The following is a 72089-nucleotide window of genomic DNA, read 5'->3' on the forward strand; positions in this document are numbered from 1 at the left end:
TGTTCAGCGCGTGGAACCGGCCGGTTGCCTTAATAGTGTGAGATTTATAGATTTTGGGGCATAAATAATATATTAGAAGCTTTTTTTAATCGAGAATTGATCAATGTCACCCTGGTCCACATAGTGTACACTGTACAAAAAAAATGTTTTTTTGTTTGTTTGTTTTTCCAAAATTGCTATCCAGAGGGCAAGGGCAGGTGGTGCTCTAGCACCCCCTAGTGTCTATCTGTGCACGCCACAGCTGCAGGGGGAGCCCGGGTTCGAACTGGCCGCTATACCCCCTGAGCCACTGCTGCCCGAACATGTATTTCTCTTCCTCCTCACACTGTAAACAGCAGGTGACCGCTGAACGTACTGTGGTGATTTTCAGTGTCACGAATCCATGTGTTTATCCATAGTTTCACACAGACTACATCGCCTGGCTCCAGCAGCAGTGAGGCTCCATTAGATGCGCTAGCAGTGCCGCTCGTTTGATGTTCCCCGGCAGCAACTACATGTTGGCCATTTTTAACCAAGACAGCTGCAGTTTGACTTGATGATCCTGAAGCAAAGACGAAGAAACTGAAGTGGTAGACACCTCGCTCCGGGGCAGTGAAGAATCCTGTGTTATAAGTTATAGTTATAGTTATAGTTATAGTTATATAGTTATAGTGTTATAAGAAAACACTTTGAGTTAGACTTCACTTTAACACTTTCTGGTACAGCAAGAGTGAAAAGTATAATCAGTTCCAACGTAACATTCACATGAATGAAACTGATTGAAAAAAAGGAAAACATTGCAAGTCTATACTGTAAGCATATGTGGCCAGAATTGACTGAGAGCCTGCCATCGCCCAAACTCCAGATTTTCACCAGAGGAGAAAAACTTTTATTTTTATTTTTTACCCAAAATGAGTTAATAGCACAGGCAGACTCTTCACATACTGGAGCATGTCTGAAATAAGTGTCAGAACTGAAATCGACATGTAAATATGAAATAAATGCTTAAACATGTAGCTAGGTGTAATGTTAGAGTCCACAGAAGACATGTAGGCTAAATATGAAATAAATGCTTAAACATGTAGCTAGGTGTAATGTTAGAAACCACAGAAGACATGTAAATATGAAATAAATGCTTAAACATGTAGCTAGGTGTGTAATGTTAGAGACCACAGAAGTGAACCTTTCAAGCCTGTTTTCTCAACTCGCTGTTTCTCTGCAAGACATTACTCTATAAGCCATATCTCCAAAACTGGTGGGTCAAACTGAAACCTCAGTTTCCCTGATTTTATATTTTTATTTATATTTTATAGTTTCCCCGGTTGGACGTAGCGCGTGGAAGGAACACGTTATTCCGACCAGTTCCTTTCCCCTCCATCAGGCGCCCCGGCTGGCCAGGGGGAGGTAGTTTAGAATAGAGACCAGGATTACTACATGGTTTTTTTTTGTGAGGGTACCTATCCTAGGGGACACGGGGAGAACATGCAAACTCCACACAGGAAGGCCCTTTCGCCAACCCCACCTGGCTCTGATGACGCGGAGGAGAGAACACGCCGCCAGCACCCACAGCGTCCCCAGCGGCAATCGAACCCAGGACCTTCTAGCTGTGAGGCGACAGCACTACCGACTGTGCCACCGTGCCTCCTATAGGGACTTTCCATTGATCATTTTATCCGTCATGATGCATCATACCTGTGTCTGGATTATATCCATTACCAACATTGGTGATGACATGTCTGTAGGTCAGGATAGTGTGAACATTGTAAGGTCCTGTGTGTCCGTCTCCAGAGGCCAACAGAGAGGCTGAGAAAGACACTCGTCTGACTGTAAATAAAACACACAACATGTAACAGGATAAATGAACATGCATGCACATTATTGAATGAATGAATGAATGAATGAATGAATGAATGAATAGATAAATAGATAAATAGATAAATAGATAAATAAATAAATAAATAAATAAATAAATAAATAAATAAATAAATAAATAAATAAATAAATAAATAAATAAATAAATAAATAAATAAATAAATAAATAAATAAATAAATAAATAATTCATTCATTCATTCATTCATTCATGCATTCATTCATTCATACATTCAGGTGTCATGCCACCTCGGCTCTTGGCTCATCCCTCATGGGATTATACGACTCAAATATACTTGCATGCGGGATTCAAAAATATCTATTTTTATACCGGTATTGCTGATTATAACAACATACCAACTCAACTAAACTTAAAATAAATGAATGAATGAATAAATTAATTAATAAATCAATACATGAATACATTAATGAATAAATACATAAAAACAAAGAACCATTGGGTAGGCCTACATATCTCCTACTGGCTGTTACTGGGCTTTTTTTCAGGTCCCAGGCCTTCTCAAAATGTCTTGCCAGTTTAAATACATCTCTTTCAAATAAAAGGCTAATAAGTTTTGAATCATTCTTATCCAACACATCACAATGAATCAACATGATTAAACAGACCTTCCAAAAAAAAGGACAATACAAAACAAAATGATTCCTATTTCATTGAGATCACACACATTAGTACGCAACACATAACAAGCATATTTTTCTGCCTTACCTGCCTTGTGCTTCTGTAGAAACTGCACCTCATGCTCTGTGGCATTTGACCTGGCTTCAATGGTTTCAAGAGAACCTGGGAATACATAAGAAAAAACACATGTTTGAAAACACATTCTGAAATATCAATAGCCAATGTATTTAGTTACACATATACCAGTCAAAAGAAATACCTTTAATCAGACTGTCACTTTCCGTGAGTCTTTCCAACGCCACACGCAGATCCTGTTGGGTTTGTCGTAACTCCTGCTGGGTTGAACTTTGCTCCTTCTGTGTCTGTTGCAGGTCAACTTGCAGCGCTGTCATCAGGACAGTGATGTTAGAACACGCGTACAGTATGTAAAAAGTAATATATACTAATCGATATGAACATGGATATATCGATACCTTTGGTCAGACTCTCGCTGTCCTTGAGTCTGTCCATGGTGGCTTGCAGCTGGATTCTCTGCTCTGTCATGGTGGCGGTCATCTCTCTCAGCACAGCATGGATGTCAGGCTGGCAGGTTTCTTGGCTGATCCTTTCTGCTCTGTTAACAAGCTGCTCAGTCAAGTTAAGCTCATCCACGGCTGCCTCTGCACACGACAGACAGCCTAGTAACATCAAGGCCACACATGACAGCATTGTGGCTCCGTGTGTGGATGCAGTCGTTCTAAAGCTCTTCACTCTGCTGTTTGGAGCTGCTGTCTCTGTTAGCCTGTTTAAATACATCACCAACTATATGATCTCATCTAAACTTGCGTTCAGTGACCTGTTGCTGCTGTTATTTTTCTGTTCTTATTTCCTCCATAAAACAAAGATCACTGGGACAAAGACACATCTTCAAGTCAGTCACAAAAACTATGCATTTGTGAAGTTGTGTCACTTCAAAGAAGTCAGGTATGTGACATTTGTTGAAAAGTTCAAAAGCTTTTGAATGTTAAGCTTGACATTAAAGCTTGTCCCAAGGTTTTCCTTGTCAACAAGCAGTGTCTTCATTCTTTATCTAAAAGTCATGATGAAAGGGTAACCGGAAGGCTTGCCCAAAAACACACTCGCCCCCATTTTTTCAGCAGGCCTCTCTCCACCCACACACACACGCACGCACGCACGCATGCAATATTTTGCTGTAAAACTGGGAGGGTAAATCTGGTAAAAGTACAGAAGTATTGTATACAAATGTACTTAAAGTACCATCACAAGTAAAAGTACTCATTATGCAGAATGAATGTCCCATTTCACAAGTTTTGAAATATACAATATACAAAAAATAGCTGATCTACGTTTAAACTGCAAACGTGGCAGCTTGTACCAAACATAATTTCACCCACTCTTTTACAGCTGTAACTCTTGTGCGATGTGACAATAAAGTGGATTCTTCGTCATCTGTACACAAATAGCCAATCCTAAAATGTAATTAAATTTATTCCAGACACCCCCATAGAGTACGCCTACATATATTAGACAGAATCCATGCCATGAAATCAATTGTTCCAGAACAGTATTATTCCAGGCTATAGGATGATATAATATACCAGAGTCATGTGATCAGAACAATAAGAGTACTAAATGACTGTCTGTTTGACTGTGTGTCACGCTGTAACACCACCGGCCCGCCACCAGACAAAAAAAACAAAAACACACACACACACACACACACACACACACACACACAAAAAAAACTTGACTTAAAAAAAAACGTTAAAAAAAACGTTTAAAAAAACAAAGAAAAAACACACGCACACATACACACACACACTACAAATAACTTAAAACTTAACTTAAAAAAAACAACTTAAAAAATCTTAAAAAAACACTAAAAACAATTAAATAACAAAAATAAATAAAAGAGAACTTAAAAAAAAAACCTTAAAAAAGTACGTAATTTATTCTAATTGTTATTGCAATTTACGAGCTGCGTTCGCTTCCCGCGTTCGCGCGTCTTACTTGTTATTACATAGTTCATTGTGGGCTCGCTCCAGCAACACACACTATTCTGTACAGTCTAGAAATGCTCCAGCAACACACACTATTCTGTACAGTCTAGAAATGCTCCTGCAACACACACTATTCTGTACAGTCTAGAAATGCTCCTGCAACACACACTATTCTGTACAGTCTAGAAATGCTCCTGCAGCACACACTATTCTGTACAGTCTAGAAATGCTCCTGCAACACACTATTCTGTACAGTCTAGAAATGCTCCTGCAACACACACTATTCTGTACAGTCTAGAAATGCTCCTGCAACACACACTATTCTGTACAGTCTAGAAATGCTCCTGCAACACACACTATTCTGTACAGTCTAGAAATGCTCCTGCAACACACACTATTCTGTACAGTCTAGAAATGCTCCAGCAACACACACTATTCTGTACAGTCTAGAAATGCTCCTGCAACACACACTATTCTGTACAGTCTAGAAATGCTCCTGCAACACACACTATTCTGTACAGTCTAGAAATGCTCCAGCAACACACACTATTCTGTACAGTCTAGAAATGCTCCAGCAACACACACTATTCTGTACAGTCTAGAAATGCTCCAGCAACACACACTATTCTGTACAGTCTAGAAATGCTCCTGCAACACACACTATTCTGTACAGTCTAGAAATGCTCCAGCAACACACACTATTCTGTACAGTCTAGGAATGCTCAGCAACACACACTATTCTGTACAGTCTAGGAATGCTCAGCAACACACACTATTCTGTACAGTCTAGGAATGCTCCAGCGACACACACTATTCTGTACAGTCTAGGAATGCTCAGCAACACACACTATTCTGTACAGTCTAGGAATGCTCAGCAACACACACTATTCTGTACAGTCTAGGAATGCTCAGCAATTAACACACAATATTCTGTACAGTCTCGGAATGCTCAGCAACACACACTATTCTGTACAGTCTAGGAATGCTCAGCAACACAAACTATTCTGTACAGTCTAGGAATGCTCCAGCAACACACACTATTCTGTACAGTCTAGGAATGCTCAGCAACACACGCTGGTTCTGTACAGTCTAGAAATGCTCAGCAACACACACTGGTTCTGTACAGTCTAGAAATGCTCAGCAACACACACTATTCTGTACAGTCTAGGAATGCTCAGCAACACACACTATTTTTAAATGTATTGATATCTAACTACTTCCACATACTTTGTGCTAGGAATGTAGTCCAAACTTCAACATGTTCAGCTTAATGCAGTTATTTATGCTCAGGATTTTATTTTTACAATTTCTTTGCATGTTTTTTGCATGAGAGAAATGTCAGATCTTTCTAGGTTCACATAGGGTGTAAGCGCTCTGACAGAGATGCTATCTGTGGTTGCTATAGCAACACATTCAAACCTCTGCCGCTTCCTGTATCTGTGGTTGCTATAGCAACGCATTCAAACCTCTGCCGCTTCCTGTATCTGTGGTTGCTACAGCAACGCATTCAAACCTCTGCCGCTTCCTGTATCTATGGTCGCTACAGCAACGCATTCAAACCTCTGCCGCTTCCTGTATCTGTGGTTGCTATAGCGTATATCTATTCTACGTCCGAGCATAGACATGGTAACGCCCCGCCTGCCTCTGATTGGCCTACCGACACTGCCCGTCTTGCCTGTCCTCCGAGATGCAAGGCTACTCCGTGGTGGGAAATAATACAAGTACAAGAGAATGGCAACACGCGACAGTAACTTGTAACTGTAATTTTTGTACCGTTTGCTTTGATTGAATAATTTGATTGAACACGTAGGCCTATGTACTATTTGGCTGTGTTCTAAATTAAAGTGTTAGTGTTGATTATCGTGTATTAATCTGATTATAGTAAACGAATACTATTATACTAATAAAGATAAAGGGAAAAGAGACCTTTTTACAGTACAATAATGTTTCAAGTTTACACATGTATACAAATAAACAGGCCAACGGCATAAACAATATTAGTTAATTTTTTATACAAAAATAAAAGTTACTGTCGCGCATGCCAAGCTGTCATTCTCTTGTATTATATATCGTACTTGTGTTATTTATTTATTTCCCACCACGGAGTAACCTCGCGCAGCAGACTATCCAGCATGTATCTTCCACCTCGGAGACACCAGCTGTGTCGGTAGGCCAATCAGAGGCAGGCGGGGCGTTACCATGTCTATTCTCGGACGTAGAAACGATATACGCGTTGCTATAGCAACACATTCAAACCTCTGCCACTTCCTATAGGGCAGCAGTGATGACATCACCATCCATCATCACGGCCCCGGGCCAATGGTCCCTTTTGTTGTAATTTTTTTAAACCATTTCTTCATCTTTAATACATTTTCTACTGCACTACATACACATTGTGGGGTTTCAGCAGTTTCTGTAGGAACTGTTATTCTAGTTATTAAAGTTATTAAACGTCATAACAAAGAACAGAGTTAAAATAAAGGCCTTGTTGTTCAACCTCTGCCATGGGATACAGCAGCCCTACAGTAGCCTGTAGATTTTGCACACAGAAACATGTTGGGTTATCAATATAATTTATAGAATTATTTATTTGAGTGAGAAGACAATAATATAGAACATCTGATCAATACTTTATATGTTAATGTTAATATATAAATGTAGTTCTAAATTGCAGTATTTATGCCTTTACTTAACCAAAACATTTGCGTACTTTTCCCACCTCTGCATATGTTAACAATTATTCCTCACATTGTAAACAGCAGGTGACCACTGAATGTATTGAAGTTAGCTCCATAATTGTCAAATATCCTTTTCTTATCCCAGAGTTTCACGTAGACTACATCCCCAGCCTCCAGCAGCAGTGAGGCTCCGTTAGATGCGGCAGCGGTGTCGGTGGGTTGCTGTGCCCAGGCAGAAACTATAGGCTGTCCGTTTTGAAACAGTTTAGCTGCACTGGCATGACTTGCTGGTCCACCATGACCATGGATGAAGATGTTGAACTGGTAGACACCTTTCACGGGCGCAACGAAGAATCCTGTGTTAAGAAATCATTTTTAGTTTGGCCTTCACCTTGTGCATTGTATACATATCTATTATTATTATTATTATTATTATTATTATTATTATTATTATTATTATTATTATTATTATTATTATTATTATTATTATTATTATTATTATTATTATTATTATTATTATTATTATTATTATTATCACCATATCATATATCATACCACAATCATCATCATCATCATCATACTATAATTCAGTCAATGTCTGTCTGAATGTGTGTCAGAAACACTGCCGTAGCTCCTCACTGCCTGCACCAATCGCTCCCACTTTTCACACAGGCATTGACCGTAATAATATGGAGGTCTTAACGAAGCCCTTTTTCCAATTTAACAAATTATAAATGAATAATGAATTTATTAGTGAATAAAAAATGTGAAAACGCACCCAGGGCACAGTACCCCCCGCGGCGAGGGGGGGGGGGGGGGGGGGGGGGAATATCTCACAACGGGTAAGGGCTAGTTATTACAATTTATAGAATTCACTAAAAGTGTCTGCTGTCTGCCTTCGTTCAACGAACGATAAATAGATGTATGCTTTGTGTTTCTGTGTCTCACTCGGACACACAATATTCACGGAGAAACAACAACAACACACACTGTGTGGCACGCAGGATTCTATTGGCTAGCCCTTCATTGACTATTGCAATAGGTGCAGCCAGGCTAACCCCTCCTCCAATATATAACATCATCGAAAATTGGAAAGGAAAGGAAAAATAAAATAAAAAAAAGGAACTGAGTGTTTTTTCTTTATTTTATTTTTTCTCATTTAAAAAGAAAAATGTCTGTAATTCAGTTGATTTACAACAACGTGTTGGGAAAGTTTGAGAGAAAGAGTGTCTGTCCTGTTGTCTTTGTTTTGTTTGTCTGTTCACATTTGTCCTGTTTAATTGTTTAGTTTTTTCTTGTTTATCACATTTATATACCTTTTTTATTATTTATTGTATTTGGAACATTTACACTACCTGTCACTATTATTTTTTTCATTTTATATCACTTAATTACTCTGAAGTTATGTCATATACAAAATGCCTAATAAAAACAGTGTTAAAAAAGAAAAGAAAAAAGATTCTATTAGCTATTAGCTTGAACTATAGCTTCTACTGTTCAAATGCTTCCATGATACAGTCTGGAGCAACGGAAGCTCTGAAAAATTATCAGATGATAAAGACATCATGAAATTGATCATCATACCTGTGTCTGGATTATATCCATTACCAACATTAGTGATGACACGTCTGTAGGTCAGGATAGTGTCAACATTGTAAGGTCCTGTGTATCCACTTCCAGAGGCCAAAAGACAGGCTGAGAAAGACACTCGTCTGACTGTAAATAAAACACACACAACATGTAACAGGATGATGAATTGCGCTTTTTATAGCGCTTTTCCAAGTGCTCAAAGCGCTTTACATTACTGTCCATCCATTCATACATTGGGAGGTGAAGCTTTACAACGGTCCATTCAGACATACATTGGGAGGTGAAGCGGCGAACAGTCGACGTCCTCACTTCCCACATTCACACACCGACGGTGGCGAGCTCACACCAACCGACTCACTAGAGGTTCAGTGTCTCGCCCACAAGGACACTTCGACATGAGGACAGGAGGAGCCGGGATTCGAACCGCCGACTCACGGATCATCGGACGACCCGCTCTACCTCCTGAGCCACAGCCGCCCAAAAGGATAAATAATCATTCATGCAGATTATTATCAGCTCTACAGTATACATGAACACAGAAGTACATTTGTGTTCCTCATACCTTCATTGTGCTTCTGTAGAAAGTTCACCTCATGCTGTGTGGCATTTGATCTGGCTTCAATGGTTTCAACAGAAGCTGAGAATGAAATGCAACGATAAAACATGTTTGAAAACACTTTTACACGTTTAACACATTTTGGGCGGGAACCCCTTTTGGTGTTAGAATTATGTTATGCTTTAGCTATTGAAAAATAGCAGATCTAAAAGCTCATAGCGCGCCACTCGGTGGCGCGCTATGAGCTTTTTGAAAAGTCGTGGAAATGTGGCGCAAATCTAAAAATATATTTCAGAGAGACCATTTTTAACTAAAATATTGGCTTCAGGGGAGTCCCTGAAACTACATATTTTGAGATGGGGGTCCGTGGCCCAATATAGATAATTCTGGGGGTCCTTGACATGAAAAAGGTTGAGCACCACTGACATAGAAACATGTTTTTTCAGAAAAATGTTAGGATTTAAATGCCTTTTTTAAATCGACCTCAGTCCAAAATGGGTCACACACACAATGTGATATGATCAGTAGAAATACCTTTAATCAGACGCTCGCTGTCCGTGAGTCTCTCCATCGCAGCTTGAACCTCTTGCTGGGTTCGTTGCAGCTCCTGCTGTGTTTGGCGTAGCTCCTGCTGGGTTGAACGTTGCTCCTTCTGTGTCTGTTGCAGGTCAACTTGCAGCGCTGTCATCAGGACAGTGATGTTAGAAAACACATACAGTATGTAAAAAATATATACAAAATATTTAATGTAATCGATATGAACATGGATATATCGATACCTTTGGTCAGACTCTCGCTGTCCTTGAGTCTGTCCATGGTGGCTTGCAGCTGGATTCTCTGCTCTGTCATGGTGGCGGTCATCTCTCTCAGCACAGCATGGATGTCAGGCTGGCAGGTTTCTTGGCTGATCCTTTCTGCTCTGTTAACAAGCTGCTCAGTCAAGCTAAGCTCATCCACGGCTGCCTCTGCACACGACAGACAGCCTAGTAACAACAAGGCCACACATGACAGCATTGTGGCTCCGTGTGTGGATGCAGTCGTTCTGAAGCTCTTCACTCTGCTGTTTAGAGCTGCTGTCTCTGTTGACCTGTTTAAATAAACATCACGTCTATTATGATCTCATCTAAACTTGCGTTCAGTGACCTGTTGCTGCGGTTTTTCTGTTCTTATTTCCTCCATAAAACAAAGATCACTGGGACAAAGACACATCACAAAAACAATGCAACAATTTGTGAAGTTGTGTCACTTCAAAGAAGTCAAGTATGAATGTGACATTAATGTTGTGTGAAAAAGCTTTTGAACGTTAAGCTTGACATTATAGCCTTGTCCCCAACATAAACGTCATGATGAAAGGAAGGGTAACCGGAAGGCTCGATCGTCCCAAAACACACTCACCCCCATTTCAGCGGGTCGCTCTGCCCCAGTGGTTCTTGTATTCTTTTAAAAGAGGTTAACCCATTTTGACCTGAGATCAGATTCTAAAAATGTATGTTTGAAAATGACAGTTTTCTGAAAAAGCTATGTTTCTATGTCAGTCGTTCTTCGATTTTTCAAAAATAGCAGACCTACAAGCTCATAGCGCGCCACCGAGTGGCGCGCTATGAGCTTGTAGGTCTGCTATTTTTCAATAGCTAAAGCATAACATGATGCTAACACCAAAAGGGGTTCCCGCCCAAAATGTGTTTTAACAGAGGTTAAGGTTAGGGATAAGGTTAGGTTTAGACATAGTTTTACTATAGGTTACGATTAAGGCTATAGGTTTAGGCATAGTTTTACAGAGGTTACGTTTAGGAATCAGGTTTATAGTTTTAGGCAAAGTTTTACTTTAAATACAACCCCACTATATGATCATTGATACACATTAACCCAGTATTATCTGACCTGTTTAAATACACCCCTGACACGTGTTTATTATTAATGCACTTCAACCTGTATTCTCACAACATATTAATCTTATCTAAACTGGCGTTCAGTGACCTGTCGCTGCTGCTATTTTTCTGTTCTTATTTCCTCCATAAAACAAAGATCACTGGGGACAAAGACACTCTTCAAGTCAGTCACAAAAACAACACAGCATGGCCAACGTTTCCACTTCGTTGCCAGCTCTCTTTTTGCACCCCTGCCCTCAGGTAAGAGACTTCGGAAGGGCAGTATTATGCGTGTCTTAAGTACCAGGTCTTATGACTTAACTTAAGACCTGGAGGCGTGATCAATGCCATTTGGCTATTCTGAGTGGCCAAATGGCATTGATCACGCCTCCAGGTCTTAAGTTAAGTAATAAGACCTGGTACTTAAGACACGCATAATACTGCCCGAATTCGGTCTCTAAAGTGCAATACCTCCTGCTTTAGGAATAGCACTTATTATCCCGAGGCTGTTCGCCTCCTGAATGCTGACCCTCTTTTCACTCGCACTTTACAGCGTGAAGCTGCTTTGTAAAAACAATGAATTATTTATTTATGTATCAATTAATTGTGAAGTTTTTCATTATTTTCATGTATTAGTCCCTCTCATAGTTTTGTATCTTTTTCTACCCTCTATGTCTGAATATATGATGTCTATTTGCATGTCTAGCTAGTTGTATCATTTGTTAAAGATGATTTTTGTACTTTTTTTCTGTTTTGTATGTGTCTATGGAGTTAACATTACTCTAATACAGGGGTTCTCAACCCGTGGGTCGCGATCGCCAAATTATTTTGGGGGGGTCCCCAAATTATGTATTAAAAAAAAAGAAATTGCAACTGAATGGCTGGAAATGGACATGAAGAGTTTACATAGTACACATAGTACATGCATAAACTTTCATTAATGATTATATCTGGTTTCAGAATTCATTTATGATATATTTTCTCTAATATTGAGTCACTATATCATCCTCTCCCCTAACCCCTCCCCCTTTATCATACAACAACAGCTGGCTTCAATTCAGGTGGATTGATTGATTGATTGATTGATTGAAATATTTATTAACAGTTTGCAGAATTACAGTACATTTCAAGCACAAACTCAATACAAAGACTGTTAACTGTGAGTGGACGACCCAATTAAGCATTACACTTGTTTACAAGAGGGTCCACCATGTCCAATTCAGCATCAATCGATCACCACCCATAACCACCCACCAGGCAAACCAGGCATACTGAACTGGTGGGTGTGGCCATATAAAAAACATAATTCTAACACTTTCTGTACACTTTTTTGAAAAAAAAGTGTACCCCTGGGGGTCCCCGGACCCCACTTTGAGAAACCACTGCACTAAAAGTCTTCAACTTATCGCCCATCTTTCTGTTTCAACAAGCAGCGAGTCAGTGTCTTCATTCTGAAGTCATGAGAGTACTTTGGTGTACAGAGATGATAGAAGTACACACACTCCTAAGAACAAGAGTCTAAGGGCCCTTTGTGTCAGTGCTAAACCCCTTATCCCTAAACTTCTTTGACGTTTCTACTATTTTGAAAAGCATTTGCGAATAGTTCAAATTAGCCAATCTACAATTAAGCTCACAACGTGTTGAAATTTGAAAATGGTGAACTCTATTGTAAACAAGTGTAATGCTTTATAAGTTTATGGCGTCGTCCACAGTTAACAGTTTTTGTATTGTGCTTGAAATGTACTGTAATTCTGCAAACTGTCAATACATACTTCAATCAATCAATCAATCAATCAATCAATCAATCAATCAATCAATCAATCAATCAATCAATCAAGTGTTGATGTTGATTGGCTAGTTGAACAATTTTAATATGTTTTTCAAAATAGTACAACAAAAAAGCAAAGTATTTTAGGGTATAAGGGGTTTAGCACTGATGAAAATAGGACCCTACAGTTTCAGCTAGCAGACCTTATAGAGCAGTGGTTCCCAAACCTTTTCATGTCAAGGACCCCCGAATTGACACTCATTAGCCCACGGACCCCCATTTGAAAATATATGCCAAGGAAGCCCCATAAGAGAAGATTTGTACGGCTCTAGCAGTGATTTTCAACGATTTTCATTTCAAGGACCCCCCAGGTTTGACCTGAATTAGTACACTAGTACTAATTCGTACACATTTGTACACTCTCTGAGTTACAGACCCATAAGAGTCCATTTGGTTCCTAATCATCATTTAGCTGGGGACCCCCTGGAACTCTCTCAAGGACCCCTTTAGGGGTTCCCATACCCCACTTTGGGAACCACTGCCTTAGGCGCGATTCATACTCCTATTTTAGAGCCAAATAAAAGTCGGTTCGGCTCTGTAGAGCCTACAATGTGACGTCATTTGAGGTTCGGGGGGGCGGGTACCGTCCTAAAGTCGGCTCTTCGGTGCTACTGAAAATTTCCGACGAGCCGAAATCATTTCAGCACTACAGCGCCGAAACAGCGGTAAAATAGGAGTATGAATCGGCCCTTAGAGGTCTTACAGTTTTACACGTAATGATACTCTTTCTGACCAAACTGTTTGTTGAATGGCATGGCTAATGGTTGAAAGAAATTAGCAGTGAGTCTTCTAATGCTACTGCGGAACATTATTTCCACTGGTAAGCCGTATAGCTTGGCTCACCAGTTAAAAATGACTTCTGAACATGGTTACAACACCAGGGGAGCGACAGAGTACAGCATCTTGCAATGGGTCTGGTCCACAAGATTCGATACTCCACCAAGATACCCATGTACCTGTGTAGATACTTCCTTAATGTTAACGAAGTCCACACCCACAACACCAGAGGGAGTGCAACGAATCATGTTCAACCCAGATTCGGCACAAACAAGGGACTAAATTCTTTTCGCTCCTATGCCACCAAAATGTGGAACGCCCTACCAACAGTCATTAAGACATGCGAATCCCTTGACTCCTTCAAAACCGCTCTCAAAGGGCACCTACGGATGGCTGCAATTCGAAACTGGCCCCCGTAAAAATCTGAATCCCCCCCCCCCCCCGCCCCCCCCTTTTTCCACTCACTGTATATGTTTCTTTTCCCTTTTTACCTCCATTATGATGAATTCCTGTTCTGTTCTTTGTCTATATAGAAGTGTCTATTTGTACGTCTCTAAATGTTTTGATGAATTGAACATGGTGGACCCTGTTGTAAACAAGTGTAATGCTTAATTGGGTCGTCCACTCACAGTTAACAGCCTTTGTATTGAGTTTGTGCTTGAAATGTACTGTAATTCTGCAAACTGTTAATAAAATTTTCAATCAATCAATCAATTCTGGCAACATAAGAATAAAAACAACACCACAATCTGTCTTAAACACACTGGTGTATATATAGGTCAATAACTGCTCTGCCCAAAAACATCTTATCTACAATACATAACAAAATTACTTTAAAAAAGAATATCAAAAGATACCTTGCCAATTTGCCAATTGGTATATAACTGTGAACTGTGATTTGTGAATTTGTTCTTTGTATTTATTTTTTATTTTGTTCTGTTTTTTATTTTAAATTGTATTTTTAGTTGTACATTTGTATTGCATTTGATTTATTCAGGACCCCAGGAAGACTAGAGTGTCAGTGATGTGTCTCTAATGGGGGTCCTTCAATAAACATAAACATAAACATGGACAACTTTCATGATGATCCACGCATCGTATTCTACAGTATATCATATTAGACACATTATATTCTTATAAAAGTTGAAACCTTTTTCCCCCCCACGTATAAAAGTACAATCCATGTATTTTAATTTTTAAGACATTGTTGTCCATTGTATGATCCAGGTCCAATACACAGTGAAGTGGTAGCACAGTAGATATTACAGTTACTGTACAGTTGTAGAGACTACAACACAAGCTCTCATTCAATACATGATGATCAATATTCATTACCAACCAGGAGGTTCATTCATTTGAGTTTCAATGCTGCAGTCACAAAGAAAGTTCCAGGATACATCAAATGATTTAGGCTATACATCAGTTTGTGAGTAAATAAACACCGGAAACAATATTAAAGGGCAAGAGAAATTTGAAAGGAACGGAATCGTTTACAAATTGAATGAACACATTGAATTAAGTATTTTGTAGGTTAAATCATCCTACTAGGTGACAGCATGTCAGCATGTGTTTTAATTAGTCACATTTATGTTCTGGGTTGTATGTTTTATACTGTAGGTCAGTGGTTATAGTGACGCCCCAGTTCAAATATGATTATTTTGGGGGGTCTCCAGTTCAAATATGATTCATTTGCGGGTCTCCAGTTCAAATATGATTTATTTGGGGGGTCTCCAGTTCAAATATGATTCATTTGGGGGGTCCAGGTCAAATATGATTATTTTGGGGGTGGTCCCCAGTTCAAATATGATTCATTTGGGGGTCCCCAGTTCAAATATGATTATTTTGGGGGGTCCCCAGTTCAAATATGATTAATTTGGGGGGTCCCCAGTTCAAATATGATTAATTTGGGGGGTCTCCAGTTCAAATATGATTCATTTGGGGGGTCCCCAGGTCAAATATGATTATTTTGGGGGGTCCCCAGTTCAAATATGATTAATTTGGGGGGTCCCCAGTTCAAATATGATTATTTTGGGGGGTCCCCAGTTCAAATATGATTAATTTGGGGGGTCCCCAGTTCAAATATGATTCATGTGGGGGGTCCCCAGTTCAAATATGATTCATGTGGGGGGTTGCGGCCTGCAGGCAACCTTAGGCACAGGTGCCAACATTGGCACAGCAGACGGTGATCACTGGCATACTGTGTGAGAGAGAGGATTTTTCTGTTAAAAATAAATATTAAAAAAATGTCTAGTCAGTTAAATTTAGTCCACTCACATCTGTATGCAAATTACATCCTGCACATGATTCTAGATTCATTCAAACTCTCATTCATTCAACTCTGACTGGAGAGACATATTTGGGTTATTATTGCTCTGATTCTAATGATCATACATCATGATGTGAATTAAAGCACATATTTTTAACCCATTTAGACCTGAGAACGATTCTACAAAAGCCTTCTAACTCCTGTTTCTATATCAGTCGTTCTCAAACATTTTCATGTCAAGGACCCCAAAAATCATCTGCATTTGGCCGCCGACCCCCCATCTGAAAATGTGTTGGTCAAGGCGCTCCCCAGAAGAAAAGATTTGAGGTAAAAACGCTCTGAAAGAATATATATTCAAAGATTTGCGCCACATTTTCAAGACTTTTCAAAAATAGCAGACCTACAAGCTTGTAGATCTGCTATTTTTCAATAGCTAAAGTAAAACATAATGCTTAAAACACCAAAAGGGGTTCCCGCCCAGAATGAGTTTAAAGAAGAACAACAAAATAAAGGTTATTGCTACCGGTATGTTTATGAACAATCAACAATCAGATGGAAATGTTTAATTTCAATGTGGTGTCATAGCACGCACACTATCAAGAAAATACCAACTTGGCATGTAATACAATATGAACTTTAATTGGTATTACTGTAAATGGTGTATTTACTGTATACAGGGCTTTTATCCAAAGAGATTTACATAGATGCATTACAATTAATTTAGGCAAAAACATGCACATCATCAGGAGCAAAATGAGGGGTTCAGAGTCCTGCTCAAGGACACTTCAACACTGACTCTGCAGGGCAGTGGCGTGCACAGACATTTAGAGGGGCAGGTGCTCAAGTGAAAAAAGGGCACCTTGTTCAGCGCGAGGAACCGGCCGGTTGCCTTAATAGTGTGAGATTTATAGATTTTGGGGCATAAATAATATATTAGAAGCTTTTTTTATCGAGAATTGATCAATGTCACCCTGGTCCACATAGTGTACACTGTACAAAAATAATGTTTTTTTGTTTGTTTGTTTTTCCAAAATTGCTATCCAGAGGGCAAGGGCAGGTGGTGCTCTAGCACCCCCTAGTGTCTATCTGTGCACGCCACAGCTGCAGGGGGAGCCCGGGTTCGAACTGGCCGCTATACCCCCTGAGCCACTGCTGCCCGAACATGTATTTCTCTTCCTCCTCACACTGTAAACAGCAGGTGACCGCTGAACGTACTGTGGTGATTTTCAGTGTCACGAATCCATGTGTTTATCCATAGTTTCACACAGACTACATCGCCTGGCTCCAGCAGCAGTGAGGCTCCATTAGATGCGCTAGCAGTGCCGCTCGTTTGATGTTCCGCGGCAGCAACTACATGTTGGCCATTTTTAACCAAGACAGCTGCAGTTTCTTGACTTGATCCTGAAGCAAAGACGAAGAAACTGAAGTGGTAGACACCTCGCTCCGGGGCAGTGAAGAATCCTGTGTTGATATATAGGGCCCTATTATGCGTGTCTTAAGTACCAGGTCTTATTCCTTAACTTAAGACCTGGAGGCGTGGTCAATGCCGTTTGGCCACTCAGAATAGCCAAATGGCATTGATCACGCCTCCAGGTCTTAAGTTAAGGAATAAGACCTGGTACTTAAGACACGCATAATAGGGCCCATAGTGTTATAAGAAAACACTTTAAAAGGGCTGTATTTTGCGTGTCTTAAGCACCAGGTCTTATTACTTAACTTAAGACCTGGAGGCGTGGTCAATGCTATTTGGCCACTCAGAATAGCCAAATGGCATTGATCACGCCTCCAGGTCTTAAGTTAAGTAATAAGACCTGGTACTTAAGACACGCAAAATACAGCCCTTTGAGTTAGACTTCACTTTAACACTTTCTGGTACAGCAAGAGTGAAAAGTATAATCAGTTCCAACGTAACATTCACATGAATGAAACTGATTGAAAGAAAAGGAAAACATTGCAAGTCTATACTGTAGTAAGCATATGTGACCAGAATTGACTGAGAGCCTGCCATCGCCCAAACTCCAGATTTTCACCAGAGGAGAAAAACTTTTATTTTTATTTTTTACCCAAAATGAGTTAATAGCACAGGCAGACTCTTCACATACTGGAGCATGTCTGAAATAAGTGTCAGAACTGAAATCGACATGTAAATATGAAATAAATGCTTAAACATGTAGCTAGGTGTAATGTTAGAGTCCACAGAAGACATGTAGGCTAAATATGAAATAAATGCTTAAACATGTAGCTAGGTGTAATGTTAGAGTCCACAGAAGACATGTAGGCTAAATATGAAATAAATGCTTAAACATGTAGCTAGGTGTAATGTTAGAGTCCACAGAAGTGAACCTTTCAAGCCTGTTTTCTCAACTCGCTGTTTCTCTGCAAGACATTACTCTATAAGCCATATCTCCAAAACTGGTGGGTCAAACGGAAACCTCAGTTGGACGTAGCGCGTGGAAGGAACACGTTATTCCGACCAGTTCCTTTCCCCTCCATCAGGCGCCACGGCTGGCCAGGGGGAGGTAGTTTAGAATAGAGACCAGGATTACTACATGGGTTTTTTTGTGAGGGTACCTATCCTTGGGGACACGGGGAGAACATGCAAACTCCACACAGGAAGGCCCTTTCGCCCCACCTGGCTCTGATGACACGGAGGAGAGAACACGCCCCCAGCACCAACAGCGTCCCCATCGGCAATCGAACCCAGGACCTTCTAGCTGTGAGGCGACAGCACTACCGACTGTGCCACCGTGCCTCCTAGAGGGACATCACTAGTTTCCATTGATCATTTTATCCGTCATGATGCATCATACCTGTGTCTGGATTATATCCATTACCAACATTGGTGATGACATGTCTGTAGGTCAGGATAGTGTGAACATTGTAAGGTCCTGTGTGTCCGTCTCCAGAGGCCAACAGAGAGGCTGAGAAAGACACTCGTCTGACTGTAAATAAAACACACAACATGTAACAGGATAAATGAACATGCATGCATATTATTGAATGAACGAATGCATGAATGAATGAATGAATGAATGAATAGATAAATAAATAGATAGATAGATAGATAGATAGATAGATAGATAGATAGATAGATAGATAGATAGATAGATAGATAGATAGATAGATAGATAGATAGATAGATAGATAGATAGATAGATAGATAGATAGATAGATAGATAGATAGATAGATAGATAGATAAATAAATAAATCATTCATTCATTCATTCATTCATTCATTCATTCATTCATTCATTCATTCAGGTGTCATGCCACCTCGGCTCTTGGCTCATCCCTCATGGGATTATACGACTCAAATATACTTGCATGCGGGATTCAAAAATATCTATTTTTATACCGGTATTGCTGATTATAACAACATACCAACTCAACTAAACTTAAAATAAATGAATGAATGAATAAATTAATTAATAAATCAATACATTAATACATTAATGAATAAATACATAAAAACAAAGAACCATTGGGTAGGCCTACATATCTCTTAATGGCTGTTACTGGGCTTTTTTTCACCCTCAGGTCCCAGGCCTTCTCAAAATGTCTTGCCAGGTTAAATACATCTCTTTCAAATAAACGGCTAATAAGTTTTGAATCATTCTTATCCAACACATCACAATGAATCAACATGATTAAACAGACCTTCCAAAAAAAAAGGACAATACAAAACAAAATGATTCCTATTTCATTGAGATCACACACATTAGTACGCAACACATAACAAGCATATTCTTCTGCCTTACCTTCATTGTGCTTCTGTAGAAACTGCACCTCATGCTCTGTGGCATTTGACCTGGCTTCAATGGTTTCAAGAGAACCTGGGAATACATAAGAAAAAACACATGTTTGAAAACACATTCTGAAATATCAATAGCCAATGTATTTAGTTACACATATACCAGTCAAAAGAAATACCTTTAATCAGACTGTCACTTTCCGTGAGTCTTTCCAACGCCACACGCAGATCCTGTTGGGTTTGTCGTAACTCCTGCTGGGTTGAACTTTGCTCCTTCTGTGTCTGTTGCAGGTCAACTTGCAGCGCTGTAATCAGGACAGTGATGTTAGAAAACACGTACAGTATGTAAAAAGTAATATATACTAATCGATATGAACATGGATATATCGATACCTTTGGTCAGACTCTCGCTGTCCTTGAGTCTGTCCATGGTGGCTTGCAGCTGGATTCTCTGCTCTGTCATGGTGGCGGTCATCTCTCTCAGCACAGCATGGATGTCAGGCTGGCAGGTTTCTTGGCTGATCCTTTCTGCTCTGTTAACAAGCTGCTCAGTCAAGCTAAGCTCATCCACGGCGTCTCCCCGTGTTGCCTCTGCACACGACAGACAGCCTAGTAACATCAAGGCCACACATGACAGCATTGTGGCTCCGTGTGTGGATGCAGTCGTTCTGAAGCTCTTCACTCTGCTGTTTGGAGCTGCTGTCTCTGTTGGCCTGTTTAAATACATCATCAACTATATGATCTCATCTAAACTTGCGTTCAGTGACCTGTTGCTGCTGTTATTTTTTCTGTTCTTATTTCCTCCATAAAACAAAGATCACTGGGACAAAGACACATCTTCAAGTCAGTGACAAAAACTATGCATTTGTGAAGTTGTGTCACTTCAAAGAAGTCAGGTATGTGACATTTGTTGAAAAGTTCAAAAGCTTTTGAATGTTAAGCTTGACATTAAAGCTTGTCCCAAAGTTTTCCTTGTCAACAAGCAGTGTCTTCATTCTTTATCTAAAAGTCATGATGAAAGGGTAACCGGAAGGCTTGCCCAAAAACACTGCTGTTATATCAGAATTGACAACCGTACTAGTTACATGATAATAGGGCGCGTTCAGAAATAGCGCACCTGCCAATACAAACTAATGGCGAGTGCGCTCCGGGGTACCATTTCCGAACGTGCCCACCCCAAGTGACCCCATAGTATATCGTATTACGTATGGTTTATTCAAAACAATATACAGATCCATCTCAAACAATTAGCATATCTTGGAAAATGTAATTTTCACCCGTAATATAATACAAAAGTGAAACTTTCATATATTCTAGATTTATCATTGCGCATAAAGTAAAATGTTTGAAACCCTTTCTTGTTTTAATCTTGATGATTATGGCATATAAAGCTTATGAAAATCAAAAATCCATATTTCAAAGAGAAAAAGACGACCACTAAAAAAAAAAGATTTATAATGCAGAAATGTCGACCAACTGAAAGGTCAGCAATGGAGAACATTAAGTTTGATTCATTGCTGAACTCCTTTAATATAAATCCATATAAATTGATTAAATTGATTTCAGTAGCTGATCAGAAGTAATGGCAGACAGACACTATTAACCACATTGAATAACAATGTTTTTATTTGACACAGTTTTATTGTTTCTTGAAGAGCATCATGTAAGATCAACGGTACTATAGCTGATATTGAATAACTATGTTTCACACCATAGAAGATACTGTAAAATGATAACAGAAAATGTCTGCTCGACTCACAGAATTCTGTATAAGAGTGTCTGCTAAAGGCCCTGGGGGGACAGGGCCTTCTACGTTTCGGCCCCTAAACTCTGGAATGAACTCCCCAACCATCTCAGAGTTGCTCCCTCTCTCCTCTCATTCAAAACCTCACTCAAAACCCACCTCTTCAGGATAGCTTTCCCCCAGCTGAGGTCTGGTTAGGATGTCCCCCCCCTTCCCTCGTTTATCCTTTTAACCTTGTACTGTTGTTGTATCTGTTATGTTTTGCTTTGTTTTTGAGTGGTGCAACCACTCCAAGGAACAGCAATGTCCGTGTTAACCCACCTATGTGACTATGTGACTATGAGTAGCAGTAGGGGGAGAGGGGAGTTGCACCACTCAGTTCACACAGGTATGATTTATTTTCTCCTAATAAAGTCTGTTCCTAGTGTTCTTAAGCGCTTTGGGTATTTATAAAAGCGCTATATGAATTTGAGCTATTATTATTACTAAAGAGTACATTGTAGAAGGTTTGAATAATAAGTGAACTGAGCGTAATCACATAACAGGTGCTAAATTGTAATTATTGCGACTTTGAAAAGCTTCAAAACCACCATGAAATGCAACATTATACTGTTTCATGTAAAAGATAAACCTGATTTTTACAGGAAAGATTTGTTAACATAACAGAAGATATTATATTATTATTCTTTTACAGAAATTGTATACATAGTAAGTAGTATATATAACTACACTGTTATTATTTTTTACGAAAAGGGGCTCCCTGCCATGTTTGTTTCCAACACATTTCACAAAATATCAACCTTGAATTAAATATTTTGTACAACAATATATTACACGTTATGAATACTCACTCTAACGTTGTGTATTTATCGACTTAAGACTTATTTGACCTTTAAAGCATTCTAAAACGGAGAAAAAAACCAAAAACATAATGCCAAAAAAAAGAACCGATTAAACTTGTAAAATTTAAAATCAAATTTGTTATTGATCTGGACATAATTATGCTCATAAATATAATGGCCATATTCAGCTCGCGGCGTTAGCTGTTGAAATCAGAGTTGAAATGAGCGAATTTCAGTATTGCCAGTTTAACTTTGAAAATATATACATTTATATACATTTATTTATATACATTTTCCTTGGTGTACCATCATAATTTCCTACTCATAGCACAGTGTACAATCATAGTGGAGCAGCTACCTACCCTGCAGTGAACCCACATTAGAGCTGTATTACTTACCGCATGTAACTTTGTGCATTTGCATTTTGATCAATCTGTATGGTAGAGTATGTTAATACAACCTAACAATGTGTATGGTAGAGTATGTTAATACAATATAACCTAACAATGTGTATGGTAGAGTATGTTAATACAATATAACAATCTGTATGGTAGAGTATGTTAATACAATATAACAATGTGTATGGTAGAGTATGTTAATACAACCTAACAATGTGTATGGTAGAGTATGTTAATACAACCTAACAATGTGTATGGTAGAGTATGTTAATACAATATAACAATCTGTATGGTAGAGTATGTTAATACAATATAACAATGTGTATGGTAGAGTATGTTAATACAACCTAACAATGTGTATGGTAGAGTATGTTAATACAATATAACCTAACAATGTGTATGGTAGAGTATGTTAATACAATATAACCTAACAATCTGTATGGTAGAGTATGTTAATAGAATATAACCTAACAATGTGTATGGTAGAGTATGTTAATACAACCTAACAATGTGTATGGTAGAGTATGTTAATACAATATAACCTAACAATCTGTATGGTAGAGTATGTTAATACAATATAACCTAACAATCTGTATGGTAGAGTATGTTAATACAATATAACCTAACAATGTGTATGGTAGAGTATGTTAATACAATATAACCTAACAATGTGTATGGTATGTTAATACATTTTTTAGTTAAGTTATTCTATTTATAGTGACTCATAGGAATAGACTATGTGACAACCGGGTATAGTCTGGTGACCACCGGAGAGACGGGTGACAGCCGGAATGTAGACGGCACCCGGGTGAGCAGTATGGGCTAGCGCCCCAGCCTGTGTCCTCCGTGAGGAGGGGAGCAGTATGGGTTAGGGCCCCAGCCTGTGTCCTCCGTGAGGAGGGGAGCAGTATGGGTTAGGGCCCCAGCCTGTGTCCTCTGTGAGGAGGGGAGCAGTATGGGTTAGGGCCCCAGCCTGTGTCCTCCGTGAGGAGGGGAGCAGTATGGGTTAGGGCCCCAGCCTGTGTCCTCCGTGAGGAGGGGAGCAGTATGGGTTAGGGCCCCAGCCTGTGTCCTCCGTGAGGAGGGGAGCAGTATGGGTTAGGGCCCCAGCCTGTGTCCTCTGTGAGGAGGGGAGCAGTATGGGTTAGGGCCCCAGCCTGTGTCCTCTGTGAGGAGGGGAGCAGTATGGGTTAGGGCCCCAGCCTGTGTCCTCTGTGAGGAGGAAGCCCAACAAACCTCGGTGAGGCCTTTAGGAGGGCCATTATAATCCACCACTCCTGAATGAAGCGCCTGGTGTATATATATACACAACATTTATTCAAGGTTTAAGGTTGTACTTTATTGTTACATCATTATGTACATCATGTGCATGTTTTCCCTGTAGTAGCAAAGTTAGGTGAACTTTGTGTGAACAACCATATGCACAACAAATAAGGTGCAATTCGACCACACTAGTGCGTGTGTGTGTGGTGTCAGGTGTGTGTGTGTGTGTGTGTGTGTGTGTGTGTGTGGTGTCAGGTGTGTGTGTGTGTGTGTGTGTGTGTGTGTGTGTGTGTGTGTGTGTGTGTGTGTGGTTTGTTTCGCTCTAGTTCTTATCAGTTCGTACATGTATCTTGATTGTTCAGGGAGAGAAGCGTTTCGCAGTCTATTTCCAGTGGCTTTGAGACTGCGAAACAGTTTTCCATGCTTGACATGAGACAAAACAAAACTGTGGTCTACTTGAGGTCACACAACTCAGCAGTGACTCCAGGTCTATCAAACCAAAATCCAGCATGGAGGTTTTGGGTGAATGTGGTGTGGACTGTGTGGAGGAGCGTCATGGTGTCAGAGTCAGACACATTGTAGAAGGACAGAGTACCTGCACTGTGGTCCAGGTACACTCCTACTCTGGAGGACACACGGCATGGGATCTCTATGAACACACGTCCGTTCATGAATCCGGATCCGATTTCATAAATCTGGATTTCCGATTCCTGTCGGAATCGTAACTCGGAATCGGAAATTGGTTCTTGTTCAGTACACCGTAAAGTCCACGAGTTATCGTATGTCGTCGAGCGTCTGCTGATATCTTTATATGAAACATTTATGAAAACAACAAATCCACTCCACCTTACCTCCCAGTAACAGCGTCCAGTCAGACTCTCTCTACTCAGAACCTGATAACACCACGAAGTGAATCTCTCTGGGTGATCAGGATATGATTGTGGTTGGTCCGTAAATGTTACTTTTCTGTTCCCTTTAGACAGAGACAGGTATTCATTTGCCGTGTTTGGATCCAGTGTGATTGGACGTGAATATTGTAAGAACTCAGCTCTGGTCTTGGGTTCTGGTGGTGTTGACAGTGAAACATCCATTCTGCTCACCGTCTCTGAGACGTTTGTCCCTTCCTCTGTGAGACTGTCCTCTAGTTTGTCTCTCATATTGGACTCGGCCACAGTCTCATCTTCAACGTATCTCAGGTCATCGCTGCTGACTGGGTGTGTAGATTCAAGAGAGCTGCAACACTCTCGAAAATGGACGGGATCCTCTGTGAGTGAGAGCTGCTCCAGGTCACACAACTCAGCAGTGTCTCCAGGTGATGAATACAGCCAAAGTCCAGCATGGAGGTTTTGGGTGAACGTGGTGTGGACTGTGTGGAGAAGAGTCATGGTGTCGGACACGCTGTAGAAGGACAGAGTACCTGCACTGTGGTCCAGGTACACTCCTACTCTGGAGGACACACGGCCTGGGATGTCAGTTTTAATACCTCCATGTATGAAAATATAACCTTGTTTGGTACATCCTAAAGACCACGATTTATCATTGGATCCAAATCCACATTCACCATCACCTGTTCTGCTGATATCTTCATGTGAGACTGCTATACGAGCACAGTATCCACTCAACTCTACCTCCCAGTAGCAGCGTCCACTCAGACCCTCTCTACTCAGAACCTGCCACACTCCAGTAAATCTCTGTGGGTGATCAGGATGTGATTGTGGTTTGTCCATCACTGTTACTTTTCTGTTCCCTTTAGACAAAGACAGGCATTGATTTGCGGTGTTTGGATCCAGTGTGATCGGACGTGAATATTGTAAGAACTCAGCTCTGGTCTTCGGTTCTGGTGGTGTTGACGGTAAAACATCCTCTCTGTTCACTGTCTCGGAGACATTTGTCCCTTCCTCTGTATAAATGTCCTCTAGTTCGTCAGCTATGATCTTCGGTTCTTGTCCTGTTGACGGTAAAACATCCACTCTGTTCACTGTCTCTGAGACGTTTGTACATTCCTCTGTAAGAATGTCCTCTAGTTTCTCCCTCATCTTAGACATGGCCACATTCACATCTTCAAAGTATCTCAGAGGACGGACATTGCTGCTGACTGGGTGTGTAGATTCACTGATCATTGAGAGGGAGGAGGTGTAACGCTGTAGAAAATGGATGTGATCCTCTGTGAGTGAGAGCTGCTCCAGCTCAGCATGTCTCCTCCTCAGTTCAGTGACCTCCTGCTCCACATGCCTCCTCAGTTCTTCAGCACGACTCACTTCACATTTCTGCTGGTCTCTGATCAGCTCCCTCACCTCAGATCGTCTTCTCTCCATGGAAGAGATGAGCTCAGTAAAGATGGTGTCACTGTCCTCCACTGCTCTGTCAGCACAGTGGTTGATGGACTCCACCTCCTGGTGAAGTACCTTCACGTCTTTCTCTCTCTCCTGGATTCTATGCTGGATTTCCCGCTGACATGTATCGACCTCTTTCTGTCTCTCAGTCCGTTCTGCTGCAGCAGAGATTGTATCGTGACCTTTGTGTTCATCCATGGAGCACAGAGAACAGATAAACTGCTGATCGGTACGACAGAAAACCTTTTTCACCTCGTCGTGACGAGAGCAGATGTTCTCCTGAAGATCGCCGGAGGCTTTGACCAGCTTGTGTTTCTTAAAGGCAGGAGACTGATAGTGAGGCTGGAGGTGAGTGTCACAGTAAGAGACCAGACACTGAAGACAAGTCTTCACAGCTTTCAGTCTCCTCCCAGTGCAGACATCACAGGCCACATCTCCAGGTCCAGCGTAGAAGTGCTCAGGAGGTGCAGCTTGGAGTCCTGTTGATAGATTGATTGACATGTATTTATGAATTTGATGAAAATGTATTTCATTTGTATGTGCCTGTACCCTCATATTTGGTAACCTAATTGAGCCAGCATGACTTGGCTGCCTAGTAACTATTGTTTTTGTTACCGTCTATCTGCCTTACCACCAATCTGTGTTAGACTAGCACAGGCCCGGCGCCACGAGGGGTTTTCTTTTTTGTAATAATGCCAATAATAAAATGGATTGGTTTTCTAGTGATATTTGGCAGTGATATTCACTAGTAGCACTGGTTATAACAACTCGAAACATGCTGCTACAAACAAACAAAAGTATTTTACAGGCATGCAAGGAACATCTAACATGCGTCTTCATGGCCATCTCCCATCTGGAAAGAACAGGAAGTACGACATGATTGGGGGGGAGGGGTAGTGGATCAGAGAGAGTGGCAAAGTGGGCTGTGGACTATTGTGGAAATGTGGACACGCTGAAGAATGTATTCTCTGAGCACAGACACAGTTTACTTAATGCGGCCTGCAGGTTATTATCGGAATACTTATATTGATCTCAGCTGTTACAATTCCAAACATGCAAACATGACCCGCTTTAATTACTTCAGTCTATATTAGTAGCTTAATGAATACTAGTCTTTTTTATGTCCAATGTATTTGCATTTCAGTTAATAATCATAAAGTTAACCTAACATATAAATGTATTTGAAATTAAATAGTTCCAATTCCAATTCCAATTAAAAAAATAGGTTCCAATTTTTTTTTTTATGCAAAAAAGCACATCTACAAGCTCAAAATGCATCACACTGTGACACGTTTTGAGCTTGTAGATCAGCTATTTTTGACTATATGCATTGTGGCCCCCTGGAGTGAGTGTGAAATATAGTGGCCCTCTCCATCATCAAAGTTGCCCATCCCTGCCCTATCCAATGTTGTGTTGTACTGCTGATGTTGGCAAATGGCAATAATAGCACAGTAATATGATAATAATCTAATATGATGTGTGTAGTTCTTTATAGATCTAGCCTCTTCATTTTTATCTCAAAGTGCACCAGATTTAAGCATTTTCATCGCAAATTAAAAATAAACATTCGGGGGGCAAGCCCCCCGGACGTAGCCTGGCTAATAAGACAGACTCAAATCACACTGTCGTGTGGTATTTGAGTCTGGAGATGCTGTGTATGGATCTAGTGAGGAAGAGAGAATTTCAGAGAAGCCAAAACCGCATGGGCGGTTAATGCGATTTTGCCCACGTTTCCGTTGTCTCCTATAGCTGTGTTATGCATCTTTGAAACATCTCACCAACACTCAAGCGGCGCACCGCTCTCCGTGAACGGAGGGTATGTACATCTGCATCCCATGGAGGGCTTAATAACCGATCAGGGACCCTAGGGCAGCGACGTCCAAACTTCAGAAAAGCTAACCGAGGGTGCCGAAAGGGGCTATGTTTCCCCTTAAGATAGCCTGCTTAGATAGCCTTGTTAGCCTTTTATATTCTTGCAATAAGACTTTTCATTTTCATTGATTGATTGATTGAAATATTTATTAACAGTTTGCAGAATTACAGTACATTTACAAGAGGGCCCACCTTGTTCAATTCATCAAAACATTTAGAGACGTACTGTAGGCCTACAAATAGACACTTCTAAGAACAGAACAGGAATTCATCATAAAGGAGGTAAAAAGGGAAAAGAAACATATACAGTGAGGGGAAAAAGGGGTGGGCGGTGATTCATCTTTTTATTGGTTTATAAATTATATCTGACTGACAGACAGACTGAACTGTATTTACAAGAGAACTTTAATTAGTCTCACCTGTCTTCTTCAGGCTCTCCACAACCTCAGCCAACATAGTGTTTTTCTTCAGAACAGGTCTTGGGATGAAGCTGTGTCTGCATTGTGGACAAGTGAACCTTCCTCTCTGATCGTCCTGGTTCCAGTATCTCTCGATACACGTCCTGCAGTAGCTGTGTCCACAGGGAACAGTCACTGGATCCTTCAGTAGATCCAGACAGATAGAACAACACAACTGTTCCTGATCCAGTTGAACTCCCTGCTGCGCCATTTTAGTACGTCTGACTGACTGAAAGAGTTTAGTTGCGTTTTCTCAGAAATCACAGGACAGGGGAAAGGGAGGTTCTTCTTGGTTTTGTGTGTGCGTGGGGGGGGGGGGGGGATTCAGTGATTCACTGGTAAAAAATGTTTCCACCCTGTTGAAACATGAGTCAGTACTTTTCTTTGTCTTTTCTTTTTTCTGAAATAAAACCTAAATTAAAACTATGATGAACTTCTAAAGACAAAACACAGTTTTCTCTCTCCAAATATGTCTATTAAAAATGAAATACAACCGAGAAAAGAGGGAAAAGGAAAAAAGGCACACTGATCTGAACACACACACACACACACACACACACACACACACACACACACACACACACACACACACACACACACACACACACACACACACACACACACACACACACACACACAAAACGGGCCAATGGCAGCTCACACCACTAAACTCCGCCCCTGCACAAACCCACATTGTATCGACGTCATTCATAGTCAGTTTGGAATAAAAGCTGATAGAGCAGAGCTCACAACAAATACATAAAACACACACACACACACACACACTCAACAGGCTTCACAGTTAGAGTGGGTGACAGTGTGGTCACAAATAGGGAAGAGGTCACTTACTTGGGTTGTATACTAGACTCACAGGTGAAAAAATGGCAATGAAAGTGATCTCAAAGGTCAACCAGAGAACTCGTTTCTTGGGCAGGATATCCCCTTATGTCAACAGCAGTGCTATGAGGACCTTGGCCGGTGCCCTCATCCAGTGCCACTTTGACTATGCTTGTACTTCATGGTACAGAGGTATCTCCAAGCTATTGAAAACAAAGCTGCAGACCTCCCAAAACAAGCTTGTGAGGTTACTACTAAAATGGAACCCCAGGTCTCATCTTACCTCTGCCCACTTTAGTAGCCTGGGATGGCTAAGAGTGGAGGAGAGAGTATCTCAGCTCTCATTGTGTCTGGTCTTCAAGATCCTAGATGCCTCTGTTCCTAAGTACCTGCTGGGCTACCTGCCCAGAGTGAGGGATGCTCACAGGTACTCAACCAGAGGAAGTCCATATGATCTAGTTCCCCCCAGTTTCAGGAAAAAAATGCTTTTTACTACGCAGCTACTACTCTGTGGAATGCACTCCCTCCAGCCCTGAAATCCCTAAATTCTATTGCAAGATTTAGGAAAGACCTGAAATCATGGCTCCATCTACACACTAACTGATCATAGTTAGTTTCCGACCCTGGATAGCCCATCTCCCATGCTCTGGACTATTCTCTCAGGGTACCTCTTGTCCTATATGTATATAGCTCCCAGCCTTATATATAAGGATTATTTATTATATGTTCCATGGTTGTTTTGTTTGTACAGTATGTTTGTGTATAGTTTCATGTTACAAAGTGGACCACAATGGAAACAAGCGAAGGCTTTTTTGTGTCTAAGTCCATTTGGCGTTTTTTAAAATGATGTCATTTTCTGTAATTTTCTTAAACTGCCAATAAAGTATTCTATACACACACACACACACACACACACACACACACACACACACACACACACACACACACACACACACACACACACACACACACACACACACACACACACACACACACACACACACACACACACGTAGTTATCATTTACAATTACTATCAAATACTATCAGACCGAACAAACACCAATATATAAGTTATTATTATTATTTCTCCATGGAATTAAAAACGTCTGGGTTTCCGTGGGCGCGTTCGGAAAAAGCGCACCCACCAATACAAACTATTAAATAATAGGCGAGTGCGCTCCGGGGGACCATTTCCGAACGTGCCCACCCCATAGTATATCGTATTACGTAGGTTTATTCAAAATATACAGATCCATCTAAAAAAATAGTTGGAAAATGTCATTTTCATCCATAATATAATTTTAAAAAAGTGAAACTTTCATATATTCTAGATTTATCATTGCGCATAAAGTGAAACCCTTTGTTTTAATCTTGATGATTATGGCATATACAGCTCATGAAAATCAAAAATCCATATTTCAAAGAGAAAAAGACTACCACAAAAAAAAGGGATTTATAATACAGAAATGTCGACCATCTGAAAAGTCAGCAATGAACATTAAGTTCGATTCATTGCTGAACTTTAATATAAATCCATATAAATTGATTTCAGTAGCTGATCAGAAGTAATGGGACAGACACTATTAACCACATTGAATAACAATGTTTTTATTTGACACACTGCATGTTTTATTGTTTCTTGAAGAGCATCATGTACTGTAAGATCAACGGTACTATAGCTGATATTAAAGAACTATGTTTCACACCATAGAAGAGACTGTAAAATGATAACAGAAAATGTCTGCTCGACTCACAGAATGCTATTACCTTGCTAAGTTAGTCTAAGTCAATTCTGTATAAGAGTGTCTGCTAAAGTGTAAATTGTAGAAGGTTTGAATAATAAGTGAACTGAGCGTTGAATGAAATGCACTGTTAATCACAGGTGCTAAAATGTAATTTTTGCGACTGCAGTCAAAAAGCTTCAAAACCACCATGAAATGCAACGTTATACTGTTTCATGTAAAAAATAAACCAGATTTTTACAGGAAAGATTTGTTAACATAACAGAAAATATTATATTATTATTCTTTTACAGAAATTGTACATAGTAAGTAGTATATATAACTACACTATTATTATTTTTTTACGAAAAGGGGCTCCCTGCCATGTTTGTTTCCAACACATTTCACAAAATGTCAACCTTGAATTAAATATTTTGTACAACAATATATTACACGTTATGAATACTCACTCTAACGTTGTGCATTTATCGACTTAAAGGGGCATTCCACTCATTTTCAACATTTTACCATGTCATTAATATACCTTAGAGCTGTTGTGTGGAAACAATAAAAAAGCCCCCCCCATTCTGTGTTTCCTAGAACTGGAGATCTGAAAAAAATCATTAACATGGTGAAACACATCTTGATGATGTCATCAAGATGTGTTTCACCATGTTAATGATTTTTTTCATACTTACAGTTCTAGGAAACACAGAATGGGGGGACTTTTTTATTATTTCCACACAACAGCTCTAAGGTATATTAATGACATGGTAAAATGTTGAAAATGAGTGGAATGCCCCTTTAAGACTTATTTTACCTTTAAGCATTCTAAAACGGAGGGAAAAAAAAGAAAGAAAAAGAAATGCCATAATGCCAATAAAATAACCGATTAAACTTGATTTAAAATCTAATTTGGTTTGGATCTGGACATAATAAGTATGCTTATTAAATATAATGGCCACATTCAGCTCGCGGCGTTAGCTGTTGAAATCAGAGTTGAAATGAGTGAATTTCAGTATTGCCAGTTTAACTTTGAAAATGTACAAGATGCTATACATTGTCCTTGGTGTACCATCATAATTACCTACTCATAGCGCAGTGTACGATCGTAGTGGAGCAGCTACCTACCCTGTGAAAACCACGAGTGCTCATTTCACCACATTACAGCTGTATTACTTACCGCATGTAACTTTGTGCATTTGCATTTTGTTCAATCTGCATGGTAGAGTATGTTAATTAAGCAATATTACACGAGAGGGTCTGGTTTAACGTGATTATTGCCACGACAGTGATGCGGTCAGGAACGAGACGTAGTCGAGTTCCGCAAGCATCACTGAAGCCCAGAGTCCCTATTTGGGGCATATTATAGGCAAATATTTTCAGATAAAATAAAATAAAAACAAAAATCTGTCTACTTTTTTTTTTCTTCAAATAGCCAAAGTATTAAAATAGGGCTTAAGGGTCGATTCGTATACACACCGTCAAGAGTTAGATTACCACTCATGATTGGACTAGGGTTAGCGTAGCGTAGCATTTAGTGCATGGTTGTTGCTGAGGAGGGGCGTCAGTCACTCTTTGGGAACCTTGAAGCTATCCTTCTCCTTCCTGAGGCTTCTCATGGTTTCAACGGGACTGGTCTGCTTCACATGGTCCTGCACCGTCTTCTCTCTGAACGTACACAGAAAATCAAATCACCACCCATGTTAATACCGCTACCATTATTTAATCCCTCCGTCGCGTCCTGCCAGGGTTTTATCGCGCGTGACACTTACTTTGAAGAGCCAAATATCCGTAATCGCATTTTACTATGAAACCATTCCGTGTGTGTTGACGAAGCTGGTGCTCGTTCTCTCGGTCGGTGGTGGAAAAAGTGGACCGCGAGTATCACAGCGCCTGCTACAGGCCGTTGAAAACGCTTGTCTGGGACAAAGCGACCCCTGCAATGTCGCTTCTGTGAGATAAAGCCGTCTGAAAACAGAGCCGGCAATGTAAGTGGATGCGCGCCCATTGGGTCAGAAGCATAACAAAGCTAACGGACGGTAGATTTCGATACGATCGTATTAAAACATGCATTAATGAATACATCGCTGTTAAAACGGCTTTTCCGTTTGTGGCAGGCTACAAGATTCTACGTGTTAATATTCCTATGTTCCTGGCGGGCAAACGATTAAAACAAATGGCACAGCTATCTGAAATGATCACTAAGAATAATCCACATTCACAAGTAGTTTAATTGCCGTCCACGTCAAGCTCTATAACCCTACCCCATTCTGGGTGCATGGGAACCCCTTTTGGTGTTTTAAGCATTATGTCATACTTTTAGCTGAAAAAGAGCAGATCTACAAGCCCATAGCGCGGCACCGAGTGCCGCGCTACGAGCTTGTAGGTCTGCTATTTTTGAAAAGAAATCGTGAAAATGTGAGCTAATCTTTGAATATTTATTCTTTCAGCGAACGTTTTTAACTCAAATCTTTGCTTCTGGGACAACATATTTTCAGATGGGGGGGGGGGGGGGGGGGGGGGTCCGCAGCCAAATTCAGATAATTCTGGCCGTACTTGACATGAAAAAGGTTGAGAACCACTGACATAGAAACACAGGGTTTTTCAGAAAACTGATTTAGAAGGCATTTGTAGAATCGTCCTTTGCAGGCAGGCAGCCATCTGTGGTGCTAGAATGCACACAATACATACGCCCCTATCTCCACCTACTGGTGGATTACTGTACTACACTATATGCACATCTGATCAACCTAGGAGCAGAGAGGAATACGGTAGGATGTGAAGTCAAGTTTTTTTATGTATTTGAGGTTATACTGTTACCCCTTTTTTTAGTTTTACTGGTCTTAATACTTATTCTGTACCTGTTCACAGTCCTTATCTGCATTGTATGTTTTGTCCTTACTGCAGTGCTATCATGACCACAGGAACGCACCCAGGGTGCCGGCCCGATTCCGGCGAGCCGCCCCGCGTCCGAAACGGTTGAGAAATGACAGAGTTACTGTGTGGGGCTCCCTCTACTGTACCCTCTACTGTATTGTACTGTCACTGTACTGTACTGGCACAGCCGAAATCACCATATATACAGTTAATATGTGCGTGTGTGTTTTTGTGTGCGTTAGGTTGCGCACAGGTGGTGAAAAACAACCATGCTGTTTTCGTGCTCAGACGCACCCAGCCACCCACCCACCCACCCACACACACACAGCTCCGTAATGGAGTGGTTGCACCACTCAAAAAGTAGCGGCTTATAGTCCGGAAATTCTGGGTATTTATAGTCATAATGCTCAGTGTGGACGGCCTGTTACAGTTCATGACAAAGAGGTGATTTGAACCTTCGGTTGCAAACAAGGGAGACTCTACGCTGTTCAAATAACAATCAAGATGTATAAACATACGTACTTTACTCTCATGAAAGGGTTAAATGCGAACTCGTCTGCCAGCGTGGAGGGGATCGTGGGTTCTTCATTGCTGACCTTCTCCTGCAGGATGGACCGAAATCGATGCGTCAATAAAATCAATACATCAATACAAACGCAGATGAAGGCTTCAAGCTCATAGCAGATCTACAAGCTCATAGTGCGGAGCTTGGGGATTTGCTATTTTTTTGAAAAATCGTGAAAACGTCGGCACAAATCTTTGAATATACTATATTCTTTCACAGCGTGAACGTTTTTTAACTCAAAATCTTTGGTTCTGGGAGGTCCCTGGAACAACAAACATATTTTTCAGATGGGGGTCGGCGCACCCTGGCCAAGACCTACGCTGAAAAGACTATCAGCGGAAGTGGCGGAAGTGTTGCGTGTAAGATAACTACGTCACGCGGTGCGGCTGTGTTTACTAGTCCCCACCCAATGATCATTTCAGCGGGAATACATTTTCGGGAACACAACGCTGCGATTGGTCAAAAAACGTTAACTTCCGGGGGGGGGGGGGGGGTTACACGGCGGAAGTCCCGCCTTTCGATAGCTTCTCTGCCTTAGGTTGTGACCAGGCTCTTCTTTTTCGCAGTTAAGTGAGCCTGGGACCGAGGCTAGGGTCGGCGGCCGATTACATACAATTTTGGGGGTCCTTGACATGAAAAGGTTTGAGAACCACTGACATAGAAACCATGGGTTTCTAATGTCAGTGCCTCAGGTCTTTATGGCTTAAATTAAAAAAATTGCCTTAAAAGGACAGTTCCGGTCCAGTGCAGATTTCCTCTTTTAGAGACGATGTTTTTGTAAAGTTGAATTATTTAACCCATTTTGGGCGGGAACCCTTTTTGGTGTTTTAAAGCATTATGTTATACTTTAGCTATTGAAAAATAGCGCACCGAGTGTCGCGCTATGAACTTGTAGGTCTGCCATTTTTGAGAAATCGTGAAAATAGGCCTCAAATCTTTGAATATATATTATTACAGAGTGAACATTTGAACTAAAATCTTAGTCCCTGGAACAACATATTATCAGATGTGGGGCGGAGGCATATTACATATCATTTTTGGGGTCCTTGACATGAAATATTGAGCACCACTGATACAGAAACATAAGGTTTTTCAGACAACTTTCAGGAATTTGAAGACATTTTATTTTATTTCGACGTCAGGCCTAAATGGGTTTTGCCAAAGATAAATCGATACCTTTGCTGCACTGTACCTCAGTGAAATACATACCTTTGCCCACGCCAGTTTCTTCTGAACGACCTCGTTGTCAGGTTCAACGTGACGCGCAAACTTCAGATTGCTGACGGTGTATTCGTGACCGCAGAAGACACGCTAAAACGAAGAAAAAAAACATTGTTCATTAAAGTACAGTAAGCAAGTCAGGGCATAATCTAGAGCATACATGGGCAACTGGTGGCCCGCCTTCACATAATGTGGCCCTCAGATTAATTTCGGAATACTGATATGTTATTGATTTCAGCTGTTACAATTCCAAACATGCCTAACCCTAACATGACCCGCTTTAATGACTTACAGCCTAAATTACTAGCTTGCTGAGTAGTATTACAGTTATTTAGTTAAAAGGATCCCAATTAAAAATAGCAAAAAAAATATTCAGGATTTCAATTCAAATATAGCAAAAATAGCCGATCTACAAGTTGTAGATCGGCTATTTTTGCTATACGACATGCATGCAATGTGGCCCCTCTGGAGTGAGTATGGAAATATAATGGCCCTCTCCATCGTCAAAGTTGCACACCCCTGGTCTAGAGCTTGCAAAGAGTTAAATTTATCCACATAAAACCCTACATATATATCAGACCTATGCTGGGGCAGACATTCGGCTAAACTAAAATGCGGCCTCTATTTTTATTCTCTCTCCCCATTTCCTGTCAGCCTACTGTCTGTCCCTCCATAAAAATATATAAAATAAAAGGCAAAAGCCACAAAAAAAACATAACAAAAAAAGGATACGCAAATCAATGCTAAGAAATTAAAACCAACATGCTGTACATTCCTCATCAAAAATTTAAACATCACAAACAGATCTATTTGCTGTATTGCCATTTGTTTGTTTGTTTTAAATCATATTTTTCGTTTGTTTTAATCATATTTTTACTCTTACAAACATGTGATTCATGCATCACTCGTTTATTTTCATTATTAATGCTTAGCTAGACTACTGTGTTTTTCTTTTGGTTTGGGATGTACAGTATGACTGCGTACCGTTTGGTTTGGGGTGTACAGTATGTACCGTTTGGTTTGGGGTGTACAGTATGTACCGTTTGGTTTGGAGTGTACAGTATGTACCGTTTGGTTTGGGGTGTACAGTATGACTGCGTACCGCTTGGTTTGGGGTGTACAGTATGTACCGTTTGGTTTGGGGTGTACAGTATGTACCGTTTGGTTTGGGGTGTACAGTATGTACCGTTTGGTTTGGGGTGTACAGTATGTACCGTTTGGTTTGGGGTGTACAGTATGACTGCGTACCGCTTGGTTTGGGGTGTACAGTATGTACCGTTTGGTTTGGGGTGTACAGTATGTACCGTTTGGTTTGGGGTGTACAGTATGTACCGTTTGGTTTGGGGTGTACAGTATGTACCGTTTGGTTTGGGGTGTACAGTATGTACCGTTTGGTTTGGGGTGTACAGTATGTACCGTTTGGTTTGGGGTGTACAGTATGTACCGTTTGGTTTGGGGTGTACAGTATGTACCGTTTGGTTTGGAGTGTACAGTATGTACCGTTTGGTTTGGGGTGTACAGTATGTACCGTTTGGTTTGGGGTGTACAGTATGTACCGTTTGGTTTGGGGTGTACAGTATGTACCGTTTGGTTTGGGGTGTACAGTATGTACCGTTTGGTTTGGGGTGTACAGTATGTACCGTTTGGTTTGGGGTGTACAGTATGTACCGTTTGGTTTGGGGTGTACAGTATGTACCGTTTGGTTTGGGGTGTACAGTATGTACCGTTTGGTTTGGGGTGTACAGTATGTACCGTTTGGTTTGGGGTGTACAGTATGACTGCGTACCGTTTGGTTTGGGGTGTACAGTATGTACCGTTTGGTTTGGGGTGTACAGTATGTACCGTTTGGTTTGGGGTGTACAGTATGACTGCGTACCGCTTGGTTTGGGGTGTACAGTATGTACCGTTTGGTTTGTACAGTATGACTGCGTACCGCTTGGTTTGGGGTGTACAGTATGTACCGTTTGGTTTGGGGTGTACAGTATGTACCGTTTGGTTTGGGGTGTACAGTATGTACCGTTTGGTTTGGGGTGTACAGTATGTACCGTTTGGTTTGGGGTGTACAGTATGACTGCGTACCGCTTGGTTTGGGGTGTACAGTATGTACCGTTTGGTTTGGGGTGTACAGTATGTACCGTTTGGTTTGGGGTGTACAGTATGTACCGTTTGGTTTGGGGTGTACAGTATGACTGCGTACAGTTTGGTTTGGGGTGTACAGTATGTACCGTTTGGTTTGGGGTGTACAGTATGTACCGTTTGGTTTGGGGTGTACAGTATGTACCGTTTGGTTTGGAGTGTACAGTATGTACCGTTTGGTTTGGGGTGTACAGTATGTACCGTTTGGTTTGGGGTGTACAGTATGTACCGTTTGGTTTGGGGTGTACAGTATGTACCGTTTGGTTTGGGGTGTACAGTATGTACCGTTTGGTTTGGGGTGTACAGTATGTACCGTTTGGTTTGGGGTGTACAGTATGTACCGTTTGGTTTGGGGTGTACAGTATGTACCGTTTGGTTTGGGGTGTACAGTATGACTGCGTACCGTTTGGTTTGGGGTGTACAGTACAGTGTTGTTATCGTCGACTAAAACTTAAGACGAAAAAGGTTCGCCGACTACCTTTTTTTCACTGACGAAAACTAAATGGAAACTAGATGAAAACTAAGCTATGGTGACTAAAACTAAGACTAAATATATCGATTTCGTCAACACATAAAAACTAGACTAAAAGGAACTAGTGGACAAGAGATCCAGTATAGGCCGTCGCAGCGCAACGCGTTGTGAGCTTGTAGATCGGCTATTTTCAGCAAGTCATTACGGCGGCATTTAAGCCCGCCAAAATACATTTTAGTCGACTAAATCAACTGCACATTTAGTCGACTAAAATCTTATGATATTTTGTCGACTAAAACTAAACACTAAAACATTCCAGGTGACAAAAATGTAACTAAAACTAAAATGGAAACTATTCAAGAGACTCTGGCTAAAACTAAAATAAGAAATTTGCTGCCAAAAAGAACACTGGTACAGTAGTACGGTACGTACCGTTTGGGGCGGCAGAGAGCCCAGGGTCTCGATCAAGGCTCGGTACATCTGCTCCGCCGTTCCCTCAAAGAACTTCCCACATCCAGCCACAAACAGCGTGTCTCCTGCACACACACACACACACACACACACACGAACGAACAACATCAACAACCATGTTGTCACAATCGACACGGGCCGGGCTGTGGCTCAGTAGCCTGGTTAATAAACCAGACCGAATCAGCCGTTGGCAAAAAAAAATTGCCTACCAGCGGATTACATTACATTTACATTACATTACAGTCATTTAGCAGACGCTTTTATCCAAAGGATTACGGTCTGGCGAGGCTCAGTAGCACGCCTCTTTCCTACAACCGAGAACAGGTCAGACCAATCGGGACACGGTATGCAATATGGGCGGGCTTTGGTACAGTGACGTTCAATGCTTGAGACTTTTGACTGACAGTAGCTCTGACCAATTGCGTCAAAGAGAAAATGTTTGAACCCGCCCCCCGGGAAATGAAATCCAAGTGGAGCCAGCCCAGACTAATATACCGTGACAGTGTTGTGTGATATTAGTCTGGCTTATTAGCCAGGCTAGTGGCTCAGGAGGTAGAGCACTACGTCAAATAAATAATGACCCGTGGGGTCGGCGGTTCGAATCCCGGCTCCTCCTTCTCCTGTCCACATGTCGAAGTGGCATTCCATGGGCTAGATCAGGGGTGGGCAACTGGCGGCCCAGGGGCCACATGCGGCCCTCTCCTTCACTTAATGCAGCCCGCAGGTTAATATCAGAAAGAATACTGATATAGTATTGATTTCAGCTGTTACAATTCCAAACCCACTTTAATTACTTCATGACTAGTATTAAATGACTAGTACTTAATGACTAGTATTAACATGTTATTGTCGTTTTTTGTGTCCAATGTAGTTATGTTAACAGTTCATAAAGTTAACATAACTAAATGCATTTGAAATTCATTTAAAAAGGTTACTTTTCAGGATTCCAATTCAAAAATGGCAAAATATTATTCAGGTTTTCAATTCAAGCAAAATTCAAGCAAAAATAGCCGATCTACAAGCTCAAAACGCGTCGCATTGCTACGCGTTTTGAGCTTGTAGATCGGCTATTTTTGCTACGACAGTAACATGCACTGTGGACCCTCTGGAGTGAGTGTGGAAATATAGTGGCCCTCTCCATCGTCAAAGTTGCACACCCCTGGGCTAGACGCTGAACCCCACATTGCCTCCAATGAGTCGGTCGGTGCCTCTCGTGGTAGCTTTGCCACCGTTGGGTGTGTGAATGTGGGAAGTGGAGGACGCTGCTGGCGTCGACTGTTCACCGCTTCACCTCCCAATGTATGAATGAATGAACCGTCGTGAAGCGCTTTGAGTGCTTAGAAAAGCGCTGTAAAAATTGCAATTTGGAAAAATGCAAATAATACCAAGACTACATTTGTCAGGCAAAGTGATATTGTTTGTTAAGCCCTTTTGGGCGGGAATCCCTTTTCGTGTTTTAAAGCATTATGTTATACTTTAGCTATTGAAAAATAGGAGATCTACAAGCTCATATGAACTTGTAGGTCTGCTATTTTTGAAAAATCGTGAAAATGTGCCTCAATCTTTGAATATTGAATATGTAATGTTATTACAGAGTGAACATTTTAACTCAAATCTTTGCTTCTGGGGGGGTCCCTGGAACAACATATTTTCAGATGGGGGGCGGAGGCATGATATTACTATAACATTTTTGGGGTCCTTTACATGAAATATTGAGCACCACTGATATAAACATGAGGTTTTTCAGAAAACCTAAAAAAAATTCGATGTCAGGCCTAAATGGATTAAAATAAGTGTTCTATAAATATATTCACACAATCATTGCTACAGAGTATTTGTTCAGTAACAGGGGGGCCTACTGAAATGCATTACATAAAGTGCATGTTCAGGTCGGGGATATACCAATTGTATGTAATTAGAAGACATGTCATGTATGATCAGTTCTCTCTCCTGATTGGATAGAATTGGTATCCCTACCTGAAAATCTACTGAAGACTTAACTTAAGAGGCAGAGAGACGAGGCAGAGACCACCGTCACTGGACAAACCGTGCATGCATAAAGTGAGAGGCTAATTGAGTTTAACGTTGTTTTAATGCATTCATGACTTTTCTGTTTTGGATTGTATGGGTCGGTCGAGGCCAGAAAGTAGTTGTTTGCCACTCAGTAGGCGTTCCCGCATAACTTCTGGGTATGATGATGATGTCAAGCGCATAGCATACACTCTATAATAGCAGTGATTGCGATAGCAGTGAAAGCCATTTGACACGCATTTATTAACCCATTTTGGGGTGGGAACCCCTTTTGGTGTTTTGAGCATGTTATGTTATTCTTTAGCTATTGAAAAATAGCAGATCTACAAGCTCGTAGCGCGGCACCGAGTGCCGCGCTACGAGCTTGTAGGTCTGTTATTTTTGAAAAATCGTGAAAATGTGGCATAGATATATATTCTTTCAGAGCAAACGTTTTTTTAACTCAAATCTTTGCTTCTCGAGGGTGGGTCCCTGGAACAACATATTTTCAGATGGGGGTCGGCGGCCAAGCACATATAATTCTGGGGCTCCTTGACATGAAATAGTTTGAGAACGACTGACATAGAAACATAAGTTCTTTCTGAAAACTATCGTGATTTTTAAGAAGACATTTGTAGAATCTGGTATCAGGTCGAAATGGGTTAAAGAGCAAACACAAAAAAAACACAGGTCAGTGCAGAGGTGGCCGAACGGTTTGCGGAGCGGTCTCGTTATCGGAAGGTCGCCAGTTCGAATCCCCGGACCGGCACGTTAAAATTACCACCGCTGAAGTGCCCTTGAGCAAGGCATTGAACCCCTACCATGAAATGTTCTATGAGCAGGGTCTGGCTGTAAACAAGCATCTCGAGCTTAGTCCATTCACCCTGGGTAAACAAAGAACTTTGCTTTGCTTAGACTTGTCAGGCCAAACCTGATGAGAGGTACCTGTGAAGACAGCCGGAGGCTCCGTGCTCTTGTCTTTGGTCACGTAGTAGCAGATGTGACCCGTCGTGTGACACGGAGTGAACAGACATCGGACGTTGAGCGAGCCGATCTTTACGACAGAAACAAAACAAAAAAAAAGACCAGTGAGTTCACTTACATCGAAATCTACCGTAGCAAATCGTCTCTGTCGGGCAGAAACCTCTCCATATTCTAACCTTTTGTGGGGTTTTTTTGTGTAAATTAATGGCCTACTTGATCATACTACACTACAGCATCAGACAAAAGCATCCAAAGTTAGAAGATCCACAACCTCGAAACGCGGCGTGAAGCGATGCGTTTTGAACTTGTAGATCTGCTACTTTTGAATTTTAAAATCCTGGAAAGTAACAATTTTGGGCATATGACTAAAGTGCAAACATGCCGGATTTAGCGAACGCTACTTTCCATCCGCGGTCCCCAAATAGCATGAAAACAGACATCACAATATGACTACGATTTAACAACAACACAACGTTATAAGTCAACAACGACACTCGGTTACATCAACAGTTACACACTTTGAACGTGTTGGAGTGAGTGACTTTCTTGGTGAGGGCGTCCACTCTGTCGTCTCCTCCGATGACCTTCAGCCCCGGGATCAGCCTCAGCATCTTCTCATTTCCACCGGCGTGGTCCCTGCACGCACACGCACACACACACACACACACACACACACACACACACACACACACACACACACACACACACACACACACACACACACACACACACACACACACACACACGTCTATCAGGTGTTGTTTTCGTCGACTAAAAAACTAAAATGTCCGTCGACTACCTTTTTTTCCACTGACGAAAACTAAATGGAAACTGAATGAATGACTAAATGATGACAGAAACTATAAGACGAAATATATTGACAATTTTGTCGACAAAATAAAAACTAGACTGAAATGTTAGGAAGGTACAAGAGATCCAGTATAAAAGACATGTCAATTTACACTAGGCTGAAAATAGCAGATCTACAAGCTGTTGTGCGTCAGCAATTGTAAAATTACGGCAGTCATTACGGCGGCATCAAGGCCATCAAGGCCCGCCAAAACATTTTAGTCGACTAAATCAACTGTAGATTAAAGTCGACTACAATCTTATGATATCAACTAAAACTAGACACAACACTAAAACATTTCCAGGTGACAAAAATGTGACTAAAACTAAATAAACTATTCAAGAGACTAATGAAAAAATGTGCTGCCAAAAACAACTCTATACACGAGTGTTCCTCGTGAACTACCGAGTCAGGAGATGATATACAAGATGAGTGAACATTTGGAAATGCAGGAGAACGAGAAGGAAGTGGAAGTCGCACCAGTGATGGTGAGTGGTGAGGACTGTCGTGAGTCTCACGCCATGTCTACGGACCGCCTCCAGAACCTGTGAATGAAGAGCAACAACCAAAAAAAAGGATTAACCCATTTTGACCTGAGATCAGATTCTAAAAATGTCTTCTTCATCCTGACAGTTTTCTGGAAAAGCTATGTTTCTATGTCAGTCGTTCTTCGATTTTTCAAAAAATAGCAGACCTACAAGCTCGTAGCGCGCCACTCGGTGGCGCGCTATGAGCTTGTAGATCTGCTATTTTTCAATAGCTAAAGCATAACATAATGCTAACACCAAAAGGGGTTCCCGCCCCAAAATGGGATAAGAGGGAATGGCAAAAATTGGGTTTGGTGGTGTGGCTCCAATGTGAATTAATTTAGTTGCGTACAAAAAACAACAACATACAAGTAAATACATAAAAGCGGAATAAAACCTTTCCAACGTGGTCCTGCATAGCACCAATGTCATTTTTATTCTCGGAAGTCATGTGGCCAGCTTGTGACAGTCATCTATGACAGGGGTTCTCAACCCGTGGGTCGCGAGACATTGCCAAAGCATTTCCGGGGGTCCCCGGCCAAAAACGTTGAGAACCCCTGATCTATGACATGTCAAAGTCGATTATGACATGTCTATGACTCGTCTATGCCTAATGACTCCAACTTTGGGCAAGCGTTTAGTCTGATCAGAGCCCCATTGCCTAACATCCAGAGGCGTATCTACAATAAGGCGAGGACAGGCGTCCGTCCGCCTGTCCAAATCCATTTTCTGCCTGGCCAGGACAAAAACAAGACCTGAGAACTATTAGTGGACAGCGGATTGGCCATTGCGCGTATAGTGCGCGACCCTCAATCACCCATTCGAATGCAAATGCGTGCCTTTCAGCCCTTTGTATCATACTGTCTGGCAGGTATATCTCTTTGTATCCTATACTGTCTGGCAGGCATATCTCTTTGTATCCTACTGTCTGGCAGGTATATCTCTTTGTATCCTACTGTCTGGCAGGTATATCTCTTTGTATCCTACTGTCTGGCAGGTATATCTCTTTGTATCCTACTGTCTGGCAGGTATATCTCTTTGTATCCTACTGTCTGGCAGGTATATCTCTTTGTATCCTACTGTCTGGCAGGTATATCTCTTTGTATCCTACTGTCTGGCAGGTATATCTCTTTGTATCCTACTGTCTGGCAGGTATATCTCTTTGTATCCTACTGTCTGGCAGGTATATCTCTTTGTATCCTACTGTCTGGCATGTATATCTCTTTGTATCCTACTGTCTGGCAGGTATATCTCTTTGTATCCTACTGTCTGGCAGGTATATCTCTTTGTATCCTGGTGTCTGGCAGGTATATCTCTTTGAAAACCTTTAGTGCTACTGATTGTGCACGGGGGGGGGGGGGGGGGCGACAATTAACACATCTTGCCTGCCCCAAAATGTCATTCCTGGAAACGCCACTGCTAACATCACAGATCACACACCTTGACCGGCTCCACGGGGTCGACCACGGCTGCCTCCTTGGAGTCCACGTCGATCAGAAGGTACATGTAGTTGTCGCTGAGCGCCGGCAGGAGTTCTATCTTCATGTCTGCTTGTTCCACCAGCAAACTCTTCCTCTGTGGCGCCGACGGCGGCGTGTGAAGGAGTGCAGAAGAGGCTGCTGCTTGGAGCTTTGCAGGAGCTACACGCGGAGAATGACACAAACATTTGACGCAGATACAACTAGTGTCATCATGACAGTTTTCTCAAAAACCTATGTTTCTATGTCAGTGGTTCTCAAACATTTTCACGCCAAGGACCCCCAGAATTATCTGTATGTGGTCGTGGACCCCCATCTGAAAATATGTAGTTCCAGGGACTCCCCCAGAAGTAAAGATTTGAGTTAAAAACGCTCTGAGAAGAATATATATTCGAAGATTTTTCACCACATTTTCATGACTTTTCAAAAATAGCAGACCTACAAGCTTGTAGCGCGCCACTCGGTGGCGCGCTATGAGCTTGTAGATCTGCTATTTTTCAATAGCTAAAGTATAACTTAAAGCTTAAAACACCAAAAGGGGTTCCCGCCCAGAATGGGTTAATCGGGGAAAAAGATCGCAGTCTAGATTCAAGACACCGGCTAATTAATTAATTTCTAAATTTGAGCAAGAAAGAATCGTACAGCACTAGTTGGCTGTCCAATTCGTTTTTAGTGACTTATGTTTTTGCTACAAGAAAGAGACTTTAAGTAGCATTAAGCCAAGCACTTTGTAATGTCCAGCAAGTACCACAGACTAGAGACAATAGATATTTTCTAGGAAGGAAAATCTAGACTCACATTTGAGCAAGAAGCGTGCAGCGCTACAGTAGATACAACTACTGTATTAGTGAAACTATGTCTCCACCTGTATGAGGTACCTACACTCCAGTACAGCTGGACAAGATCTAACAGCTACGTGGAAATGAAGGCGATTATATTTGTCAACACAGCTGTGTTAGTCACACTACTGACTCACTCACCCCACCTACGAGGCATTGTGAGGATACATGTAGCCACTGTTGCCATGTTGTCTGCATATTATAAGTGACTTTGGCCTTGCTTTTCTCTAAAGTTGCTTTGCTTATATATAAATTGCGTTTTTCTTCTTTGGAGGGGGACTTGTTTTTACAGTGAGGTTGCTTATTTGATTATTGTCTAAAAACCAGTGGTTCGCAAACATTTTCATGTCAAGGACCCCTACATTATTATGCATTTGTCTCCGCACCCCCCATCTGAAATTATTGTTTCTTCCAGGGACCCCTGAACTAGATTTCTGTTGTTAAATGTTTTAAATTTGTATCCCACATTTTGAACTATTTTTTTTTCCAGATCAGAGAGAATAGCAGATCTACAAGTTCACAACGCACAGCCTTGCAACTTGTTGCGACCTTGTAGATCAGCTATTTTTCAATTTAAAATAGCCGATGTATATAGGTTTAAAGTGCTCATGTGGCCTACAGTACAGTCGCTTCTTTTGGGCTTGTTTTCATAGAACTAGTCGCTTAATTATTTCTATCACAAAATCTGGCAACGATGCATGAACTGTAGTCCTGTACTTCCTGTGATTTATTTTCCTCATTTATTTGCTTTAACTCCTCCCAAAGGCAGATAAAACTGGGAACTAGGTTATGAGTTACCAGATAAGGTAATGTTAAGCATAATATCTCAACCAAGACTGCGTTGATTTTAGGCTACCTACACCGTAAGGACAGAATGCACAAAAGCTACATCACACTGATTACATTTTGCAACAGTTTTGAGTCCAGTTTGTCCATCATTGATTGATTGATTTAATAATTTATTAGCAGTTTGGAGAATTACAGTACATTTCAAGCACAACTCAATACAAGACTGTTAACTGTGGACGACACCATATTAAGCAGTAAACCTGTTTACAATAGGGTCCACCATGTTCAATTCATCATAACATTTAGAGACGTACAAATATACACTTCTAGCCAAAAACAGGAAATCATCATAAGAGGTAAAAAGGGGGGAAAAACATATACAGTGAGGAGGAAAAAGGGGTGGGTGGGGGATTCAGATTTTACAGGGGCCAGTTTAGAATTGCAGCCGTCCCCTTTGAGAGCAGTTTTGAAGGAGTCAAGGGATTTGCATGTCTTAATGACTGTTGGTAGGGCATTCCACATTTTGGTGGCATAGGAGCGAAATGAATTTAGTCCCTTGTTTGTGCCGAATCATCACATAAAGACAGAGGATTCTCAATCTCCATCAGTGTCGCTTTTATTCAATCGCTCAATGAATTGCATAGCCTACAAAAGGACCCCAATGGAAAGTTGGAAACAAGCCATAGGCTTTCTTGGATTCATGCTTTTTGTGCTTGTCCATTGCAAACCGTTAATAAAGTGTTCAATCAACCATATTGTCCTCAACAACATTTAGATAGCAGAGTAGTGTAGTGTAGCTATACAGTAGCTCTGGTCCATAGCTAGTGTAGAAAGATATAGCTACTTATTTTTGAAATAACACTTTTATAGTGTAGCCCAGTTTCTTGTTTTATGAACAGTAACTAACTATAGCAGAGAAATAATAGCTACATTTTTAAAGTAGCATATTATTGTCCAAAAACTATACTATAACTAAGTCAAATTGGTGAGTTTAACCAGAACAATACAGTAATAACGTTACAGTCAGGCCAGGGAGATGATGCAACAACGTGCATGATTGTCACCATCATCATGTTGTGTATTGTTCACTTGACACTGACAGTTCTTTTTATCAAACAACAAGACATTCATGAAAGATATAAAAGCGGCTAAAACGAATCTAAACACTAAATGTTAGAATGTAATCCAATAAACGCACCTTTATAAATGTTTTACAAACAATATCACTACGTGTATTTTTTACTCTGGTCCTCGTTATTATATCTGAAGATATATATGTGTATAGACAAACGTATGTAGGTATGTGTGCATGTATGTCTCTTTAAAGTGTAATGTCACTTATTTTTGCTTTCCCACTACAAAAAAATAAATGATGGAACTGAGAGAAAATGAACAACAACGTCTTATAAAATGAAACCAATTGCCTGTAAATGAGCTTATAATAATGGCAATAAACAAGTTCAAATAATAAATTAATGTTTTTTTTTACATACCTAGTTTGTAGGTGGCAGCGGTTCCCAGAACGCCCAGAGTGCACGCGCCCGCCAGCACACTCACAGCCCTGCCGAACACCATCTGATGGACGCACGGACACGGTAGGTATTATCGGTATGTTGTTGTTGTTTGTTGTTCGACGCTGCTGCAACCTGCACGGACAGAACAGAACTGTTCCGGTTCCTTCCGCCTTCCACCACCTTTGACCCCGCTGCTCTCGGCCAATCACAGGCGAGGGGAGGAGAAGAAAGTGACAGCGGTTCTCAAGCTGTGGGGTCCCTATGGTGGGGTCGGACTCAGCCATATGGGCGGTCGGAGGTGACAATAAAAGGACCATAATAAGACGTTTTTGAGTGGTGCAACCTTACCACTAACCTGACTCCGCCAGATGGGGCAGCAGAGGGTACACTGGGTTCCCCCCTCCTGGGTCCCAGTGTATTCTCTGCTGCCCCATCTGGCGGAGTCAGGTTACTTTACCACTCCAAGGAACAGCAATGTCCGTGTTAACCTATGTGACTATGAGTACCAGTAGGGGAAAAAGTGTCGCTGTTGTGCCAGAAACAGAGAGAGAGAGATAGTGCTGCACTGTTAGCCTGGCTAATAAACCAGACTAATATCACACAACACTGTCGCGGTATATTAGTCTGGGCTGGCTCCACTTGGATTTCATTTCCCGGGGGGCGGGTTCAAACATTTTCTCTTTGACGCAATTGGTCAAAGCTACTGTCAGTCAAAGGTCTCAAGCATTGAACGTCACTGTACCAAAGCCCGCCCAATCGCCCATATTGCATACCGTGTCCCGATTGGCCCGACCTGTTCTCGGTTGTAGGAAAGAGGCGTGCTACTGAGCCTCGCCAGACCCTAATCCGCTGGCAGGCAATTTTTTTTTTGCCAACGGCTGATTCGGTCTGGTTTATTAACCAGGCTACTGCACTGTTGCCTGCTAATGAGAGAGAGAGAGAGAGAGGGGGGGGGGGGGGGAGAGAGGGGAGTTGCACCACTCAGTTCACACGGGTGTGATTTTTAATAAAATAAAATAAAACAATACCATTATTCCATCAAAAGTAATCAAGAAACTGTATAAAAACAGGTTAAACAATTCTGAGTACCACAGACGAAAAACAGTCTAAGTCCAAATTTAATTCTGACCCCTCCACGAAAAGGCCTCGTTGTTCTGAACCCATATCTATCATTTATACATTATGGATAAATAGTGTGGACTTAGACTGTTTTTCGTCTGTGGCATTATTGGCCGAATATAGGAGGCAAAAAAAGTATGTTCAATGACAATATTTATCTGTGGAACAGAGTCAAACTACAAGTTGGCAGGGTGAGGGGGTCTCCACTCTCCAGTTCAAATGATTATTTTTGGGGGGTCCGGTCCACTACTCTCCAGTAACATGGAGTCCAGTTCTATTTTGGGGGTCACTCACTCACAGCCTGGAAAAGGTTGAGAATGAGCCTTGTGACAGTCTTTCTAGAAGACTGTCACATTTATTTATCATAAAATAAATCTATCACTTATTACACAGGAGTGCTGGAGTGACAGTATTCGCTCAATCAGTCTTAAAGTACACCCATGACTTTAACTCCTTGCTTGCACAAAAACAGAATCGATTAATATATGAATGATCATAGCAAATATAATTTGATTAAAAAAAACGATGCCACTATAATAGAATAAATAACATTACAGCATTTTGTAATAATAACACCGGTCATCGCCCTAAATTCAGTTTAACTATGTTGATGACTGATCATTTCATTGACTCGTTCGATAGACTTTATTATGATGTAAAAGCCTATATACTTCTGCAATGTTTTAAATAAAAAGCCTCCCTTGTCTGACTTTGAGTGATAGTAGCGCATGGTGTAATGCTAGCCTATTATAGTCCTTCTGGGCTCGCCGTACTTTGAGCCTAGGAAGTGAGTGAGTGATCAAAGGTCGTTTTTTTCCCACACAGATCGGCTTCTTGTCCGACAAGAACAACCTGACATAACAGTCACTATGAGCCAGAAGAGCGTGTCTCGGTTCTGGGAGTGGGGCCGGAAGATCGTGTGCGTGGGACGCAACTACGCGGACCACGCCAAGGAGCTGGGGAACGCCGTGCCCACGGAGCCCGTGCTGTTCCTCAAGCCGCCCTCCGCCTACCTGAGGGAGGGCAGCCCCATCCTGGTGCCCCGCTACTCGCACAACCTCCACCACGAGGTGGAGCTGGGGGTGGTCATCGGGAAAGGGGGCACCTCAATCCCGCAGGTATGGGGTCTGTGACTATCGTGATCATGAAATGATTTAGCTAATATTATTAGAGTCGAAGATTATAAATAGTCACGATATGCAAGGCAGGCTGCAGACATCTGGTGTAATTGTGACATCTAGTGGTTGAAGTTTGCCATTAATGATTTGTGCATTTTGTTTGGAACATTGAAATTGGAACATATGAATAAAATGATATAAATTTTTGGCCATAATACCTAATAATTATACAATTTGGGGGGGAAATAGTGAGAATATATTAAAGTCTAACTTATGTCATGTTGCTATGATTAAGTGATTAGGTGTCAAAACAAACTAAACAAATTAAATTCTCTTTATTGTTAATGGGATTTAATGTTTGTGTTATGGACAAAACAAACATTATCTTCATTGTCAATGGCGTTTTTAAAACAAACATTGAACTATAAAAACAAACATTAAACCTGTAGCCCCTCAAAAAACGGATCTAAAGCTCTTGCAAGTTGCAAACGCGGTGCAAGCTTTAAGATCAGCTATTTTCACTAGGAAAAGAAGAAAAGAACATTTTCCAGCATTTGTCCTTTTACCCCCACCCCCCTTTTTTAAAAAAGAGAGAAAATAAAAAAAAATAAAACTTAAAAAATAAAAAGAAAGTACGTCATTTATTCAAATTGTTGTTATTGCAATTTTACGAGCTGTGTTCGCTTCCCGCGTTTGCGCATCTTACTTGTGTAATAATAACTAACATCCATCCATCCACCCATCCAGGGTTCTGCTATGGACCATGTGGCCGGCTACGCTCTCTGCTTGGACATGACAGCCCGGGACATCCAGGTAAGAGCCAATCAAATCATCGCTATGGGGTGATGATCAGCCAATCATCTGCCAAGTCACGCAAACCCGGAATGCAGGGCATAGGAGGGGCTAGCGCCCCTCAAAACAAAAACAAAGAAAAAATGTTCTTTAAGCTGCTCATGACTTGCCCTTGGTCTTGAGACGAAATCAAGTGTCTTGTTTGGACAAAATGGGTCCTTATCAGGTGGGATCATAAATAAAGTGGATTGGATCAATACCATTTTCTGTTACTATGCCGTAACTCCAGGGAGTCAGTTCCCACCTGAGGTCGTGTGGGAGCTCAGACTGCTCCAGACCGTACTGAACAACTGCTAGCTTGCATGACGTCTTCAGACTAGGACTCAAGTCTAGGATTTGAAGGTCATTGTAGGAGCTATCCCTCGATAATACCTCCCAATAGAAGATGATGCGATCTCCCAGCATGCCGACGCCATTCTAGACGGCGTAGACAGGCCTTTTCACTTGATCTCAACCTCCGTCAAGGAAAATGTCTCTGGGTTGAATTTCCATTGTTGGACTTAACCCATTCAGGACGGGAACCCCTTTTGGTGTTTAATTTAAACCATTATGATAGGCTATACTTTAGCTATTGAAAAATAGCAGATCTACAAGCTCGTAGCGCGATTTTTGAAAAATCTTAAATGTTGCGCAAATCTTTGAATATATACTTTCACAGCGAATGTTTTTAATGTTTTTAACTCAAATCTTTGCTTCCGGGGGGTCCCTGGAACAACATATTTTCAGATGGGGGGTCCGCAGCCAATTACATATAATTCTGGGGCTCCTTGACATGAAATAGTTTGAAAACCACTGACATAGAAACATAGGGTTTTTCAGAAAACTGTCAGGATTTAGAAGACATTTGTAGAATCGTCCTCAGGTCCAAATGGCGGCTGTGGCTCAGGAGGTAGAGCAGGTCGTCCAAATATCCCTGGGTCGGCGGTTCGAATCCCGGCTCCTCCTGTCCACATGTCAAAGTGTCCTTGGGCAAGACACTGAACCCTACATTGCCTCCAATGAGTTGGTCGCTTAGAGTATATATTAATAGAGACGGCACCCGGAGGAAACCCTGAGGTGAAATGGACATAGTGGCCAAATCTGGTATTGCAGCGCTGGGCCAAACACATGAACGCGCTGGTCCGTTGACTATCATTGCGCACTTTCATGATGACACGTGAACGCTGAACGCGGCACTCAACGGCCAGCGCGTTCATGTGTTTGGCCCAATCAATCCCAGAATGCACTCTGTTCCTACCCGGAAGGAGGAGTGAAATCACCTCATGCGCTTTTGAGCAACTTAATGCAAGTGGATGGGAGGAGAAATCCGGTGCCGTCTCTATTAATCGTTTACCCGCCAGGAACATAGGAATATTAACACGTAGAATCTTGTAGCCTGCCACAAACGGAAAAGCCGTTTTAACAGCGATGTATTCATTAATGCATGTTTTAATACGATCGTATCGAAATCTACCGTCCGTTAGCTTTGTTATGCTTCTGACACAATGGGCGCGGCCATTTTGAAAATGCGCGCGCATCCACTAACATTGCCGGCTCTGTTTTCAGACGGCTTTATCTCACAGAAGCGACATTGCAGAGGACGCTTTGTCCCAGACAAGCGTTTTCAACGGCCTGTAGCAGGCGCTGTGATACTCGCGGTCCACTTTTTCCACCACCGACCGAGAGAACGAGCAAAAGCTTCGTCAACACACACGGAATGGTTTCATAGTAAAATGCGATACGGATATTTGGCTCTTCAAAGTAAGTGTCACGCGTGATTAAACCATGGCAATACGCAATCGAGGGATTAATTAATGGCGGCAGGCTAAGAGTTATATACTCTCAAGTCGGTCGGTGTGAGCTCGCCACCATTGGTGTGTGAATGTGGGAAGTGAGGACGCTGGCGTAGACTGTTGTGTTCGCCACTTCACCTCCCTATGTATATGAATGAATGAACCATTGTAAAGCGCTTTGAGCACTTGGGAAAGCGCTGTAAAATGCAATACATTATAAATGGTTAACCCCAGTGTTGTTTTCGTCGACTAAAACTAAGACGAAAAATGTTCGTCGACTACCTTTTTTCACTGAGGAAAACTAAATGGAAACGAAATGAAAACTCAGCTATGATGACTAAAACTAAGACTAAATATACTGACAATTTCGTTGACAAATATTAACTAGACTAAAATGTTAGGAAGTGACTAGTGGATAAGAGATCCAGTATAAGTCATTTTACACGATCTTGTGAGCTTGTAGATCGGCTATTTTCAGCAGGTGTAAAATCAGTCATTACGACAACATCAAGGACCGCCAAAATACATTTTAGTCGACTAAATCAACTGTAGATTTAGTCGACTAAAATCGCATGACATTTGGTCGACTAAAACTAGACTGACACTAAAACATTCCAGGTGATTAAAATGTGACTAAAACTAAGTGAAAACTATTCAAGAAACTAAAATGAAAATTCTCTAACAAAAACAACACTGGTTAACCCGTTGCACCCATAGTTATAGTTTTAAAGGTCATAGTTTTTTATTTGCACGTAATGTACATTAAAAGAAAAACAAAGGAAATTACAAATGGAATGAAATACCATTTGTATGAAAATAAAAATAAAAAATCTGAAAAGAAAATGTGCCGGAAGGACCAAAAAAACCCAGAAGGGCTTATCGAGTGGCCTTCCTTAAAGCTGCCAAGGGAGCTTAAGCTAGTTATAATAAAATTAAAACATTAATGAAAATACATAATGATGATATTAATAATAATAATAATATTAACAATAATATCAATAATAATAATAATAACAAGAAATGAAACAGGTAGTAACATTAATAATTATAATAAAGATCAGGGTGACTAGGGCATGTTGCCCAAGCTTAATAGGAATATGTAATTCATAATGATAAATAAAGAGCAAAACCCATGTTGTTCCCTCCCACCTCCAGGACGAGTGCAAGTCCCGCGGCCTCCCGTGGACGCTGGCCAAGGCCTTCGACACCTCCTGTCCCGTCAGCGACTTCATCCCCAAGGAGAGGATCCCCGACCCGGGCGACGTCACCATCTGGCTGAAGGTCAACGACCGGCTGCGCCAGAGCGCCTCCACCAGCCAGATGATCTTCTCCGTCCCGTACATCATCAGCTACATCAGTGACATCATCAGCCTGGAGGAGGGCGACCTCATCCTGACGGGCACGCCCAAGGGCGTGTCGGCCGTGCAGGAGCACGACGAGCTGGAGGCCGGCATCGACGGCGTGGTCACCATGACCTTCAGAGTGGACAGGCAGCAGTAGGAGACTGGTCATCATGACCTTCAGAGTGGACAGGCAGCAGTAGGAGACTGGTCATCATGACCTTCAGAGTGGACAGGCAGCAGTAGGAGACTGGTCACCATGACCTTCAGAGTGGACAGGACGCAGTAGGAGACTGGTCACCATGACCTTCAGAGTGGACAGGCAGCAGTAGGAGACTGGTCACCATGACCTTCAGAGTGGACAGGACGCAGTAGGAGACTGGTCACCATGACCTTCAGAGTGGACAGGACGCAGTAGGAGACTGTGGTCATCATGACCTTCAGAGTGGACAGGACGCAGTAGGGAGACAGTGGTCAACGTGAGCTTCAGGCATCAGTAGGAGTGGTCACTAGGGTTGGGGACGCGAAACCAATTAAAACCGGCTGTTTTTTCCAGACCCCGGGTTTCCGAGATTGAAGAACCTGGAATCGGTCCCATCGTATTTGGAACCGTTTCCGGGGAAACCGTTTTTTTATCACACTGTCAGAGCCGGTTATGTGGACTTGACGTCTGCTATATGGTTCTTACAGTCATGTAAAGGGTCCATTTGTACACTCTCATAATTACAGTCCTGTAAGGCCTCATTCACACGTATCAAACACCAATCAAGCAAATGTTTGGTCGTTTTTTTTAGGCCACCACAATGCTTTTCCAATGGGAGCCACATGGTTTGACCAAACATTTTTGTTTGATGGGGGGGGGGCAGAACACCATCAGCAATCAGCAACTCAAATCTCAAACTCAAATCTCAAACTCAAACTCAAATCTTTGCTTCTGAGGGGTCCCTGGAACAACATATTTTCAGATGGGGGTCGGCGGCCAATTACATATAATTTTTGGGGTCCTTGACATGAAATATTGAGCACCACTGATGCAGAAACATAGGTATTTCAGAAAACTTGTCAGGATTTAGAAGACGTTTTTTTTAAATTTCGACGTCAGGCCTAAATGGGTTAAAGTGATTAAAACCAGGAATGGACAAACACTTATGTCATGTCACCACACGATATCCAAAATGCACATCATCGATATTCCGGTATATATTGTATATATTGTATATATTGCTTGGCCCAGAACCAGAAATAATATAGTATTCTATAGAAAGTGAATTTGAGGAGTTATTCTGTTGCCGTCTACTCTATGTGGTATCTGGACCAGCAGGGGGCAGACTTGCTTCAAGAAAGGATTTGTGGGACAATGCTCTGAATAACTGCCAACTGTACTGTGATCGTTGCTGACTGGTCTTTAAAAGTTTTCATTTGAATTAAACAAATTAAATTATTCCAGTGTTATTTATATAGTGACTGAATGAAAACAACATGCCATTTTTACAGTGTGTTGAACTCAATGTCATACATTGACTGAGGACTGGCTCCCTTTGGTGTGTCTAAATGCAAAAACAATGCTGTACATTTTCTGCATTTCTTGTGTGCAAAGGCAAAGTGGCCTGCAAGGATATTATTCGTTATAGTTTGAATAAAACGCTACGGTTCGGATTTGAATTAATTGGTATATTGAGTGTATCTGTGCTATTAAAACGTTGGCCACCTTAGTGAAGGGATCTAAAAGGCAGTAAAGTGTCATTATCTCAACTGTCTTACGAGGGGATTGATTATTTGCCTTTCTCATACAGCAGTGGTAGTCAACAGGAATAGAGGGTATGCGCATGCTTAAAGTGAATGGACCATCGAGTGGCAAAGCAACATGCAAAGTGAGTTTAACATTGTTTAATGTTGTTTAATGCAATCAGATCTGTTTGTATGTATGGGCTGTCAAGGCCAGAAAGTAGTTTTTTGCCACTCAGTAGGCCTGCATAACTTCCTGGTTTGAGAGGGTATGTGCGTGACATCAGAGTCTATACAACAGGCGGCCCACCGGCCAAAACTGGCCCCCCTGCAGAAATAATATCTGGTCCGTGAGATAATTGGAGAATGTTTTTTATTATATACACAATATCAGAACGACAGTCTCACATAATATAGGCCATTATGTCCAAATACTAGGGGTGCACCGAATGGGAAATCCTTGCCCGAAACCGAATACCGAATATAGGAAACAGTTGGCCGAAAACCGAATAGCCAAATATGATTAATATTGTATAGTATACCATTCATTGTGGTCGTACCTTTGTTGTAGAGTTACATGATAATGGCAAAAGACTGAGATGATTACATTTTGATCACTTCATCACAACAAAACAGTAGGTTAGGAAAGGCAACCCCAGCCTTTGACTATTCAGTTTCGGCACTAAAATCAACTGAATCGAATACCGAATATGCAATTTGTTGACACTATTCGCTGAGAACCACACGGGTTAATGTAAGGCTGTAAGCCAGTGGTTCCCAAACATTTTCATGTGAAGGACCCCCAAATTGACACCAATTAGCCTGTGGACCCCCATTTGAAAAGATATGCCAGGGACCCCCATAAGAGAAGATTTTTACGGCTCTAGCAGAGATTCTCAATCCGTATAATCTCAAGGACCCCCAGTTTGACATGAATATTAGTCTACGGACCCCCCATTTAATATCTCTGGGACGCCCAATTTATATTGTAAAATCAATGTCAAAGGAGCATTCAGTGATTTGGGTGACACAGTGGGGGGACACGCGACAGGCCAACAGCACGCACACCAAGGCCCGCCTCTGCTCGATCATGATTGGCGGAAGACCTCTCTCATCCTGATTGGATGAAGACTATGGCCACCTAGCCAAAAACCAAAAATACGTTTTTTTGACCCCCAGGGGCTCACTGGGGACAGGGAGGAACTCCTTTATATGGTCAGCACACTCTATAGTAGGGAGGATTATCACAACAAAACAAAAAAAGAAGTGATATTTGAATTAAGTTAAATCACTGAATATACCTTTAATTTAACTCTGAGAGTGTACAAATGGAACCAAATGGACACGTTAAGTGTTACAGACCCATAAGGGTCCATTTGGTTCCAAACTATCATTTAGCTGGGGACCCCCTGGAACCCCCTCTCAAGTAGCCTGGCTTGGCCAGCCTCATAGCGGGGATTCACTGAAGATTCTTCCCGGGGAGGAAACATCAGTGAACCCTCGCTATGAGTCTGGCCGCGCCAGGCTATACCTCTCAAGGGCCCGTGGGCCGTGGTGGGACCCCGGAGCCCACTTTGAGAACCATGCACTGGGGTTATTATTGTAAGCGATCAATCAAGCGCCGCACTCTGTCCCTCCAGGTGTTTTTTTTATATTAGCTCCACATCGACACAACGCGTCTCCATTTCAGCCACAACTCATTTAGCTTTCAGTGCTGTGAGACATGAACTCCGCTGTGTTCCCTTTCGCTCACCTGGAGCAGAGACTGTGTCAGACATGACACGACTTCTGAAGCCGACATAGTTAACTGCTGTTGTCATCTGGTATTATCCCATTTTGGGGCGGGAACCCCTTTTGGTGTTTAAAAGCATTATGTTGTCCTTTAGCTCAGGGGTTCCCAAACTTTTTTGGACCAGGTACCCCTTTTGGGGTAGACATTTTTCCAGGTACCCCCTCATCTGAAGCGGCCGCAGAAACCTTTCAAGTGTCCTGAGTCTTTTTGTTGTTTCTGCATCCTGCTGTTACTGTTTGGGGTCACGACAGGTTGACTGATGTTGTAGTTTTAGTAATCATGTCAGCTATTGGCCCAAAGCAAACATGGGAGAAACACAATGAACAACACAAAAAATACGTTTATTGCGCAACTTGGCAGAAATGACCACGTAGATAAACATAATTTTAATGTTAAAAAAATGTAATTATTTCGAGTACCCCCTGGCTATGCGTCGCGGACCCCACTTTGGGAACCGCTGCTATTCAAAAATAGCAGATCTACGAGCTTGTAGGTCTGCTATTTTTGAAAAATCGTGGAAAATGTGGCGCAAATCTTCCGAGCCAACGTTTTTAACTCAAATCTTTGCTTCTGGGAGGACACTGAACAACATATTTTCAGATGGGGGTCGGCGACTCGGCGGCCAATAATCTTTGGGGTCCTTGACGTGAAATAGTTGAGAATCACTGACATAGAAACATCTGATTTCTGATTTCAGATTTCAGTCATTTTGGATTCCATATAGAAGCTAAGAAGCCGGCATATTGTCTTGTCTTCTATGCATGGAAGCATGTTTGTGCAGTGAAAATAAACGATCTGCAAGTAAAGATCTATATAAAATAAAAGATGTCAATCTTTCACGGGAGAAAACTAGAGAATATCCATTTCCATTAGGAAATCCCTATTCTGGGGGGGAACACATTCACCAAAAAAAGGTCCGATCGCGTCGATTAAAGTTCTCACACACAGCCCTTGCTGTCAATAAGATTGTATAAAGTGATTCACGGTCCTCTGGATTAAAGTGGAGCACAGTATCGCAATGCATTGCGAGCTTGTAGATCGGCTATTTTCAAATGGCTGGTGGTTCTATGTAGCCTGGCCTATGTTTTGTAATAATGAATCCAAATCTATAAAGTAACTAAAGTTTTCAAATATATACGACAGTGCATAGTAAAAGTACAATATTTGGATCCGAGATGTAGTGGAGTAGAAGTAAAAGTATTGGAAATACGCAAGTAATAATTATACAAATACTGGCAGAGCCTGGCCCAGGTGAAAGGAGTTGGCCTCATTAGGCCCACTGGCAGAGCCTGACCAGAGCCTTTTGTGGTGGTTCTGGAGAACCGTGGGTCCGACCGACTCGATACCTGGCACTGCACTCCCTGTGGGGGTGTGGAACGCGTGTGTCGAATGTGAAGTCGGTGGGTCAAATGGTTCTCGAGTTACGTGCATTACAACCGTACACGCACGCACACACACACACACACACACACACACACACACACACAGACGTGGCACATTTATAGTAGGATATAGATAAATGCACTTGGTTACCAGTGGTGGAAAGTAACTAAGTAGTTTTACTTAAGTACTGTACTTACGTAAAATTTTGAGGTATTTGTACTTTAAGTATCTCCAATTTCCAGTACTTATACTTCTACTCCACTACGTCTCAGAGACAAAATTTGTACTTTTACTCCACTACAATTATTTGAAAACTTTAGTTACTAGTTACTTTGGCGATTTAAATTTTGATTAGAAAACATACAGTAACCACTTCAACCCTATACATTTCGGCTATTTTCAAAAGATTTTGTACACAGTTTGAACTTGTGAAATGGGACATTCTGCAACATGAGTACTTCTAAATTGCAGTATTGGTACTTTTACTCAAGTAAAACAATTGAGTACTTTTTTCCCAACACTGTTGGGGGCGACTCACACGTGCACAACAAATTGATGTATGCTTGTTGTATGAGATGTATAGCTGATGCAAGCTCTGATGCAAGCTCGCTGATGCAAGCCCTCATACACATTTGTGTTATATGAGGGGGAAGGGGGCAGTCGAAACACAGCCGAAAGCCATACAACACCAATGTTGTGTCAAACCAATGTGACTCCCATTGGAAATGCATTGCGAGCTTGCATCAGCTATACATCTCATACAACAAGCATACATCAATGTTGTATGCTAGATGTAAAGTTGTGAGTCGGGCCTTGGGTTACCTTCCACCAGTCCACACCACCACTGTGCTGTGCTGTGTGTGTGGCGGTGTGGTGGTGAATCCAGGCTGCGTGGGTATACGTGGTATCTCTACCCGCATGGCGAAACCAACCGCATTCTTCCAGGGGTGTTTTAACATCTGTTCCAGGTTCAGTTACATCTCTCTCTCTCTCTCTCTCTCTCTCTCTCTCTCTCTCTCTCTCTCTGTCCCACAGGCCTTATCTGTGCTTCCTTCCAGGATCAATCAGACCCTCCTCCCTCCATGGCCCGTCTCGTCTCACACAGTCCCAGGCCTGTCTCGTGGTAACCCGAGTCTCCCTGTTCAGCATCTTTATATCCCAGTCCCTCCAGGGCATCCATCCATCCATCCATCCATCCATCCATCCATCCATCCATCCATCCATCCATTCCGTGCATGTGGAAAGTAACTAACTAAGTACATTTACTTTTGATTAATTGAACATGGTGGACCCTGTTGTAAACAAGTGTAATGCTTAATTGGGTCGTCCACTCACAGTTAACAGCCTTTGTATTGAGTTTGTGCTTGAAATGTACTGTAATTCTGCAAATTGTTAATCAGATTTTTAATCAATCAATCAAAACTCAAGTACTGTACTTGAGTAATAGATTAAAAAAAACCACAATCCTTTTACGGTTAAAAGGATTGTGATGCTATAGAGGGTATGAGCGTGACATCATAATCCTACCCGGAAGTTATGCAGGAAGGCCTACTGAGTGGCAAAAAACTACTTTCTGTCCTTGACAGCCCCTACATCCAAACAGAAAAGTCCTATCTGATTGCATTAAATGACTTTAAACAACATTAAATTCACTTTGCCACTCGATTTGCCACTCGATCTGCCACTCACTTTATGCATGCGCATACCCTCTATAGAGCGTCGCAGTCCCGCCCCCTTTCATGACGACGTGAGACCCAGAAGTGAATTCCCCGTTCATTTTCTCTATAGGCTTTTCAAAAAGTATTCATTTAAAGACGTTTACGCCGCGGACAAAGCCAACACGAGTCGTGACAAATCATGACAACAAACACAACATTTTTGTGCCGAACAAATAATTACAAAGAAGAAAAACAACAGAAAAAAAGTGTTGTAAACCTGCCGTTTTCTTCTTCTTTCTAATTAGGCGGCCTATTTGTTCCGCCCGAAAAATTGTGTGTGTTGTCATGATTTGTCACAACTCGAGTTGGCTTTGTACGAGGCTTGACAGGTCTTTAAATAAATACTTTTTGAAATGTCTATGAAGAAAATGAACGGGGAATAATTTCCTGGGCCCTGGTAGGGGGCGGGACTGCGACGCTCTATATACCTATTATATATATTTGTGTCATCACTTGAAATTTCACTTTATACTCACACTGTATCCGGTAAGCTCTCTCTCTCTCTTCTAATTGGATAAATGTAGTATCCCGACCTGAAAAAGCATTTTCTGTTTACTAAAAAGAGCTTGAGACTAGACACATTTGTTAACTGAACAAGCACTCTGTAGCTATAGCAACCATTACTATCAGAATATAGAGACTTATTTGAACACTTACTAACAAAACAGAAATGACTTTTTGACAGGGTAGAAGGACATGTGAAAACAAAGCGTGGTGTGTGAATGTTGCAGCTACACTTCCTCCTTAAATCCTCAGTGTAATTGAGGCTGTCATATAGCTGTTGAGGTGATGGACACACTTAACCCCGGGGGTCGCCCCCGCAGGGGCACTGGTGGGGCAGGAGCAGGCAGCGGCCGGGGCCCCACCAGGGGCCCCACGAGTAGGATGGAAGCCCTGGAGGGCCTGCATGCAGAGCTGCAGAGGATGATGTATATAAGGGAGGCTCGGGTTACATTTCGACAGGCCTGGGACCATGGCAGGCCGGGGCTGGAATTGGAAGAAGAGCAATAATCAGTGGCGTGCACAGACATTTAGAGGGGCAGGTGCTCAAGTTAAAAAAGGGCACCTTGTGCAGCACGTGGAACCGGCCGGTTGCCTTAATCCATTTTGGGCGGGAACCCCTTTTGGTGTTAGCATTATGTTATGCTTTAGCTATTGAAAAATAGCAGATCTACAAGCTCATAGCGCGCCACCGAGTGGCGCGCTATGAGCTTGTAGGTCTGCTATTTTTGAAATGTGCCCTTTTTTTTCAAAAGGGCACATTGCCAAAAGGGCAGGGGGTGCTCTAGCACCCCCTAGTGTCTATCTGTGCACGCCACTGGCAATAATGCTCAACATCAGTATTTTCATTTTCTACACATCGTTTCTGGATGGGGCGGGAAGAACCTCTCATCTCCAATAATATTCAATCTTTTTTGTGTTTTTCTTTCGTAAAAATGTATGCCCTACTTCAGGGGTTCTCAACGTTTTTGGCCGGGGACCCCCGGAAATGCTTTGGCAATGTCTCGGGACCCCCGCCCCGCCCCCTCCCGACCCCCAATATAAATTGACTGCTACAATAACCTTAAACCATTTTGGGCGGGAACCCCTTTTGGTGTTTTAAGCATTGTTATAATTTAGCTATTGAAAAATAGCAGATCTACAAGCTCATAGCGCGCCACCGAGTGGCGCGCTACGAGCTTGTAGGTCTGCTATTTTTGAAAAAAAGTGAAAATAAAATTTTAAAATAAATCTTTTTTTTTTTTTGAAAATAATTTGGGGACCCCCTAAAATAATTTGGCGACCCCCCGAGGGGTCGCGACCCACGGGTTGAGAACCCCTGCCCTACTACTCTTGATCGTAGTAGTACTATACTACTACACACAAAAGTAGCAGATCTGCAAGCCCTGGAACTGGAACACTGTCAAATATCAACCTGAAAATGTATTTCTGAGCCGGGGCCGCACGCCTGGAGGGGCGGGCACCTATTATAGGCTGTCTAATCCAGCACAAAAGTAGCAGATCTGCAAGCCCTGGAACACTGTCAAATATCACCTGAAAATGTATTTCGGGCACCTATTATAGGCTGTCTAATCCAGCCCGACAAGAGTGTCGCAGGTTCGACTCCCGATCCAGGCGACCCTTTGCTGCGTGTCACTCCCTCCATTTCCCCCCCCGTCAGCTTACAGGTATTACACTATCAAAAAAATCACACCCGTGTGAACTGAGTGGTGTAAGGTCTTATATAGACTGATCAGCTGTGGTCTGACGTAATGTCTGACGTAATGAAATCAGCATCAACCAATCAGCATCAACCATGCTCATTGACAGACAGACAGACAGACAGACAGACAGACAGACAGACAGACAGACAGACAGACAGACAGACAGACAGACAAACAAAGTCGTAGGAGTGGTTTACACCACTCAAAAAAAGCAGAAAATGCTCACAAAAATATAGAGAGACGGTGGAGATCCCTAACCGTTGAACTTTGAACAAACGCTCTGGAGCAACGATTACTTTTAGGAAAACACAGCTTTAACTTTTTATTAAACCCCCCCCCCCCCCCCCCCCCCAAAAAAAAAACTTTGTTTCAAACGCAGAAATATCACTTTACACACTTCCTTTCAAGCACGGTGTCAGAGCGGCGGGGGTAATATGGCGTGTGTTCACACAGCAGGTGCCGCATATGCCCGTGTTTTTTCTTTTTTACGAGATATGAATCATGCTTTATTCACAGTCCCCCTGTGGGAGAAAAGAACGCGGGTATTACGGACTCTCAAAGGGCCTCAACAATGGCTGGCTTCAAAGCCGCGCTGCGGTTCTGCTTTAGCATTCAGCGTGGAAGTGTTATGTTGTCATCGTGGCCAGTGAGCCTGAGAAAAGACCTGTGCTGCACTCTACTCTGTCTGGGCAGGACACGCACGCACGCACGCACGCACGCACGCATGCATGCACGCACGCACGCACGCACGCACACATGCACGCACGCACACACACACACACACACACACACACACACACACACTCTGTCTGGGCAGCTCTTCAGCGCCGGAGGGGAGGGGATTACCTGCGTGAGGAGGAGGACCGCAACACACACACGCACACACACGCACATGCACACACACACACACACACACACACACACACACACACACACACACACACACACACACACACACACGCACACACAATGATGTCATACCACCAAGTGGTGGAAAGTAACTAAGTGTATATTTACTCAAGAACTAATACTTAAGCACTTAAAAACCACACCCCAGCATCCATACGGTATTTCAGGGAAACGCTTTCGCTGAAGATGATTTAGTTCGGTCTACAATGCGCCGTGAGCTCGTCCATCGGCTGTTTTCAATAACAATCAACAGAAAACTGAAATGGTAAATGGTGCATTTATATAGCGCCTTTATCCAAGGCGCTTTACATAGATTGTGCATTACATTCACCCATTCACACACACATTCATACACCGATGGCGGCGGAAACCATGCAAGGCACCAACCGACACATCAGGAGCAATCATGGGGGTTCAGTGTCTTGCTCAAGGACACCTCGACACCAACTCTGGGGGAGCCCACAGGGTTCGAACTGGCAACCTTGCGGTTACCATCCGGCCACTCTACCCCTGAGCCAACCATATGAGGTTTAAGTGGTTAGGTATATAATTTTGGGGAGAGAATACGTATATCAAATCAAATCAATTTTTGAGCACATTTAAAAACGACTCTCATCGTACCAAAGTGCTTCACAGGTCAGAGAAAACAATACGATACAGGGTTAGGGTTAGGTTATGGTACAGTAGACAAGAGAGACGTTAAGAGCAGTTAAGAGCAGTTAAAGCAGTACGGCAAACATATCCTACCGTATGTATAAAAGTGCAAGAGCATCAGGAGGACTGGAAGGCCATAAATGCCCTATTGTACACTGCGTGTGCGTGTGTGCGCGTGTTTGTGGCGGCGTGCTTTGAGCGACTCCGGTTGTAAACAATGACTTTTAACCACGTCATTCCAAACTAATACTGTAAACGCTTAAAAGGCACTTTTGTTCTGTCGCTACATGCTTCTTCTTTTCTCCTGTAGGCTAATAACCTAAGCACACGTTGCCCAAAATGCTGCCACTTGTTGTTTGAAAGAAATCTGTATCGGTTACATTAGCCCCACGCACGCACGCACGCACGCACGCACGCACGCACGCACACATACACACACATACACACACATACACACACATACACACACACACCCCTCTCTACTTGGAACCATCCATCTACTTGTGAGGATGTAACCATTTTAGGACATCAATCTTATAGCTATCTATTATACAATTGAAAACATGTACGCAACCCAATACCCAAAGTCACCAGCTACTACGTCACTGACACGCTGGGTGCCGAAGCCGAAGCAGGAGCAACACACACTGCAACAACACACTAAGACGTCACATACTTACCCTCCGCGTCGATCCACGGCTATCTCCTCATGTCGCGCCGCACGCCCACACTCAACACCACCCGCGTAAAAATTGTCATTGCACTGCCACTAAAGCCGGCTCCCGTCCACACTCACAAACAATATCAATATCAATAATAAACACAAACACGCCACAAGCACCGACACCCCCGCCTAATTTGTTGCCACGTCTATGAAAACAAGCACAGAAAAAATGCCATTCAACACGCTACTTACACACACTACCACTCGCTTACAATACGCGGACCTGGCAACACTACATCCCCTCTCCCATTTGCTCAAAGCCAACCACGTCACCCACGACAGTTTTTACGTTACGTCCGATTGCAACACCGGAAGTTACATGCTACACACACACACATTAGAAGAACAACACGAACACAACACTACTCACACACACACACGGGCCACTGTTGCCAGGTCTATGAAAACAGGCCCAGAAACAAGCAAACAGACCCAGAAACAAAGCCTTTCACCACGCTACTTACACACACTACAACTCGCTTACAATTCACGACCCTGGCAACATTGTTCCCCGTCTTCCACAACACACACAGTCCCACACACACACACACACACACACACACACATTCGGACTTGCATGGACAGCGGCGCGATTACATACATACACCGTTTAATTCATGCAAACACGACAATTGCACCACCAGTTTCATTAATGTAAACACGACAATTGCGCGACCCGTTTCATTAATGGAAACATGACAACTGCGACGCACCGAGGCGCATGGATTCTCTGTGTGTGTGTATGTCTGACTGTGTGTGTGTGCGTGCGTGTGGGGTGCCTCTGAATTGGAGTGTTTATGTCAGTCAGCGATGCGATCCGTTGTTATTCAGCCAGGAAAACAATCTAAACATTATATACTAACGTCAGCATCGGGCAGATTAACACACACAAGCGTTATTAGTTGAGTTTTCTTATTGAAGTGCCTCTGATTTGTAACCGTGTGTTTGTCAGTCAGCGATGCGATCCGTACCAGCACCATACGCACGGAGAGAGGCGAAGTGTTTCTCTCCCTTCGGCTCATGTAGCCCTCATTGTAACTACAAATATTGTTCCCGAACAAACAATGTGGGGTCACTGCAATCCGCAATCCAAAACATTGTAGCCCTACTATAATGCAGTCAAGGTCCCCCAAAAAATATACTACAGTATGTTCTGCTCCATTCTCAACATATTTTGGTCTCCAAAAACAGTAATTTATTCTAAGTAAACAAAAACAGTAAAAAGCAGTTTCATGTCTGCTTATTTTCATTTACATTAATTTTCTTTGATGTGAAAATACAACAAATAATAATAATACCCATCCGTTACTACATGTCAACACACACACACACACACACGCTTGCCAGCCACACACACACACACGCACACACACACACACACACACATTGAACAGCCTGCCGGAAAACACAAGTAGAAGAAGAACAACAACAACACACCGCACACTGATTCTAACTTGGATGGAGAGCGCCGCGATTACATACACAGTTAAAATCATGCAAACACGAACATTGCGCGAACGACTGCGTCGACACCTGGCGTGGAACAAACGGGACGAAGCGAGGCGCATATATGGATAAGAACAACAACACCAACACTACACGCACACGAGCGCACGCGCTACAACACAAAACAGCTGCATACAACGCGTGTCACTGTGGACTTCTGTATCGCAACGCGGGGCAACGCAACTCTGGGATGAGCGGGCCGAAGGCCCGCGAAATTCTAGTGAATTACATTTGTTTGTATACCTATACCACAAAGCAAGTACCGCAATAACTCAGAGAGTGTACAAATGTTCCAACTCTCAAGAGTTACAGACCTGTAAGGGTCCATTTGGTTCCATTTTGTACACTTTCAGAGTTACAGAGCTGTAAGGGTCAATTTGGTTCCATGTTGTACACTCTCAGAGTTACAGACCTGTAAGGGTCCATTTGGTTCCATTTGTACACTGTCAGAGTTACAGACGTGTAAGGGTCCATTTGGTTCCAAAGACGCGTAAGGGTCCATTTGGTTCCATTTTGTACACTCTGAGTTACAGACCTGTAAGGGTCCATTTGGTTCCATTTTGTACACTCAGAGTTACAGACGTGTAAGGGTCCATTTGGTTCCATGTTGTACACTCTCAGAGTTACAGACCTGTAAGGGTCCATTTGGTTCCATGTGTTCACTCTCAGAGTTACAGACCTGTAAGGGTCCATTTGGTTCCATGTGTTCACTCTCAGAGTTACAGACCTGTAAGGGCCGATTCATACTCTTATTTTAGAGCCGAATAAAAGTCGGTTCGGCGCTGTAGAGCCTACAATGTGGCGTCATTTGAGGTTCGGGGGGGGGGGGGGGGGGGCTCTTCGGTGCTACTGAAAATTTCTGACGAGCCGAAATCATTTCGGCACGAAACAGCAGTAAAATAGGAGTATGAATCGGCCCTAAGGGTTCATTTGGTTCCATTTTGTACACTCTCAGAGTTACAGACCTGTAAGGGTCCATTTGGTTCCATGTTGTACACTCTCAGAGTCCATGGAGAACTCCAACATCGAACCCATAAATATCTTGTTCCTGTTGGTAAACCTGACGAATACCGGACATCTCACCCCGGTGAGTTGTCTTCACTTTTTGACATGTCGGGTGAGTTGTCTGTACTTTCCGCTGGGGCGAGTTGGGCGAGAAAGTACGGACAGCTCACCCCGGAAAGTGAAGACATCTCACCCCGGTGAGATGTCTTCACTTTCCGGGGTGAGCTGTCCGTACTTTCTGACATTGCGGGGTGAGTTGTCTGTAGGCCTACTTTCCGTGGCACCCATTACAGTAGGCATAATTCAATTTCGGATCTAACTATCGGTTCCTACAGACGTGCGCAGTCACGGCTAATTATTTATTTATTTAACAGTAAAATCCGGTGAAACACTTGTAAGGAGTAGAGCGTCTCTCTCTCTCTCTCTCTCTCTCTCTCTCTCTCTCTCTCTATGCAGCATTGAGGGGGGGGGGGGGGGGTCGTTTGTGGATAATGTTTGCGCTTCAAAGGCAGAGTCTCACGGCTGTACAAAGTTGCTAATTAGACGCACAACGGACGCATGAATCACAGTTCTAATAGGCCTATACTGACTGAATTACATCTGAATAGCAAAGCAATATCGATGATGATCTGGCTACTGCTAGTTACATTAGCATGTGAGAAAAGTGACAGCCATCTGGAGTAACCAAATTGAGAGGGGTTCAGTTCACATTTCTTCAGAAGTTTGCACACACACACACACACACACACACACACACACACACACACACACACACACACACACACACACACACACACACACACACACACACACACACACACACACACACACACACACACACACAAGCCTTGAATTCATGGTGATCTTTTGTTTAAAGACATTTTCAACAATTTAAGATCTCCATTTTGGCAGGAATATGCTTGGAAGATGGAAACAATGTTGCACATTCATCTAATCATATGGGTAGGCTACTGGGTAGCCTACATACAAACAATAATGTTTGTATTTGTAAGGTTTATTATGCATTTGACCTTGACATACTTAAAGGCTGTGTTTACTGTGTCATAAATATATTTACATCTGTAGCATGTATTGTATTGTGATTGTGCTATCATGCCTTGACTTAATTATACTTATATTGTAGAAATTGTTGTTGTTGTTGTAAAGTTCTGAAAATAGACTACTTCAATATCCAATAGGAACTATTAGAGCACCCACTAGGGAAGAATGCTGGCATATAAGATCTCTAAGCACCCCCCAACAACGATGATGGTGGCTAGTGGCTACTGCTAATTATATATTGCACTGCACACAGCACTGCACACTGCACTGCACACAGCACAACTTTTTTCTTCTATCACTGAAACAGTGTTTTTGTAGATATGACAACTTTTTAGTGTTTTTGTAGCAAACTGATGTTTTTAGATATGACAACTTTTTACTATATTTTTTAGTTTACATTTTTTCTATACTTAACTTTTTTCTATATTTTTTTGTACAAACTGATGTTTTTCTAAACTTTTGATGTTTACCTTTTTTCTATATTTTTTGTACAAACTGCTGTTTGAACTTTGTTTACAATGTTTCTATATTTAAATAAACTACATTACATTTGACCGTACATTTGACTCTTGTGTTATATTCTTGTGAAATATTCAGTAAAGTATAGCTCAAAGGCTACATATTCAGTCAGACTTTTGGTGAGTTGTCCTGACAACTCACCCCTAAACGTGAAGACATCTCACCCCGAAAGTGGCCAAAAGTGAAGACATCTCACCCCGGAAAGTGAAGACATCTCACCCCTGGAAAAGCAGGGGTGAGATGTCTTCACGTTTAGGGGTGAGTTGTCAGGACAACTCACCAAAAGTGGCAAAAGGGGTGAGTTGTCTTGTTACCAACCTGACTCTCCAAAGTTTTAGAGACAAAAACAAACCATTTCACTTGTGAGGAGCAGGGAAGAAATTTAGCCTGGAAACCAGACCATTTTTGCCATTCAAAAAAGAAAAATCACACCTGTGTGAACTGAGTGGTGCGACGTCACACACTAACCATAGCAACCATGCTCACCCGTACGTGGCCCCACGTACAGGTACACACATACACGGATACATACAGACAAAGCTGGTTGTTGGAGTGGTTTGCACCACTCAAAAAGAAAGGAAAAAAATGGCCCTCATGCATATTATACAGTATGCAGTGCTGTTATTCTGGCCAAGCCAGGCTAGGAGAATTTCTCCCCACAAACAATGTGTTACTTCTCAAATTCTACTAAACGTAAGTTGTGGTGGGGACATTTGGTAAGAAGACACACACACACACACGCACGCACGCACGCACACACGTGCGCACGCACACTTGCACGCACACACATCACATGTGAGTGCCGAGGAAAAAATAGCGCGATGATCTATACAGTATATAGAGAGATGACAAGCTGGATATTATGACAAGTCCGGGTAGAGGCGAGACAAACATTTGAGTAGTGTGTGTATGTGACTATATGCGTGCATGCGTACGTGCGTGCGCGCGCTCGTGAATGAAACTCTGCTATACAGTCTGAATGGTGTCTGTGAGCACAGCAGATGTTTCAGCAGCCATGAGTGCAGAGGTGTCTGTCTGACTGCAATGAGAGACTGCAAAGTAGTGTAGTATAGTGTCAGGGCCGGGTCCTGACCAATCTGGCGCCCTAAGCAGGATTTTTCTGTCCCAAAAATTGGGGGAGGCACTGGGGAGACACTGGGGAGGCAATGGGGGGGACACTGTGGAGGCACTGGGGGGGACACTGCAGGGGAGACACTGGGGAGTAACTAGGGAGGTACTGGGGAGGCACTGGGGGGACACTGGGGAGGCACTGGGGGGACACTGGGGAGGCACTATGGAGGCCCTGGGCAGACATTGGGGAGGTACTGGGGAGGCACTGGGGGGACACTGGGGAGGTACTGGGGAGGCACTGGGGGGACACTGGGGAGGCACTAGGGAGGCCCTGGGCAGACATTGGGGAGGTACTGGGGAGGCACTGGGGGGACACTGGGGAGGCACTGGGGGAACACTGGGCAGACAGAGTTGGGACAGAGTAAAAAATCTTTTTCTTTTGGTACAGTACAGTACCTCACCAGACTGCCTGTGGTGAGGTGGCCATTCTTATAGTAAAATAAAATCACACTTGTGTAAAGTGAGGGGCACCCAGATGGGCGATGGGCGATGTTAAATATAAACTATTATTATTATTATTAAACCTATATATAGGGCTTATACAGTTAATGATTATTAAATGCCAAATTGTACACAAGGAATACATTAATAGTAGTGAGTGATGACATGGCAACATATCATTCAAATAGTTACTCATTAAGTTAATTGAATTATAGCTTAACTATAATTAATTAACCCACACAGACCCCTGGGGGTCTGTGTGGGTTAAGAAGACATGTCAAGAAGACATACTGAAGATTCAGTATATATAGTCTTATATTAATGGTATAATGGTGTTGATTATCTGCAAAGACAGCACGCCTTGAGAGAGTGTGCGTGTGTGTGTGCGTGCGCGTGTACGTGCGCGTGTGCGCGTGCGTTGCTGGGCACGTGTGTTGTTGTGCGCGGGCGTGCCTTACGGCCGGCCATCTTGGCTCGGCGATCTCCCCACATATGAGAATCATTATTTTGTGTTCAAGTCAATCCATCATAAAGAATTAATAAGTGGGTGGTTGAGGTTTTATAAAAAAATCATGGAACGAATCAAGGGCCAATTAGTGCCTTTATATATATATATATATAGCATGCATGGCCATGTGGCTACAGTGGACTGTAATATATCTCAGGGGAGTCTAGTCTGCCCGGTAACCCGAATGGATCATGGAAGCATGAATGAGTGAGTGAGTGAAGGCCAGGTGCATCGTCATACTGTTGTACTGTGCATTCCAGTGGCGTGCACAGACATTTAGAGGGGCAGGTGCTCAGTTTCATTTCATGGACCCCCAGTTTGACATGCATTAGTCTATACAGACCCCCATTTAATGGCATTTCTATCTCTGGGACCCCCAATTTATATTGTAAAATCAATGTTATTTTAACTCAGAGAGTGTACAAATGGAACCAAATGGACCCGTTAGGGTCCATTTGGTTCCAAACTATCATTTAGCTGGGGACCCCCTGGAACTCCCTCAGGTACCCCTAGGGGTCCCCGGACCCCACTTTGGGAACCACTGCACTACAGCATCACACAAAAAGCATCGATAAACGGCAGATCCACGATGCGTTTG

At 42.1% G+C, this 72089-nt stretch overlaps 5 protein-coding genes across 6 annotated transcripts; 1 reads left to right on the forward strand and 4 right to left on the reverse strand.

Annotated features, from left to right (window-relative positions):
* Window positions 1–7163: 7163 nt before the first annotated feature.
* LOC306936086 (cerebellin-1-like) lies at window positions 7164–10224 on the reverse strand. Of its 2 annotated transcripts, XM_079519522.1 has the most exons (5): window positions 10093–10224; window positions 9848–9994; window positions 9320–9394; window positions 8752–8883; window positions 7164–7523 (listed from the first exon to the last, which is right to left on the reverse strand). In XM_079519522.1, exons 1-5 carry the CDS (start codon window positions 10172–10174, stop codon window positions 7234–7236), a joined length of 726 nt encoding a protein of 241 aa, XP_079375648.1. In that variant the 5' UTR covers window positions 10175–10224; the 3' UTR covers window positions 7164–7233. The 2 variants fall into 2 exon arrangements, with proteins under 2 accessions (XP_079375648.1, XP_079375649.1); XM_079519523.1 differs by lacking the exon at window positions 8752–8883.
* A 6540-nt stretch (window positions 10225–16764) lies between these two features.
* On the reverse strand, window positions 16765–20422 carry LOC306936258 (uncharacterized protein; the record flags this gene model as incomplete). The annotated part of the gene is made up of 6 exons (XM_079519749.1): window positions 16765–16847; window positions 17152–17513; window positions 18863–18994; window positions 19811–19885; window positions 19983–20108; window positions 20197–20422. The coding sequence occupies 5 exons, from the start codon at window positions 20420–20422 to the stop codon at window positions 17233–17235; spliced, it is 840 nt and encodes a 279-aa protein (XP_079375875.1). The 3' UTR covers window positions 16765–16847; window positions 17152–17232.
* Window positions 20423–24502: 4080 nt separating this feature from the next.
* Window positions 24503–29015, reverse strand: LOC306937264 (E3 ubiquitin/ISG15 ligase TRIM25-like; the record flags this gene model as incomplete). The annotated part of the gene is made up of 2 exons (XM_079520931.1): window positions 28675–29015; window positions 24503–26862 (listed from the first exon to the last, which is right to left on the reverse strand). The coding sequence occupies exons 1-2, from the start codon at window positions 28922–28924 to the stop codon at window positions 24503–24505; spliced, it is 2610 nt and encodes an 869-aa protein (XP_079377057.1). The 5' UTR covers window positions 28925–29015.
* Window positions 29016–31135: 2120 nt separating this feature from the next.
* On the reverse strand, window positions 31136–48203 carry LOC306936083 (hydroxyacylglutathione hydrolase, mitochondrial-like). The gene is made up of 9 exons (XM_079519518.1): window positions 47989–48203; window positions 44830–45029; window positions 43343–43407; window positions 42531–42648; window positions 41974–42082; window positions 38980–39083; window positions 35928–36029; window positions 34676–34755; window positions 31136–32944 (listed from the first exon to the last, which is right to left on the reverse strand). Exons 1-9 carry the CDS (start codon window positions 48068–48070, stop codon window positions 32845–32847), a joined length of 960 nt encoding a protein of 319 aa, XP_079375644.1. The 5' UTR covers window positions 48071–48203; the 3' UTR covers window positions 31136–32844.
* Window positions 48204–49896: 1693 nt separating this feature from the next.
* fahd1 (fumarylacetoacetate hydrolase domain containing 1) lies at window positions 49897–55876 on the forward strand. Its single transcript, XM_079519525.1, has 3 exons — window positions 49897–50246; window positions 50994–51059; window positions 54026–55876. The coding sequence occupies exons 1-3, from the start codon at window positions 49998–50000 to the stop codon at window positions 54368–54370; spliced, it is 660 nt and encodes a 219-aa protein (XP_079375651.1). The 5' UTR covers window positions 49897–49997; the 3' UTR covers window positions 54371–55876.
* The last annotated feature ends 16213 nt before the right edge of the window (window positions 55877–72089 follow it).

Source organism: Electrona antarctica (genome assembly GCF_951216825.1).
Source record: "Electrona antarctica genome assembly, chromosome: 14".
NCBI classification, from domain to species: Eukaryota; Metazoa; Chordata; class Actinopteri; order Myctophiformes; family Myctophidae; genus Electrona; species Electrona antarctica.

Coding starts and splice junctions, on each gene's coding strand:
- LOC306936083 (XM_079519518.1), bottom strand. CDS start 48,070: ATGGTGTTCGGCAGGGCTGTGAGTGTGCTGGCGGGCGCGTGCACTCTG. Junction 45,030..47,988: donor CGCTGCCACCTACAAACTAG/GTATGTAAAAAA, acceptor CTCCGCGTGTAG/CTCCTGCAAAGCTCCAAGCA. Junction 43,408..44,829: donor ACCCCGTGGAGCCGGTCAAG/GTGTGTGATCTG, acceptor CTTCATTCACAG/GTTCTGGAGGCGGTCCGTAG.
- fahd1 (XM_079519525.1), top strand. CDS start 49,998: ATGAGCCAGAAGAGCGTGTCTCGGTTCTGGGAGTGGGGCCGGAAGATC. Junction 50,247..50,993: donor GGGGCACCTCAATCCCGCAG/GTATGGGGTCTG, acceptor CCACCCATCCAG/GGTTCTGCTATGGACCATGT. Junction 51,060..54,025: donor TGACAGCCCGGGACATCCAG/GTAAGAGCCAAT, acceptor TCCCACCTCCAG/GACGAGTGCAAGTCCCGCGG.
- LOC306936086 (XM_079519522.1), bottom strand. CDS start 10,174: ATGACCGCCACCATGACAGAGCAGAGAATCCAGCTGCAAGCCACCATG. Junction 9,995..10,092: donor CAGCGAGAGTCTGACCAAAG/GTATCGATATAT, acceptor TCCTGATGACAG/CGCTGCAAGTTGACCTGCAA. Junction 7,524..8,751: donor TGGATATAATCCAGACACAG/GTATGATGATCA, acceptor TTCTTAACACAG/GATTCTTCGTTGCGCCCGTG.